Here is a 72,089-nt window from a genome sequence, read left to right on the forward strand (position 1 = left end):
CAAACTTTTATTTCTATTCTCAAGCTCCTAAACTGACACCTTACAACCTTACATTCAGCAGATGACTTTGCCTCCTAAGTCACAGAGAAATAAAGGCAATTCCACCATATAAATTCCCTTGACTTCTCTCGCTGCTACATACAAATGTTTATTCCCCTCCCTCTTGCAATTTGTCCTTTTTATTACACTTGAAGATAATCTTGCCTCTTGGTCAGGTCTAATATCTGATCTTAATTCTACTCCCATCCCCTCAGTCTTAGATCAGAGCCTCACTAAACCAATTTTCTCCCTCTCTCTTTCTCATCTTCAGCTTCTCCCTTTTTGCATAATTTATCCTCAAAGCCTATTAATACAATACTCATCTTCCTCATCTAAAAAGAATTGTTTTAAAAGTTTTCTTGCCATATAAGTACCATGCGCTAACTGATTGCACCTACACAATGGAGTATTACTCAGCCATTAAAAAGAATACATTTGAATCAGTTCTAATGAGGTGGATGAAACTGGAGCCTATTATACACAGTGAAGTAAGCCAGAAAGAAAAACACCAATACAGTATACTAACGCATATATATGGAATTTAGACAGATGGTAACGATAACCCTGTATACGAGACAGCAAAAGAGACACTGGTGTATAGAACAGTCTTTTGGACTCTGGGAGAGGGAGAGGGTGGGATGATTTGGGAGAATGGCTTTGAAACATGTATAATATCACATATGAAACGAGTTGCCAGTCCAGGTTTGATGCTTGATACTGGATGCTTGGGGCTGGTGCACTGGGATGACCCAGAGGGAAGGTATGGAGAGGGAGGAGGGAGGAGGGTTCAGGATGGGGAACATGTGTATACCTGTGGCGGATTCATTTTGATATATGGCAAAACCAATACAATATTGTAAAGTTAAAAAATAAAATAAAAAAAATAAAAGTTTTCTTGCATAAAGTTGGAAATGTTGGCTAGAGTTCAGTTTTATAGAACTCAAGATGGTACCCAAATTGGGGTATAAGTGGGAAAGTGATGAAGAGGAAGGGAGAAAATTATTTTCATGATCTCATAGCTTCCTATTACTATTCTCTATCTTGCTTTCTCTCCTTAAATACCTTGGCTATGGTCTAAACTTTGCTACTATCATTGCCCTATCTTCCACCACTCAATTCATCCCACCAAATTCTAGACTCTGCCATTCTGACAGTTCCTTCTCTCGCAAATATTACTGCAGATTGTCCTTCAGGTGGCCATTTTTGAATTCTAGCTGGAAAAGCATGATTACAGTGGGCTAGACTTGGTAGTTCCCTTGCCCCTGGTCAGTTAGGCTCTAGGGAACCACTGACTGAAACCATTCACCTTGGTCAGGCATGATATAACAGCTCACATGAGCTGTCTCAAAATAGGAGGTCTCAATAAGGAACATGTTCCTGCCACCAAAAACCACAAGAATTCAGGAGGGGCCTAAAGGAAGGAGGAGATACCAGTCCATAATATGTCCTCCCACCTCCCAGAAAGCCTTGCACTGGAAACCATCTTGGCTGAGAGATGAACATTCACCACCAGGAAGGACCTGAGTCACACCGAGTTCAGTTCAGTTCAATTGCTGAACTGAATAGTTTGTGTCCGACTCTTTGAGACCCCATGGACTACAGCATATCAGGTTCCCCTGTCCGTCAGCAACACCCAGAGCCTGCTCAAACTCATATCCATCAAGTCAGTGATACCATTCAACCTTCTCATCCTCTGTCATACCCTTCTCCTTCTGCTTTCAATCTTTCTTAGCGTCAGGGTCTTTTCTAATGAGTCAGTTCTTTGCATCAGGTCAGACCAAATATGGGCAGGCACGAATAAGATGACTCGCCAGAAGCAACCTGGAAGGCTAACCCCATTACCATAAAATGTGAGACTGTGAGTCAAATGGCAGAACCAATCTTCTATTTACCCATACCCTGCTATTCTTAGCCTGGGCACACCTTTCCAATAAAGTTTTTTGCTTTGTCAGCATGGGTGTCTCATTGGACAATTCATTTCATAGAGTTAGACAAGAACTTATTCTCAGGCCCTGGAAGGCGTTCCCCTTCCTCCAACAAGACTTTTATTTCTTATAATTAACCCTTAAAATTTTTGTGCCTTTTTTTCTTATAACACTGTTCAAGACTTTTAGTAATATTACAAGTAGGTGGACAAACTGGAATCCTTTCTTATTCTTTGCCTTGATAATGATGATTTGAGAAGATTTAAAATAGAAAGTTTTAGTTATTTCCATGGAATAGACACTGCTTCTATAACTATGATATTGGAAGAAAAGTCCCATTAACTCATCAATGAATGTAGATAAATACAGCTTCTATCTTTTGTACCCTGGTGATCTTCAAACTAAAGTCAAGCTAAAATGTTCAGAGTTCCTAACATGATCTGCAGTAAAAAATAATTCTATGGACATATATTTTAAGGCCAACAGCTGACACTCTTCTCTATAAAGGCCTTCCCTGGTGGCTCAGATGGTAAAGAATCCGCCTGCAATGCAGGTGACCTGGGTTCAATCCATGGGTCAGGAAGATACCTTGGAGAAGGGCATAGCTACCACATAAATATCCTTGCCTGGAGAATTCCATGGACAGAGGAGCTTGGTGCCCAGAGGAGCTACAGTCCATGAGGTTATAAAGAGTCGGATAAGACTGAGCAACTGACACATTCTCTGTGAAGGCTTAAGAGATATTATAACTACTCTACATAATCTCTCACTGGGTTTCTGTCAGTATAATAAGGAAAGTATCCCTTGGAAATAACTATAGTAGAAATAAATTTCACTTCAGTTCAGTTCAGTTCAATCACTCAGTCGTGTCTGACTCTTTGCAACCCCATGAATCGCAGCATGCCAGGCCTCCCTGTCCATCACCAACTCCCAGAGTTCACCCAGACTCATGTCCATCGAGTCAGTGATGTCATCCAGCCATCTCATCCTCTGTCGTCCCCTTCTCCTCCTGTCCCCAATCCCTCCCAGCATCACAGTCTTTTCCAATGAGTCAACTCCTCACAAGAGGGGGCCAAAGTACTGGAGTTTCAGCTTTAGCATCATTCCTTCCAAAGAAATCCCAGGGCTGATCTCCTTCAGAATGGACTGGTTGGATCTCCTTGCAGTCCAACGGACTCTCAAGAGTCTTCTCCAGCACCACAGCTCAAAAGCATCAATTCTTCGATGCTCAGCCTTCTTCACAGTCCAACTCTCACATCCATACATGACAGCTGCATGCCAATTTCCCAGGTGGCAATAGTGATATAAAACGTCAGTGCAAGAGACTCGAGATGCAGGTTTGATCCCTGGGTTGGGACAATCCCCTGGAGAAGGAAATGACAACCCACTCCAGTATTTTTGCCTGGAAAAATCTCATGGGCAGAGGTTACATTCCATAGGGTCACAAAGACTTGGACACCACTGAGCATGCATGTACAATAATACCAGAAGATAATAAATATTATCTTAGTTTTTCCATATACCTCTTTGTCTACTGCTATTTTTACAAATGAAAAAACATCCCTGCACAAAAATAAGTGATGATTTAATACTGATAATAAAATACTTGTCTTTCTTATTTTTTAAAAAATATACTAAAATATGATAGTATTTTAGTATCACAAGTACTAAAAATAGGAAAACATTCAAGGAAGGATGCTCACCTACTGGGGAAAAGTTGGATTTGGTGTGGTCAAGCAAAGTACTTCCATGAGAAATGTAATGATTTATTATTTTATAATCTGCATAATCAATATATGGTGTTTGCTTACTATGGTTATATAACTCTTTAATAACAATAACATGTAGAATAAAATTCCATGTTTAATATTTTTCCCTTCACAGTTGTGACCTCTTTCTTGCTTCCAGTGTCACTACAGAAAATTCTGAGATTAATATAAGTCATTTTGTTTTGTAAAGATCTCATCTATCCATAAGCTTTTGGAATTTCCTCAATATTGTTGATGTTCTTAATGTTTACTATAATGTGTTTACATCTGAGTTTTTCTTTATTTATCCTCCTTTCCATCCTAGGAATACTTTCCATACAATTTATTTAACCTTGCTTTAGTTCTGGGAAATTATGCATAATTATTTCCTCAAACAATTTTCTCTCCATCCAATTTTTCCTCTCTTTTGTTTCTTTATACTTAGATTTTGACATCTACAACTTTCACACATCCTAACTTTTATCATTTTTCTATCTTCCCTACCTTTTCATGAGAGTTTCTTGACCTGATCTAGTTTACTCATTCTCACTTGTAATAATTCTGCTTTTTTATCTAATCTATTATCTAATTCTAATTATTATCTTTTTACACTCAGTTCTTGCACTTTGTGTTTTTTATAATGTTTTTTTTTTCATTTTACCATTTTCTCTCATATATTAGAAAATATTATTATTTTTAAAATTCTATATGCCTATTTCATTTAGTCTGTTTCATCTAGTTTTCACCCCAGAGCCAGTGTCTCGCTCCTTTTGGCAATGAGGACTTCTCATTGGGTGTACCTAGACTGGTGTATGTGGGGAGGGTAGAGCAATCTGTGCTGCTCCTGGCTCTGGTAAGGTGGGAAGACTGTAGCTCAGGGTAGTGGCTAGTGGCTGAGAAGCCACAGTCTAAGCTTAATTCTCTCTTCTCTGTAACATTTGCTGTCTCCCCATGGGCTTCCCAGGTGGCTCTAGTGGTAAAGAACCTCCCTGCCAATGCAAGAGAAAGGCATAGGAGACACAGATTTGATCCTTGGCTTGGGAAGATCATCTGGAGGAGGACATGACAACCTACTCCAGTATTCTTGCCTGGAGGATCCCATGGACAGAGGAGCCTGGTGGGCTATACAGTTCATGGGGTTGCAGAGAGTAGGCCATGACTGAAGCAACTTATCATGTATGCATGTACAACAGGTGGCACTGCCCCTCCAGAAACCTCTGCTCCATCACTGCACTCTCCCTAGAGCTCTTCTTCATGGGGTTGGATATCTAGAGCTCAGAGGAGGAGTTGGAAGAGAACAGGGCAACATAGAAGTCAGCACTCAGCTTGAGGCATCTTGAACCTCTCTGATGTCACCATGCTGACCCCAGTAGTCCTGGGCAAGTGCAGCTGATCTTCTATCAGTAATGAGGGGGCGGGTGGGCATCCAGGCAGGCAGCATGGCACTGCAAGAAAGGAACTCAATTCAAAAGCTCTTCCCCTCAACCATGTGCCATGCTTGTGCATGCAAGCCTCTCCAGCCTGCCAGTTACTGCCCTCTACAACAGCACAGAGCCAGTTCTCTCTGCCCAGCTTTTTCTATGTCCTGACTTCAGTTCTTCAAACCCACTCCTTTTGTCTTTTAGCTTCTGCATCATTTCCGGATTGAACTAGAGGAGAAAGTCAGGTAAACAGACCACAAAGTCTGATCAGGATTCCAACACTGACAAACAAGACGACTTGGACTTGGCTTTATTTGTGTGTGGTTTGTTTTGCTGAAACTGAGACGCAAGCAATACAAATAATTCATGTGAATGGGAAAGGGAATACAGTTCCCCAGGGCCTCTCTCATTTCTCATGATAGGTATCTACACAGGGGAGTCTACAAAGGGGGGGAGAGTGCCAATTCAGCCAGGGCAGCCCAGGGCCAGGACTCACTACCTTTTGCGTTTAGGCTGAAGGAGGTGCCACACCTCCAGACAACGGTCTACCTACATATAAGATAATCCCTTGATAACCTTGTGTTATGTCTTCCTGCTTCATAAAGCCTACTGCAGCCATATCTGTAGCATATTATTTCTTTCAACTGGAGGAGGAGCCATAATTCTTTTTTCCCTGCATTTGCATCCTTTACCTGTCACTCAACTACAGAAGCCTATCTATGTCTGTATCTTCAATAGCTTGTACAATGTTAGTGCTCAATATACGCTTGTGAGTTATTATTGTTTTGTTGTTTATGAGCAAATGGAGAAAAGCAATGGGTTAAAATATGTGATAAATAGTTGAAATCACAATTCACAAATGAGATGTTGATCTGTGGAACAGTTCACATCTGGGATGTCAGTCTTGGCATGAGTTTTGCTCTAGAGTTACAAAGGGAGGATGAGCCACAAAACCAAGAAGGGAATCCAAAGGTCCCAAACAACTTAGGAGCAAGGGGAACACCAGTAGGAGCAAATCAAGGCCAGTCGTCAGGATTCTGTGCAAAAGTGAAAGAGAATTTGTTCAAATCAATTCATAGAATCTTGGGACCTCAGTTGATTGACTGATAATAGAAAACAAGCATAACATATAGCATAACCAAAGCTGCCCTAGCAATACTTGAGGCGACACCTGATTGTTCTTTTTATCAGTGCTGGAATGGGTGACCAATGAGTGAGCAGACCTCTCCCTTGAAAGAAATGAGTGCTCATGTGCTCAGTCGCTCAGTCGTGTCCCCTCTTTTGTGACCCCATGGACTATAACCTGCCAGGCTCTTCTGTCCATGGGGTTTTCCAGGCAAGAATGCTGGAGTGGGTTCCATTTCCTTCTCCAGAGGATCTTCCTGACCCAGGGATTGAACCTGGGTCTCCAGTGTTGCAGGCAGATTCTTTACCATTTAAGCTACAGGGAAGGACTTTTGAATATGGGCATATTTATATCAGTTGTAATGGAAGATTTCTCCATTAATATTGTTAAAGAGTGAGACTAAAGTACTCAAGGAAAAATGAAAACTTAATTAGTTGCTTTTGACTTGTGCTGGGCTTGATGGTTACACAACCTTTTGAGGTCATCTTTAGAAACAGGATATTCATGTGTCTATGGTGCTAAGCCCATCCGCTTGCTCTGGGGGCTCTAATTAACTTCCATGCTGGTTTGATTAACACTGGCATTTGTTTTTTCCTAGTGGAAAGCAGCCAGTCTATGAAAAAGCTTAAGTGAGTCACCTTTTTGTTAGCAGGTTTGACAATCGTGGGGTTTTATCTATATGGTGTCAAACTATTTTTGGTCTGGACTTTGAAATACATGATTTCTTAGTTGTAAGGGGTTATATAAAATTCATATTTTGTTTTATTTCTTCTCAAAAAGTAAAGAGGAACTATTTTATATTTCTATGAACAAAGGCTTAATGGGTCATTTCATTTATATCTAGTTCATTATAATATTAAATAGTCAGCATGTTTTATACTTTTTTGTCCACATGGATAGCTTGTGCAACATCGTGATTTCTCAGTTAACTTGCATCTAAGATCCTTTGGGTCCTTTATTACTCCATCCCAGCCACACATTCTAGTGGCCCTGCCCTGGACACTATTGTCATCTAACCAACTCTGTAACCAAAGCTACCAGATTAAACACTCCACTATATAACTGCAGTGACTTTCTTCTCCTCCAGCTTCAGGGTCATGTTCAGCGATTCCAGTGGTTCTTAGGGTGAGCTAGAGAGACCACTTAAAGGTCATTTCAGTAACAGGAAAGTGAATAAATGTAATACTGAACCAAAGTGGTAGCGATGATAAGATGAAAGATGAGAATAAGAAACATTATAAAGGCAGACGAGACAGAATTTGGTTAAAGAACAAATGTAGAAATTGAAAGCAAGGAAGTATATTAGTCTCTTATTTCTGTATAACAAATTGTCCCCAAACTAGTGACTTAAGCAACACACGCTTATTATCTCTAGTTTCTGTACGTCTGAAGTTTTGGCATGGCTTTGCTGACTGTTCTGCTCAAGGTTTCACAAAGCTGAAAACTGAAGTAGTAGATGGGCTGAGTTCTCATCTGGAGTTTTGACTAGGGAAGGATCCACTTCCAAGTTTCTTCAGGCTTTTTGCAGGATTCACTTCCTTGCAGCTGTATCATTCATGGCAGCTTCTTTCTTCAAAGCCAGCAAAGGAAGGAGTGTTTGCCATTTCCCGTATCTTATTTCAGAGAAGGACAAGGCTCTCTTTTGGAAGGCTCACATGATTAAGTCAGGCCTGCCGAGGATAACTGTTCCTTTGGATTAACTCAAAGTCAGTTGATAGGGACCTTAGATACATTTAAGCAACCCTTTCACCTTTGCCATATTTTAGTGGCTAGAAGTGAATCACATGGGGACTTGCCTGACAGTCCAGTGTTGAGTGTAGGCAGTGTAGGTAATGCGGGTTCAATCCCTGCTCAGGGAACTAGGATCCCACATGCCACAACTACTGGTCCCACATGCCACAGCTGAGATCCCATGTACCACAACTGATCCAATGCAGCCAAAAATAAATAAATAGATAGACACTAAAGGAAAAATAAGTGAATCACAGGTTCTGCTTGTTCTCAAAAGGATGGGATAGAATTACCAAAGGTATGTATTTCAGGGAGTAGGAATCACCGGAGCCATTTTAGAATCCTGCCTATCACAAAAAGAGATAAGCACAGGTCTAAAAACATAATCCTGGGGACTGGAGAAATTGTCATACTAGTACAATAAAACCATAAAAATGAATGTGTAATAGAGTGGACTTTCTTTATGTTCCAGTGGCTAAGACTCTGGGCTCCCAACATAGGGGACCTGAGTTCAATCCCTGGTCAGGGAACTAGATCCTACATGCCACAGCTAAGACCCTGGTATAGCCAAATAAATAAATAAAGAGATTGGGAGAGCAGCTAAGTTCAGTTTTGTTCATTCTTCTATTAAGATGTCAAAAATATAAGAGGAATTGCCCAGGGTAACTGAAAATATAAGATGAAACAAAAGATAAAAGTCCAAATTAGAAATGTTGATTTATCAACAGATGTTTACCTTTTCAAGTCATGAGATTAAGTTGCTTCATTAAAGGACAAGATAAAGAAAAGAAATACTCAGGTGAGTAGAAGTCAATAAAAAAAAAAAGAGGAAATCTGAATAAAAATGAGGAGAAATATAGGAGGAAATGTAAGAAGGAAAATAGTACACAGCATGCAAGCAAATAGTACACAGTAGGTTTTAGACTTGCTTGTGCACATGGATTGACCACCTCACGCGAAGAGTTGACTCATTGGAAAAGACTCTGATGCTGGGAGGGATTGGGGGCAGGAGGAGAAGGGGACGACAGAGGATGAGATGGCTGGATGGCATCACTGACTCGATGGACGTGAGTCTGAGTGAACTCCGGGAGTTGGTGATGGACAGGGAGGCCTGGTGTGCTGTGATTCATGGGGTCGCAAAGAGTCGGACATGACTGAGAGACTGATCTGAACTGTGCACATGGATGCCTGGTAGAACTTTTAAAGATACAGAATCCCAGACCCCATTTTAGAGATTCTGCAGTGAGTGCTGATAAGCACTCCAGATGATTCCTAGTCAACATTTTCAGAAATATTGCTCCAGGAATTAGTAAAATAAGATCAGCATTACCGGAAGGGATAGAGGCTTCTTAGAGAGCACATCACAAAGTTGTAGTCTAAATGCTCCCTATAAGAGGCATCAAAGGGGTTTTGAGAAATTGAGACTCTTGGACTCTACTTCAAATCTACTGACTCTAAATCTGCATTTCAACAAACTTCACAGAAGATTTTAATGACCTGTAATTTTGAGACCAAAATTTTGAGAGTGGTCTGTGAGCTAGTACAGATCCCTCTGTCACTGGTCTGGAAAGAGATAAGTAAAGAAAATGAAAACAAATGTTTAGAAACATTTATAGCAATTCAGCATTGTTATGACACCCAAATGCATGACAAGTGACCTCATCCCATTGAGCATCACATGGACCGCACTGGGTGTTGTAATACTTACATGTTGAGCCACATGTGGCAGTGATACAATACATGACGTGTTAAAGTAAATTCATCAACTATGATGTGAAAGCACACCAAACTATGAAAAAAGTAATAGTTTAAATTTTTATATCTAGTTCTTTTTATAAAAATTTTAATTTTTAATCAAATCTGTTTTAAAATTTGTAGTTCAACATTAGTAAATGAATTAGGAAAATGAAATTTGTATTTATTTTTACCATAATTTACAGATTAAAAAAGCTTCACCAGACTTTTTTGTCAAGGAAAGACACAGCTTTTATATATGTAGTCTTAATAACAAACCAACTGATGTCAGTGGAAGTAACTCCCTAAAATGAAGATCAATAGAGTTCATAATGGTTTACCACAAACTTTATACAATTCATTGTATACTGAATTTCATTTTTAGCGAGTATTGATGGCAAAGTGTTAAAGTATATTATTTTAGAGATATACTGGCTAATCAAGGATTAAAATTATTAAAAAATAAAGAACATAAGTAAATTTAAATTAAAAGAATTATTTGAGTGTTGAATTCAAAAGTTGACAGAGATAGATGTTTAATAATTCTCATTTAAACTTTATAATTTAATAACTTTTTATAGAGAAGTAGTTTGATTTACCATGAATAAAAATCTGTACTAATTCCCAAAATATATGTAAAAGACTACATCAGAGATGTTTATTTGAAAATGTGAAGTGTATCTGTGACAAAGAAGTACTCAAGTACTGCTTTCCAGTGATAACATAGCTCAAAACTGAGAACTGGCAAATGTAAGAGCAGGTAATTGACCAAATAAAGATAGAGACACATTCTTAACTTCAATTTGTTGAACGCACAGATATTGCTAAAATGGCACTTTTTTTGAGTAAAACTGCAACTCAAATATGATGCTAATATGAAGGAGGTTGCTGTTTTTTCTTCAACCTCATTGCCAACAAATACAATTAGCTCTGAAATGTATAAAAACAGTCCGCACATGTGGTTCGGAAAAAAAAAAATATGTGGTTTGGGGTTAAAGTTTTATTTTATAAATATAATGTAAAGCTGATTTTTTTTTTAAATAGCTATTGTGTGGTGAGGCACAATATTTACTAAGAGGAAAAGTTTTGTTGAAAATGTGTAAGCTAGAGTATAAACTCTTAGTGTATATTCAGCTGGGCCCCAAACTTCTAAAGATATGATTTTACAGCCATGCTTGCTCATTTATCTGATATCTTTGATATTTTATCTTTGGCATTTTTGATTATCCTAATACTCCCATGGAATGAAGGAATGGAATGTATTTTTTGATGATGGATGAATCAAAGGAAAAAAAATCTAAATTTAGAGGGTTGAAAGAACAGAATTTATACAGGCTGTAATATGTTCCATTGTTTAGCAATAAATATCACTGAAAATAGTGCTAGTCTTGATATTTCTCATCTTTACAAAGTTATAATTAAACACCTCATGTGCTTGAATATTGTGAATTTCATCTTCCATAAAAGGATGCATAGAAATTTCTATACATGGTAAATTCATGGCCCTGGAATTTATTTCTTTCAACTAAGCATAATTTGAATTTAACTATAACTTTATAGGATAAATGATTAAAATCAGTTATTGATGAAGAATTTAACAAAAATTTTTAAAATACAGTGTAATTTACTTCATTTTAAAGTTAAAAACAAAATCATAAACTTCCTGAAATTACTTTAAATCTCTTCCTGCCAGGATACCTTTGTGAGACTAGTTCTTTATAAGTGTTATGAAATTATAACACAGCAACAATTTAGTTATGAACTATTGTCTACAAGTACATAGTTATCAATATGCTCTAGATTAACAGGAAAGAAGCAGGCTTATTTTTCACATTAAAGACAAAAGTTTTATATTTATCGTGCTTCTTCAGAGTGCATTTTCGGGGGTTAATATGGGGAGTTGCTTTTTCACTTACAATGTTTTCTTCTTGTGTTGAGTTCTTGTAGAATGCCACACAGCTAATATAGCTATACTCCATGATAATCATTTAATGAGCACATTTCAATGCACTATGCTGGATTTTTAAAATTCCTTTATTTCATCCTATTTTATTTGCTTTGCATGTACTTACTGAAATATATTTTTTTCTGTTGAATCTTACAGTAAACATTTGCTTTGTATTTAGTATTGTTTTGGTTTTTTAATTGTAATTCCAAAACCATGCATATTTGTTGTATTTTACTAATATTAGTTGACAGCAGGTTTGGAAATAAACAAATGGTCCTTCACCTCACAGGTAGTTTGAGAAGCGTTGCTCTGTATTATTAATAAAAACATACAGAAGAGGCTAAGATATAGAGATAGTAGAAGAGGTAAGAAAGAGTCAGATGAAAGTGAAGAAAATTAATGAATAAGAGGAGGAGAGACACTGAAAGGGAAGAAGGATAGAGCACCAAGTGGAAACTTGGAGTGTATCATCTTCCATCTAGTCAGTTCCAAGGAATTTCCAGCTTACAGATGTTGTCATACTTAAGGAAGGCTCTGGGGTCATGACAATGGAGGTCACTGGTGCTGAAGGTGAAACTATTAATGACAGCTACATGGACAAAAATGTCTCTGAGAGAAACAATATCTGCAAGTTCTAAAAATAAAATGATAAAGAAAATGAAAAACACGAAGATGTGGTCTTAGAAGCAAACAGATCATGTCAAGAATGGGGAGAGGAAAGTAACCATCAGTTGTCATCAACTTCAAGGGAAAAGAGTTTTTTTTAACTCCCTTTTATCTATATATTATTTTCAAACTTAAGCTTTTTATTTTGTATTGGGGTATAGCCAATAAGGGGCTTCCCTAGTGGCTCAACAGTAAAAAATCTGCCTGCAATGCAAGAGACCCAGGTTCGATCCCCGGGTCCGGAAGATCTCCTGGAGGCGGGCATGGCAATCCACTCTAGTACTCTTGCCTAGAGAATCCCCAGGGACAGAGGAGCCCAGCAGGCTGCAGTTCATAGGGTCGCACAGAGTCAGACAGAACTGAAGTGACTAAGCAGCATCAACACCATTAACAATGTTGTGATAGTTTCAGGTGAACGACAAAGGGACTCAGCCATACATTCACATGTATCCATTAGGGAAGAGAGATTTTTAAATGGCAATGGTGGAATAATGGTCTGGAAGAGGCATCAAGGAATAAGGAGGAGGCTGTCCCTCTTACACCTTGAGTAGGAGAGGGAAAAAAATAATTTACTTCTACCGCACGTGCAAAGTCGCTTCGGTCATGTCCGACTCTTTGCAACCCTATGGACTATATAGCCCACCAGGCTCCTCTGTCCATGAATTCTCCAGTCAAGAATACTGGAATGGGTTGCCATTTCCTCCTCCAGGGGATCTTCCCAACCCAGGGATGGAATATCTGTCTTCTGTGGCTCCTGCATTTCAGGCAGAATATTTACCACTAAGCCACCAGAGAAGCCCCTTACTTCTACTGTAAGGTCCTCTCATAGAAAAGGCACCTCAAGGAGAAAGCTGCACTTGAGTTTTAGGGAACTGAAGCAGCACTAGGAAAAAAAGGAAAAAATACTCAGGTTGAAGAAGTTTGTGCTACAAGTAGTTTCCACCTCACGCAGGGGAAAGAGTAAGTACAGTCCCAAAGTACATCTGTCTGGGAAGACTTGGGCAAGCTGTATCAGTGTTAATTTCATGTACACACAGGATGGCTCCCTAAGGTAATAGGTGAACTGTAGTTCCTGAACACTGAAGTTCAGGAGAGGTAAGAAATCACAGGAAGTATTGCTAAAGGGAGAAGTAAGTAGTGTGAAATTTATTATTAGAAAATTTTGTGCCACTAAGAGGCCTAGAGTAAGCAAAATGATAACTTGCCTGCCCAACCCCGCCACAACACCTCCACCAAAGGTGTCTAGGTCCTAATACCAGAACCTATGAATATATTACTTTACATGGCAAAAAATGACTTTGCTGTTGTGTTTAAATTAAGAATTTGGGAACTTCCCTGATGGGCTAGTGGCTAAGACTCTGTGCTACCAATTCAGGGCCTGGGTTCAACCCCTGGTCAGAGAACTAGATCGCATGCCACAACTAAAGATCTTGCATGTTGCAATGAAGATGGAAGATCCCGTGTACCACAACTAAGACTTGACAAAGCCAAATAAATAAACAAAAATAATTAAAAAAAAAAAGAGAGAGAGAATTTTGGGGTAGAGATAAGAAAAGACCCTGGATCACCCATGTCAGATGAATGAAATCACAAGGTCGGCCTTTTGGCTAAGATCAAGTGCTATACGGGGGCGTCCCTGCTGGCTCAGTGGTAAAGAATATGCCTGCCATGTTCAGTCCCTGGGTCAGAAGATCCCCTGGAGGAGGAAATGACAACACACTCCAGTATTCTTGCCTGGAGAATCCCATGGACAGAGAAGTCTAGTGGGCTATAGTCCAAGGGGTCACAAAGAGTTAACATGTCTGAACAGCTCAACATATAAAAGGGAGGCAGGAGGAGTCAGAGTCAGAGGAGAGGAGAGTTGCTGATGGAGACAGGCCAGAGTGATGCAGTTTCTGGCTTTGAAGATGGAGGAGGGAGCCATGAGCCAAGGAATACGAGCAACCTCTGAAAGTGAAAGTGAAAGTCGCTCAGTTGTGTCTGACTCTTTGTGACCCCATGGACTATATACAGTCCATGGAATTCTCCAGGCCAGAGTACTAGAGTGGGTAGCCTTTCCCTTCTTCAGGGGATCTTCCCAACCCAGGGATCGAACCCAGGTCTCCCGCACTGCAGGCGGATTCTTTATCAGCTGAGCCACAAGGGGAGCCCAAGAATACTGGAGTGGGTGGCCTATCCCTTCTCCAGCAGATCTTCCTGACCCAGGAATCGAATCAGGGTCTCCTGCATTGCAGGCAGATTCTTTACCAACTGAGCTATGAGGGAAGCACCTCCAGTAAATGGAAAAGGCAAGAAGAAAGAAAAAGTTCTTCTGTAGGGTCTCTTGAATAAAGATAATCCTGCTCACACCCATTTTAGTGAAAGCTGTTTTTGACTGCTCCTCTCCCAAAATCAAAGTAACAAATGTGTATTATTTCTAGCCACTTTGTGGTCATTTGTTTCAAAAACAAAAGGAAATGAATATACTGCCACCATGTTTTAATTAAAAACTGTAATTATAATGATAAAATACATTATATTTTATACACACACATACACACAAATACATGCTGAATGCACATATATAATCACAGAAGAAGATTTGCAAAACCTGCATAACATACAAGATGTAAGCAGGTACAAAATTTCACTATTTTACTTACTGATTTGCTCTGAATTTTCATATCTTGTATAAAGCTGATAGATTAAAAAATTGACTTCTATTATGTAATCTAACTATAATGAAAATAATACTGAAAGGATGGGTACAAAACAAATGTAATCAATCTTCTAGTCATAAAAGAATGATTAAAGTTAAAGTATAAATACACAACATTATCATTTCAAAGAAAAACCTTCCAAGGGAATTCATTTTGATATAATAATATTTTTAAAAAATCATAAGGAGATGATTTTTAGAGGTGAAAATGGAGAAAAGTCATTGCTGAGGACTCTGAAGTCTCAGAAATTTATTGATTTCAAAAAATGAGCAGGAGTATCCCTACTAAGACAGAAACTCAAGAGGCTTTCCACAAACATCTGTTTTTACTAGCCTTGTTAAATAGCAACGAAACTTCCAGTTGTCCTAAGGCCAGGACTAAGGACATGCCCAACAACAATTCAAGCAGTCATTACACATGTACTGTGTTCTCATCCCTACCCTAATGGAGTTTTACAGCCACCCAGTACTTCTTTATTTACATGCTTATTAAAGTCACACAGGTAAAACATTTCTGAATGTGTTTTCAGAACACGTTTTATTTTAGTGCTTTCAAATGTTTTGAGGATAATTGTTAGAGGGATGGAGAAAAAAAAATAGACGAGTTCAGACTGAGAATAAAAATCTGTTTTGGCATTTTAATGTCTGAAGACTCGAGAACTGCCAAATGTTTGCTAATCAAGAAGCACTAGACATTCACAATCAGTCCCCCAAATATAAAACAATTCTATTCACTGTAAAAATATGTTTACTGCATTTACTTACCGGCTGTTTAGCACAAATGTTTTTTGTCCCAAAGTGGAAAAGCTGGCAATTCTTTAATTTCCAAAGTGCTCATTGAGTGCAGCTGTAGATATACAAGGCTTTTGTTGATGGCCTATCCAGGTACCATTTGCTTCTCTTTTGTCAGACACCGCCTTTATTTGAAGTCAACAGAAGCCCTTTCCCCTTTTCCTCTGGCGTCGTTTGTAGTCACTGTGTTCACAGAGGATGCACATGCATTGGGGCATGGACTGATTTTGCTCTGAACCCATTCAGAGGCCGTGTTGACATTTTGGGGATAACTATATTGTTTGCTTTCTATGTACCATAGTCTTCAAAAATAACCCAGAGTATTGCATTTGGGATTCGTAGGCATTAAATTATCCACTACCCAGAGTAAAACTCCAACAATAAATAGTTTTTAATAGCTCAAGGAACACACTTTGTACTTGAAGGATTTTCACTGTCATTTTTCAAAGGCAGTTTCTTTGGTTGAACCATAATCTCACCTCCCTTCTTGGGCCCCAAATTTCCCTTTCAAGTATGAATCTTAAGGGATCACTGGACCAGCACTGGCTGATGTAATCTCAGGTTCTCCTTACATGTTTAGTCATCAGAGGAAAAGATTGCCTTTGATGTGTGGGAATAACGACTCCAGGAATCACTAAAATAATTCTGTTGCCCATAAAACTAAATCAAAATTATAGCTGTCTTATCTCCCCTTTTGGAACAAGGAGGTTGAATGTTAAAGAGAGATTTAAAAATAATAAAGGAGTAAATATTTTAGGAGTCCCAGCGTTTAATAATACAAAATGTGTGTACAACTATTTTAAAAGGAGGAAAATAATGAGAAAAGGACCCTGAAGAGTTCAGTCTATAAACGTACTCTTGGGTGGTATGAGCCAGAATTTATGAATTACAGGGACATCACCACGTCACATGGGCTCAGCCTGTCAGTAAAACAGACAGTAGCTAGAGAGACGTTCAGTTCAGTTCAGTTCAGTTCAGTCGCTCAGTCGTGTCCAACTCTTTGTGACCCCATGAATCGCAGCACGCCAGGCCTCCCTGTCCATCACCAACTCCCGGAGTTCACTCAGACTCATGTCCATTGAGTTGTCGATGCCATCCAGTCATCTTATCCTCTGTCATCCCCTTCTCTTTCTGCCCCCAATCCCTCCCAGCATCAGAGTCTTTTCCAATGAGTCAACTCTTCGCATGAGGTGGCCAAAGTACTGGAGTTTCAGCTTTAACATCATTCCTTCCAAAGAAATCCCAGACTCCTTCAAAATGAGAGGACCTTTCTTGGAAACTCAATGCTTTCAGCTTCCATCAAGTTAACCCTGCTTTCACTAACATTTTGCTACCACCTCTTCCTAAAAGTCTTAAAAGAAATCACTTAAATAACCACCACCTAAGTCTTAGAAATTGTTACCTAGAGTGAATATCACATTCATCCCAAAGAGTTTATATATCTGATTAGCAATGTTCCTCTGAGTAAAATAAATTCAAAAAGATGTTTGATGGAATAGGTATTTTGGATACTTACTTTGAAGGCCACTTTAAACTTCACAATCACCCTCTGAGGGAAATAAAACTCCTATTAAAGGCTTAATTAAGTTAAAAAGAACTCTAACAGGAAAACATAAAAACCACACAGTGGCTGCTGACTCCAGGCAATGAGACCTATCAGTTCAGTTCAGTCGCTCGGTCATTTCTGACTCTTTATGACCCCATAGACTGCAGCACACCAGGCTTCCCTATCCATCACCAACTCCCAGAGCTTGCTCAAATTCATGTCCATTGACTCAGTGATGCCATCCAACCATCTCACTCTCTGTTGCCCCCTTCTCCTCCCACCTTCAATCTTTCCCAGCATCAGGGTCTTTTCAAATGAATCAGTTCTTCACATGAGGTGGCCAAAGTATTGGAGTTTCAGCTTCAGTATCAGTCCTTCCAATGAATATCAGGAGTGATTTCCCTTAGGATTGACTGGTTGGATCTCCCTGCAGTCCAAGGGACTCTCAAGAGTCTTCTCCAACACTATAGTTCAAAAGCATCAACTCTTCGGTGCTCAGTTTTCTTTATAGTCCAACTCTCACATTCATACACAATTACTGGGAAAACCATAGCTTTGACTAGATGGACCTTCGTTGGCAAAGTAATGTCTTTGCTTTTTAACATGCTGTCTAGCTTAGTCATAGCTTTTCTTCCAAAGAGCAAGCATTTTTTAATTTCATGGCTGCAATCACCATCTGCAGTGATTTTGGAGTGCAAGAAAATAAAGTCTGCCACTGTTTCCATTGTTTCCCCAACTATTTGCATGAAGTGATAGGACCAGATGTCATGATCTTAGTTTTTTGAATGTTTAGTTTTAAGCCAACTTTTTCACTCTCCTCTTTCACTTTCATCAAAACGCTTTTTAGTTCTTTGCTTTCTGCCATAAGGGTGGTGTCATCTGTGTATCTGAGGTTATTGATATTTCTCCCGACAATCTTGATTCCAGCTTGTGCTTCATCCAACCCAGTAATTTGCATTTGCATGATGTACTCTACATATAAGTTAAATAAACAGGATGACAATATACAGCCTTGACAAGTCTGCTGTTCCATGTCCAGGTCTAACTGTTGCTTCTTGACCTGCATACAGATTTCTCAGGAGGCAGATCAGGTGGTCTGGTATTCCCATCTCTTTAAGAATTTTCCACAATTTGTTGTGATCCACACAGTCAAAGGCTTTGGTATAGTCAATAAAGAAGAAGTAGATGTTTTTCTTGAACTCTCTTGCTTTTACAGATTCTGGCAATTTGATCACTGGTTCCTCTGCTTTTTCTAAATCCAGTTTGAACATCTGGAAGTTCACAGTTCATGTACTGTTGAAGCCTGGCTTGGAGAATTTTGAACGTTACTAGCGTATGAGATGAGTGCAATTGTGCAGTACTTTGAGCATTCTTTGGCATTGCCTTTCTTTGGGATTGGAATGAAAACAGGACCTTTTCCAGTCCTGTGGCCACTGCTGAGTTTTCCATATTTGCTGACATATTGAATGCAGCATTTTCATAGCATCATCTTTTAGGATTTGAAATAGCTCAACTGGAATTCAATCACCTCTACTGGCTTTGTTTGTAGTGATGTTTCCTCAGGCTCACTTGACTTCGCATTCCAGGATATCTGGCTCTAGGTGAGTGATCACACCATCATGGTTATCTGGGTCATGAAGATCTTTTTTGCATAGTTCTTCTGTGTATTCTTGCCACCTCTTCTTAATATCTTCTGCTTCTGTTAGGTCCATTCCATTTCTGTCCTTTATTGTGCCCATCTTTGCATGAAATATTCCCTTAGTATCTAATTTTCTTGAAGAGATCTCTAGTATTCCCCATTCTGTTGTTTTCTTCTATATCTTTGCATTGATCATTGAGGAAGGCTTTCTTATCTCTTCTTGCTATTCTGTGGAACTCTGCATTCCAATGGGAATATCATTCCTTTTCTCCTTTGCCTTTCACTTCTCTTTTTTTCCTCAGCTATCTGTAAGCTTTCCTCAGATGACCATTTTGCCTTTTTTGCATTTCTTTTTCTTGGGGATGGTCTTGATCACTGCCTCCTGTACAGTGTCAGGAACTTCCATCCATAGTTCTTCAGGCATTCTATCTATCAGATCTAATCCCTTGAATCTATTTGTCACTTTCACTGTATAACTGTAAGGGATATGATTTAGACTTATAAAAAACATTTAAGAAGCAGAGGTGAGGCTGGAACTTTCAGAGATATATGAATTTAATTTTCTGCTTCCACATTGCATTTTTAGTCATTATGTTGGTGCAAGACTGAAGACTCTATAACATCCTGAAGAATTAATCCTTCAACAATCTCTGTGGATTTTGTTCCCCATCATTTTTTTTCTTCTTGGCCCAGAAGCTTAATCATCATAGAATGTGCTGATGGGAGGTTACATATGGGAGGAAGTATTTTAGGTTAGTGCCAACAGGTCAGGAAGGAAGAAGTTCTAAAACTAAATAAACTTCCAGTTATAAAATGAAAAAGTTCTGAGATCTGGCATACAGCATGGTAGTTATAGTTATGAATACTGTATTATGTACTTGAAAGTTGTTAAGAGTAGATCTTAAATGTTCTCACCACACACACACAAATGATAACTGTGAAGTGATGGAACTGTTAGCTTACACCATAGTGGTAATCATTTTGCAATACATGAGTGTATCAAATCATCACATTGTACACACTAAACTTACACAATGTTATGTGCCAATTATGTCTCCATAAAAGAGGGAAAATTAATTAAATGTATGTTACCATGGTCCAAAAAAATATGTACTATTCAGGAAACACTTATCATCAACAATTCCTTAACTTTCTGATCTCATTTTCCCCCAGCTTTCCTTAAAGATAATGAGCAGAACACATTTTGAAAAATTGATGGCATAGAAAAGAATCAAATTTGCTGCTGCTGCTGCTAAGTTGCTTCAGTCATGTCCGACTCTGTGCAACCCCATAGATGGCAGCTCACCAGGCTCCCCTGTCCCTGGTATTCTCCAGGCAAGAACACTGGAGTGGGTTGCCATTTCCTTCTCCAATGCATGAAAGTGAAAGGTGAAAGTGAAGTTGCTCAGTCGTGTCTGACTCTTAGCGACCCCATGTACTGCAGCCAACCAGGCTCCTTTGTCCATGGGATTTTCCAAGCAAGAGTACTGGAGTGGGGTGCCATTGCCTTCAATCAAATTTGAGTAGAACCCAAATTCAACCTTCATAGTGAGGTGTGGTGTGGTGTGGTGTCGTGTGTGTGTGTGTGCATGTGTGACGGAAAAAGAGCAGGAGGTGGGAGAAAAGAGGGACAGGATGTGAGTTCATGTCGTTGTGATGAGAGCTAGACACCTCAGTTAGCTCTAACTGATGAGCAAATGGGAAACCGTTGTACTCTGTTTCAGAACTGATTGACAGTTTTAATTATTCTACAGCTGGAAGTGTTAATCACACCAGAGAATGAGAGGATAATTCCCAGCTGGTAAAAATTCACACAATAGCTTGGCAGGCACGAATGTGCAGATAGTTTAAATTATTTGTTAAAGAAAGAAATCAATATTTAAAATCCTTTCACAAATTAAACCAGCAACAGTTGGTTTTTACTTAAAAATCTTAGCTACGGTCTGGACTTCTTATATATGACTGTTAGAGTTAAAACATTTATGAATCTGAAGAAATTACAAATTTAAATATAACTAATTTGAATAGTGTGTGGTGATTAAATGAAATTAAGATAATTAACTTAGTTTTGTTTATAAAATGAAAATTTTATTACTGTTCAAACTGGTACATTCTTCTTAACACAAGCGTCTCTCTTAGAAAGCCCATGTTGTCTTTAACTGATTAAATGTCTCAAAAGACATGTTTAATTCGGAGAAACACTTAAGTTAGTTTATTACATACTTAAGTTTATTACATATTTATCTGATCATAAGGATCACCTAGACTGTTATTATAAACTGTCTTGAAGCTTCTAATTTCATAGCCCTGGAATGAACCCTAGGAAACTGAATTATCAAAAATAACTCTGGCTGATGCTTAAAATCAGATGAGTTTGGAAATATTGGAATGCATATCTGGATTTTCAAACTTTATTTAGTTCTATTTGCACATATAGAAAAGATCTGTTTTTTCCCCAAATTTAGTCTGTCTTTTCTATAAGAGATAAAAATAATTCCTGAAATTAATTAAAATACAAAATTTCTAACTATAAGTTTTGATGATAAAAAATAAACTGGAAAATTTTCCCATCAAATTATTATAAACTTTCTAGTTTTGACATGTGGTAAAACTTTCAACAATCAAATATTTTTCAATTATTAACTTATCTGGAACTCCCTAGAATGTGAATGTGGTTTCCTTTTAACAGAGAGACATTTTCAACAGAAAACACATTCTAAGAGGAATGCTATTAACTTAGATATTAACATTTTGTCTTCAAAGCAAGTTCTTCTCTAGATTTTCCTTAATCTGTATGAAAGTGTCAAGCTTCAAAAATAATTGCAAACGTGATTTGATTCCATGTGAAATACACAGCAACCAAAGTACACAGGTGCCCCCAATTAATCAGGGAAACTTTTTAAGGAAAGAGGTGAACTGTCCAACATTTGTGCACCAGGTTTTATGCTAAGTGGAAAGAAACTTTGAGGTAGATATTACTATTATATTATTATAATTCCCCTTTTACATACAAAGAGATGGAAATATAATGAAAATAATTTATCCAAGATTACACATTTATCAAGTTATTAACTAGCAAATCTGAGAATTGAACCTATGAAGTATGGCTTAAAAAAAAAAAAAGCCCACCCAAAATCTTGTATCTCTATAATACACTGCTACTTCATTTTTAATATTTCTCCTAAATATGTTAATAAAATGCAGTCATTGTTAAATTAGTATCCTTGAAATCCAATAGATCTTTCTCCCTTCAATTTCAAGATAAAAATCTAAAAAAAAAAAAAAAAAACCTGACAGCTTTCAGTTTGACAGACTGTGGAGCCCTCATGTGTCAGAAATTGTCTAGGATACTCAGCAGGTTGCTACTGCTATAGCTGCTGGATTTAAACCTAGGAAGGTAAAGAAAGAATGGTAAGGCAATAAATAGAACTGACTTTCAGAAGGAGGTTTAAAAGATATTCTCAGAAAGTCTTCATGTTGTGAAATAAATAGATTTGGTTGGATTATGTTTCAGAGATCTTGTAAGTAAATCGAGGAAGCAGGCACTAGATTGATGGTCACCTCCATACCTGAACAGGATCACCTTCCCATGCCACACCCACTTCCTCTCCCCATCCCTTTGCTTCAGCTTCTAATCACAGAAGTGCATTCTTGTCCTGTCATCTATCTTTTAAAGAGAACAATTATTTTAAAAATTAACAACATCATTATACCAATGTTGTTCTATTTCAACAAAGAAGTAAGCTCAGCCTGACTTTTAGAAGAAGATATACTTTTAGGGAAAAAAAAAAAATTCCTAATAAATGTACGTCCTGAATTTGTTTTTTAAGAAAATTGAAACAAATTCTGCTCAGGGCTTCCCTTGTGGCTCAGATGGTAAAGAATCTACCTGCAATGTGGAAGATCTGGGTTTGATCCCTGGGTTGGGAATATCCCCTGGAGGAGGGAAATCTAGTATTCTGGCCTGGAGAATTCTATGGATTGTATAGTCCATGAGGTCACAAAAAGTCTGACACAACTGAGCGACTTCCACTTTCTCTCTCAGGTTGTAAAGCTCTTAGGCCCTTGGGTTGCTGACTTACAAGCTTGATGTCTACATGCTATATCTTTTTATGTTCCAGTTTATAATACAGTTATGCAGACCTCTTAAGCTATTAAGACATCATCATTGACGCTGCAATTTGTGTATGTTTTATACCTCATTAAATTCTCATCTTTCTAGCTTATAGCAATAGGTTTCTGGCCTAGGGTACAACATAATCTCAAAGCATAACGAAAAATGTAAAATCATCATGGAGAAAGTTGATGGTTGAAATCTTTACTCCAATCAATGATTTATTGGTAATGATGGCTTTATAGTCAAATAGAAATGTGTCCACAATACAATTCAGATAATTTCTAAAAGCAGAAGTTTAACATTCCATCAATAAATCTTCCTGTTTCAAAAAAGAGCTGTATAAATGGCATATAGAATAATAGTATGTGCTGATTCTCTATGATATATTTTAGGTTATCCCATGGAGGGAGGAGCCTGGTAGGCTACAGTCCATGGGGTCACAAAGAGTTGGACATGACTGAGCAACTTCACTTTCACTAAATGGATAAATTTTTGTAATCAATGTTATTTTCCCATTTCTGCAGTTTATAATTCACCAAGGCAACTCTTCCCTCTCAATCTTATGCTATCATGTCTCCTGTGATTCCAAACACTAAAGATTGTTTGGAGTTTTACGTGACCAGGTGATTAATCCCAGCCCCTCACTTAGTGCCTCAGACACAGTGGGAGACCAAGAAAGATCTATTGGCTGAAAATAGACAATTCATTTAACTGAATTAACTGTTACCTAAAATAAAAAATCATTGGCCAAAGTCCATAGGAGGAAATAACAATTAAGAAATTAAGAGATTCATTAATTAACCTTGCATATTTCTATTTACAAAGCTATTCTTCTGTTTGTTTAAGTATATATATATATATTTATTTTTAAAGAAAATAATCTTACAAAACATCTATAGAGAGGAGCCTGAATTCTCTACATGAAGTGAAAAAAGTTGTTTTCATAATTAAAATGTTAAAATAACAAATTTATTTTCAAATATAAAATATTTGTATTGGTAATAGATATAAAAAAAGAAATCCATTATAACCTTTTATAAGAAAATACTTTTTTCTAATTTGGCTATAAAGTGATAAATGTTTGTCTCAAGACCTTGACCTTCTAGTTCCTTCCATCAACTACAAAAATCACTATTACTATATTGAGATTATGAAAATTTTTTAAGATATTAGCTACATCTTATGTATAAACTGTTATATGTACCAGACTTGTGTTTGCCAAGAATGGAGGGGGAGGTTGGGGTTAGCATATGTCAACTATTATATATAGAATGAACAAAGAGCAAGTTCTGACTATATAGCATACAGAACTATATTCAATATCCTATACTAAACCATAACAGAAAAGAATAAAGGAATGCACATCTACATATATGTATGTGTGTGATTCAGAGATATTTATATATGTATATATATCTCTTTGCTGTACAGCAGAAATTAACACATTATAAAACAACATTATTTCAATAAAAGATATCAATAAAAAGTTATAGGTATCAGTCCTAAAAATATAACAGGGCTGCAGAGATTGGTTTCTCCTTCAAGATACTGATCAATCCTAAGTAGTAATCAGAGGACAGAAATGAAGGAAATTTTTCTTAGGAGCCATGTTCTGAGAGACTCAACCTCAAATCCATTTTGCTGCAGTGCATACACAGGTTAAAATAATATATTGGGTAAACAAATGATAGGAAATGTCAACAAAATAGTAACACTTGAATAAAAAAAAAATTTAAAAACAAACATCAGTCACTCAGTCCTGTCCTACCCTTTGCAACCCCATGGACTGCAGCCCCCAGGATCCTTTGCCCATAGAATTCTCTAGGCAGGAATACTGGAGTGGATAGCCATTCCCTTTTCCAGGGGATCTTCCCTACTTATGGATCTAACCTGGGTCTCTTACATTACAGGCAGATTCTTTACCATCTGAGCCACCAGGTAAGCCCTAACAAAGAATAAGCCAATGGCAAAAAATAAACATTTGGCAAAGAATAAATGCCAACTTCAGATAAACCAGATTTAGAGAAATATTTAGGAGAAAAAGAGAATAGGAGACAATAAGGCTTTCTTCGCAGAATGGTTCTTCATGAAAAATCTGTTTCTCACTTTTTTTTTTTTTTTCTTTTCTACTACTTCTAACCCAGATTTTTCAGACAGGGATCAGAGTTAAAGGAGAGCATCAGTTGGCTGCATATAAAACACCCATGACTCCTTCACAGCCAGGATCAACCCCTGAATGTTTAGTGCAATGTCAAGGGAATAGTAGCCAATCAATACACATTTGCAAAATTAAAAGTGAAATATGTATCATGTTGAGGAAGAAAGCTACTGCCAACAAAACTCAGCTTTAGCAAGGTGATCAGAGATGAAAACTACTGGCCCAGAAGTATCTTTTACTCATATAACCTATTGAATTTATTTTAGTATGGTCTCACCAGTGGTGAGTTTTTGTTTTGTTTTTGTAAAAGAAAAGTTGGTTCATACATCTGATTTATTTCTGATTTGATCAACAAAGGTAATTTATGAAGGTCACAAAGGCCCATGTGGATTTTTTAAAAAGACTTGTTTATGAACTATTTAAAGAATTGTTTTCTTATAGACTAGTATGATCTTTCTATTACCATAAACAATTTTACTATACACATTACAACATTACATTTTGTGTCTGAAAGGAATCTGAACTCCAAAGTTAACATATGTTTTGTCTTTTTCATTAGCTTGTCTACAAAGAGTCAATGTGACATGAAATATAGACAGCTACTGGCAGGAGCCTGACAATACTTGGAACATGGATCTTACAGTCATAATGGAAAGATAATACCATTCTTTTCAAACTCTTGAACATTCAAGATGCTAATATTTGTATAGCTATGACATATCGTATCTCATAAAGCACTAATTAATGTACTCTTCAGTTCAGTTCAGTTCGGTGCAGTCACTCAGTCGTGTCTGACTCTTTGCAATCCCATGAATCACAGCACACCAGGCCTCCCTGTCCATCACCAACTCCTGGAGTTTACCCAAACTCATCTGCATCAAGTCGGTGATCCCATCCAGCCATCTCATCCTCTGTCGTCCCCTTCTCCTCCTGCCCCCAATCCCTCCTAGTATCAGGATCTTTTCCAATGAGTCAACTCTTCACGTGAAGTGGCCAAATTATTGGAGTTTCAGCATCACTCATAGCAAACACCCTCTTCCAATAACACAAGAGAAGACTCTACACATGAACATCACGAGATGGTTAACACCAAAATCAGATTGATTATATTCTTTGCAGCCAAAGATGGAGAAGCTCTATACAGTCAGCAAAAACAAGACCAGGAGCTGACTGTGGCTCAGACCATGAACTCCTTATTGCCAAATTCAGACTGAAATTGAAGAAAGTAGGAAAAAACCACTAGACCATTCAGGTATGACCTAAATCAAATCCCTTATGATTATACAGTGGAAGTGAGAAATAGATTTAAGAGACTAGATCTGATAGACAGAGTGCCTGATGAACTATGGACGGAGGTTCATGACATTGTACAGGAGACAGGGATCAAGACCATCCTCATGGAAGAGAAATGCAAAAAAACAAAGTGGCTGTCTGGGGAGGCCTTACAAATAGCTGTGAAAAGAAGAGAAGCAAAAAGCAAATGAGAAAAGGAAAGATATAAGCATCTGAATGCAGAGTTCCAAAGAATAGCAAGAAGAGATAAGAAAGCCTTCCTCAGTGATCAATGTACTCTTAAAATATTGTATTATATAGAAATAATTACATATGCAGTAATCATTGTAAATTGAATCAATTACAAACTTTAGAGGGAAAAATAGGAGTCTTATGATTGAAATGTCAATATGTATGATCCTACTGCTTCTAGCTTTCATCTTGGACCACGTGCAAATGAAGCATGAGTTATAAGCAGGAGGGATGAGAGCACTCTGTTCTGGATAAAGGGTAATCAGTCATCTGGAATTGGTGTTAATAATAAAAGAACTGAGGTATTTCACAATTGGCATCTGGAGAAAGTGACAAGAGAGAAAGAGCTACCCAGGAATATGTTTATTTTCAGTGTTTTGAGAAGTGGGTGGGAAACATGTCCTCACATTTCTCAAGAGCTGGGTATCTTCGTGTTTGTTTGAACATGAATAGGAATGGCCAGTTAGCATTCAGACCAGAGTGTCCCAGTTGGGTAGGGAGGAACTATAGAGATGCCACCCTGCACCCAGTTTCTACAAGGGCAGTGTAAGTACAGGACTGATCTCATAACAAGGAAGGCACTGAATTTTCTAAAAATTAAACCAAAATTAAGAGGGAAATCAGAGGAAAATGATGAGCTTCCCTGATAACTCAGTCACACAAGGGTTTAAACTCCCCTACATGAGAATTAGAATTTTAATCTCATATTCTAGAGAGAACTCATCCCATACTAAGCGTGGAAATGAGGAGAAGGGTACCTGAGACAGAAAGAGGAGTTCAGGGCAAAAAACTACTGTTATCTTCACCCTCAACTCCTTTATTTCCTTCTTTGATTTCTGGTCCAGTTTCTAGCAGTTTCTTCAACCCAGGCTTCAATAGTATGTGAACCATGAACTTCCAGATGTTCAAGCTGAATTTAGAAAAGGCAGAGGAACCATTGATCAAATTGCCAACATCTGCTGTTCTAGAAAAACATCTTCTGCTTTTTTTTTTAATTTTTATTTTATTTTTAAACTTTACATAATTGTATTAGTTTTGCCAAATATCAAAATGAATCTGCCACAGGTATACATGTATTCCCCATCCTGAACCCTCCTCCCTCCTCCCTCCCCATACCATCCCTCTGGGTCGTCCCAGTGCACTAGCCCCTAGCATCCAGTATCGTGCATCCCAACCTGGACTGGCATCTCGTTTCATACATAATATTTTACATGTTTCAATGCCATTCTCCCAAATCTTCCCACCCTCTCCCTCTCCCACAGAGTCCATAAGACTGTTCTATACATCAGTGTCTCTTTTGCTGTCTTGTACACAGGGTTATTGTTACCATCTTTCTAAATTCCATATATATGCGTTAGTATACTGTATTGGTGTTTTTCCTTCTGGCTTACTTCACTCTGTATAATAGGTTCCAGTTTCATCCACCTCATTAGAACTGATTCAAATGTTTTCTTTTTAATGGCTGAGTAATACTCCATTGTCTATATGTACCACAGCTTTCTTATCCATTCATCTGCTGCATCTTCTGCTTTATTGACTATGCCAAAGCCTTTGACTGTGGGTATCACAACAAATTGTGGAAAATTCTTCAAGAGATGGGAATACCAGACCACCTGATCTACCTCCTGAGAAATCTATGCAGGTCAAGAAGCAACAGTTAGAACTGAACATGGAACAACAAACTGGTTCCAAATCGGGAAAGGAATATGTCAAGGCTGTATATTGTCACCCTGTTTATTTAATTTATCTGCAGAGTACATTATGCAAAATGCCAGGCTGGATGAAGCACAAGCTGGAATCAAGATTGCCAGGAGAAATATAAATAACCTCAGATATGCAGATGACACCACACTTATGGTAGAAAGGGAAGAACTAAAGAACCTCTTGATGAAAGTGAAAGAGGAGAGTGAAAAAGCTGGCTTAAAACTCAACATTCAGAAAATGAAGATCATGGCATCTGGTCCATCACTTCATGGCAAATAGATGGGGAAACAATGGAAACAGTGAGAGACTTTATTTTAGGGGGCTCCAAAGTCACTACAGATGGTGATCGCAGCCATGAAATTAAAAGATACTTGCTCCTTGTAAGGAAAGTTATGACCAACCTAGACCACCTATTAAAAAGCAGAGACATTACTTTGTCAACAAAGGTCCGTCTAGGTAAAGCTATGGTTTTTCCAGTAATCATGTATGAATGTGAGAGTTGGACTTTAAAGAAAGCTGAGCACCAAATAATTGATTATTTTGAACTTTGGTGTTGGAGAAGACTCTTGAGAGTCCCTTGGACTGCGAGGAGATCCAGCCAGTCAATCCTAAAGGAAATCAGTTCTGAATATTCATTTGAAGGACTGTTGTTGAAGCTGAAACTCCAATGCTTTGGGCCACCTGATGCAAAGAACTGACTCATTTGAAAAGTCCCTGATGCTGGAAAAGATTGAAGGTGGAAGGAGAAGGGGGAGACAGAGTATGAGATGATTGAATGGCATCACCGACTCAATGGACATGAGTTTGAGTAAGTTCTGGGAGTTGGTGATAGACAGGGAAGCCCATGTGCTGCAGTCCATGGGGTTGCAAAGAGTCGGACATGACTGAACGACTGAACTGAACTGAACTGAACTTCTAGCACTCGTTTAGGTCGTGTCTTAATTCTAAATCTAACAGCACTTTTTTTTCTTTTAATTGGGAATTAGTTGCTTTACAATCTTGTGTTGGTAGAATGAACTAAATCATCTGTATGTATACACTTATCCCTCCCTCTTGAACCTCCCTCTTACCCGTTTCACGTCGCCCCTCTAGGTTACCACAGAGCACTGAGCTGAGCTCCCTGTGCAAGTTCCCACTAGCTATCTATGTTACACATGGTAGTGTATATATGCAATCCCAACCCCCCAATTCATCCCAGTCCCCACTTAAACCCTGCCCCTCGTGTCCACATGTCCATTCTCTGTATCTGCGTCACTATTCCTGCTCTGCAAATAGCTTCATCAGTACCATTTTTCTAGGTTCCACATACATGCATTAATATATGATATTTGTTTTTCTCTTGCTGGCTTACTTCACTTTGAAAATGCCAAATGGCAACTTGGTATAAAGAGTATGCCTAGCCTCTTTAAGAAAAGCTATGACAAACCAAGACACTATATTAGAAAGCAGAGACATTACTTTGCCTACAAAAGTCCATATAGTCAAACTGTGGTTTTTCCAGAAGTCATGGAAGAGCTGGACAATAAAAAAGGCTGAGTGCCGAAGAATTGATGGCTTCTAACTGTAGTTAGAAGTCTTCTAACTGGAGAAGACTCTTGAGAGTCCCTTGGGCTGCAAGGAGGTCAAATCAGTCAATCCTAAAGGAAATCAACATCAAATATTCATTGGAAGGGCTGACGTTGAAGCTCCAATACTTTGGCTACCTGGTGCGAAGAGCCAACTCATTAGAAAAGACCATGATCCTGGGAAAGATTGAAGGCAGGAGAAGAGAACAACAGAGGAGGAGATGCTTGGATGTCATCATGGACTCAATGGATATGAGTTTGAGCAAACTCTTGGAAATAGTGAAGGACAGGGAATCCTGGCGTGCTGCAGTCCAAAGTCGGACACGACTGACTGAACAACAGCAAGCCTCTTTAAAAGGAAAAAAAAAAAAATTCTTCCACACTGCCTAATTTTAGTGGAGGGTGGAAGACTTGACAGGTGACTAAAGAAATGCTAATATTGGGATGCTATTACTTCTGAGGGATTTACCAGAGTTCTAGTACCCTTAGGAAATAAAAGGAAACAATGGACCTTCCATTCAGTAAATATTTCTTGAGGCTGTCACATTGTGCTGGATACTGAAAGAGCGGTGAACTAGAGTCAAGCTTCCGGAACTTCCAGCAGGGAAGGTAAACAAATAAAGAGGTGGTTTCAACCATTTGGATACGGTAAAGACACAGTTCTGCAGGCGCACACAGCTAGGCACTTTGTCTGCAGAAAAAGCCAAGGGGGTGAAGGAGGCACCAGTGTGGGAAAAGAGGCAGCGAAGAGCATTTCAGGCAGAAAAGACATTTTATGTGGAGATCTATAACCAAGAGAGTGAATGGTACCCTGGAAGAACTGAAAACTCAGCCTTCCTAAAACTCAGAGCACCAAACAGGTTGGGAGACTATTGGAGGAAAGGCTCCAGGATCAGGTGGGACCAAGTCAGATTCTGCTTTAGAATCTGTGATGGGGTCTAGATATCTGCATTTTCTAAAGTCTATTCTAACATTTTAAGGAATGGAGAGTCTGTTCTTAACAAACTCCTTTCATGACAAAAAATTCCTTAACACACACACACACAACACACACACACATTTATTTATCTTTGGCTATGCTGCATGTGAGATCTTAGTTTCCCAACCAGGGATGGAACCTGTACCCCTTGCTTTGGAAGTGCAGAGTCTTATCCACTGGACTGCCAAGGAAGTGAGAGAGTCATTTCCTAGGCAGGTTGATAAGGAGTCTAGGGGTCCCCAAGGAGAGAGGGGTCTGGAATTCTCAAGGAAGAAGAAAGGACAAACATTTTTTCCTTCTCTACATTCCTTAGGATTATATAACAATAATGCATCCTGCCTGAGGACAGTCTCTGGATTAAGGACAGTCTCTGGATTAAAACTTCTGGCTAATATTGTTATCCTAAAATGTAAATTATGAGAGTAGGTCTGGTGAGGTCTTTACAACCTCCAGACATTCTTTGGATTCATTGCAGAGTATATAACTTCATTGCTAACACTAGCAAGCAGGTACTCTTTCTGCCCCCTTCCGATGCCTATGTCAGAAGCTTTCTCTATCTCCTTTATACTTTAATAAAACTTTATTACACAAAAGCTCTGAGCGATCAAGCCTCGTCTCTGGCCCCGGATTGAATTCTTCTCCTCCGGGGGCCAAGAATCCCGGTGTCTTCGTGTGATTCAACAACAACCTTTCAGAAGTCCCCTGAAATTCTTTCTTTAAAGGTTTAAACCTATTACTCACTGACATTTTACAGTTAGCTGCCTTTTACTGTCTACACACAGCTCTCCTGGTCTTCATGAGCAGACTCAATGACCTGGTGGGAATGATATTCTGGGTGGTATTTCAATCACTGTGGTCCCTAAAGTTCTTATGACAAGACACTTTGGATCATAAATCACCAGGTTCCACCTACCTTATTTAACAAGCATCCCCAGTCCATTGTGATTCTGTTACTAGAGGACCAAGGTGTGAAGCACTGACTCACATTTGAAATAGGTTAGTGATATTTATGCCTTTTAAAGCATGTTTATTTTTTAAAATCTCAATTGTTTTTTCCATAAGAGAAGTGAAAAGCAAAGGAGAAAAGGAAAGATATACCCATTTGAATGCAGAGTTCCAAAGAATAGCAAGGAGAGATAAGAAAGCCTTCCTCAGGGATCAGTGCAAAGACATAGAGGAAAACAATAGAATGGGAAAGACTAGAGATCTCTTCAAGAAAATTAGAGATACCAAGGGAACATTTCATGCAAAGATGGGCTCGATAAAGGACAGAAATGGTATGGGCCTAACAGAAGCAGAAGATATTAAGAGATGGCAAGAATACACAGAAGAACTGTACAAAAAAAGATCTTCATGACCCAGGTAAGCACAATGATGTGATCACTCACCTAGAGCCAGACATCCTGGAATGTGAAGTCAAGTGGGCCTTAGGAAGCATCTCTATGAACAAAGCTAGAGGAGGTGATGGAATTCCAGTTGAGCTATTTCAAATCCTGAAGATGATGCTGTGAAAGTGTTGCACTCAATATGTCAGCAAATTTGGAAAACTCAGCAGTGGCCTCAGGACTAAAAAAAGTCAGTTTTCATTCCAATCTCAAAGAAAGGCAATGCCAAAGAATGCTCAAACTACTGCACAATTGCACTCATATCACACATTAGTAAAGATGTTGGAGCTGGTTTTAGAAAAGGCAGAGGAACCAGAGATCAAATTGCCAACATCCATTGGATCATCAAAAAAGCAAGAGAGTTCCAAAAAACATCTATTTCTGCTTTATTGATTATGCCAAAGCCTTTGACTGTGTGGATCACAACAAATTGTGGAAAATTCTTCAAGAAATGGGAATACAGACCACCTGACCTGCCTCTTGAGAAACCTATATTCAGGTCAGGAAACAACAGTTAGAACTGGACATGGAACAACAAACTGGTTCTAAATAGGAAAAGGAGTGCGTCGAGGCTGTATATTGTCACCCTGCTTATTTAACTTCTATGCAGAGTACATCATGAGAAACGCTGGGCTGGATGAAGCACAAGCTGGAATCAAGATTGCAGGGAGAAATATCAATCACCTCAGATATGCAGATGACACCACCCCATGGCAGAAAGTGAAGAGGAACTCAAAAGCGTCTTGATGAAAGTGAAAGAGGAGAGTGAAAAAGTTGGCTTATAGCTCAATATTCAGAAAACTAAGATCATGGTATCTGGTCCCATCATTTCATGGGAAATATATGGGGAAACAGTGGAAACAGTGGCAGACTTTATTTTTGGGGGCTCCAAAATCAATGCAGATGGTGCCTGCAGCCATGAATTAAAAGATGCTTACTCCTTGGAAAGAAAGTTATGACCAACCTAGATAGCATATTCAAAAGCAGAGACATTCCTTTGTCAACAAAGTCCATCTAGTCAAGGCTATGGTTTTTCCAGTGGTCATGTATGGATGCGAGAGTTGGACTATAAAGAAAGCTGAGCACCAAAAAATTGATGCTTTTGAACTGTGATGTTGGGGAAAACTCTTGAGAGTCCCTTGGACTGCAAAGAGATCCAACCAGTCCATCCTAAAGGAGATCAGTTCTTGGTGTTCACTGGAAGGACTGTTGTTGAAGCTGAAACTCCAATACTTGGGCCACCTGATGTGAAGAGCTCACTCATTTGAGAAGTTCCCGATGCTGAGAAAGATTGAGGGTAGGAGGAGAAGGGGACGACAGAGGATGAGATTGTTGGATGGCATCACCAACTCAGTGGACATGAGTTTGGGTAAACTCCGGGAGTTAGTGATGGACAGGGAGGCCTGGAGTACTGCAATTCATAGGGTCGCAAAGCGTTGGACACGACTGAGTGACTGAACTGACTGAATTGTTTCTTCCATATAGCCTATTTGAAAATTTTAAATCCTGATGGAAAAATAATTAAGGCAAACATAGAGAGTCCCTTAAGTTGAAAGACCGCCCCCCCCTCCTTAAGTCACTTTCTTTTGGAGAAAAAAGTGTTTTTGGAATAGAGAAATAAAATTTCAAAATCCTGTATTTGCCTTTACTTTTTTTCATCAGCATTTAAAATTTTCAAATAGGCTATTGGAAAAAATAATTATGATTTCTAAAAAATAAATACTCCTTGCTTTAAAATTTAAGGGATTGTTTTAGATTGCTTTAAAGAGATTGCTTTAAGAATATTAATAAAATATGTAGTAAACATTTTTAGTAATAATTTTTTTTAATATCTGTCTTTATTCTTTTCATAATTTTTTTTTCCTCCATGACAGTTGAAACACTTAATCCACTCAGGGGATTAATTTCATATAAAATTTTATATCTCAAAACTGAATTCATTTTTTAACTGGCACTGAACACAACATCTGCAAGCTATTAAAAGAAAATTCCTTTGGAAAGCATTATAGTTTGACTATGAGTGATTTTTCACTTGGAATGAAGTCATTCGTATGTTTCATGATGTCTTAGAAGCAGCTATAACTTAATAGGAACAAATTTAGGTCATACATTATACATCAGGTTTCACAAACTATTTTTCTATTACTTGATATATTCTTGAAAGGTTTTGGATGCTAATTTTTATATTACATGTATCTCTTAATTATTGTTATTAAAAGTTCCCTTATTTTAAAAAGACACTCTAAAATAGTAAAAGAATTCTTTGAAAAATCTTATCCCTCATATCACCAGCTAGAAAAAAAATTCTGCATGATAACATCCAATGATTTTTCACAACATAATGTGCTTTACATAGCTCTACAGGTCCTCCCCTAAAAGGAGGGTATGTGAGTACATGTGCTGTCATTCAGTCGTGTCCAACTCTTTTCCACCCCATGGACTGTAGCTTGCCAAACTCATGAACATGCAACAAAATCTTTTTTTCCCATGTTTCAAAGCTAGTTGCAGAGGTGTGTAGATTTTGAAATGTCAGAAAACAGGATTTGTGGCATGTTCTCCTTCTAAGGCCCTATATAGCTATGTAACTGTGGAGCAGATAATGGCAACCCATTCCAGTATTCTTGCCTGGAAAACTCCATGGACAGAGGACCTGTTAGGCTATAGTCCATGGGGTCGCACAGAGTGGGACAGGACTGAGGGACTGAACATGCATGCAAAGATATGTAAAGCATATTATATTGTGGAAAATCATTGGATGTTATGAGGCAGAATTTTTTCCTAGCTGGTGACATGGGGGATAATATTTTGCAAAGAATTCCATTACTATTTTAGAGTGTCTTTTTAAAATAAGGAAACTTTCTTTAACAATAATTGAAAGACAGGTAGCACTGGTAGTGAAGAAACCACCTGCCAATGCAGGAGACATAAGAGACACAGGTTCAATCCCTGGGTTGGGAAGATTCCTCTTGAGGGCATGGCAACCCACTCCAATACTCTTGCATGGAGAATCTGATAGAGGAGATTGGCGGGCTATGGTCCAGAGGGTCACAAAGAGTCAGACATGACTGAAGTGACTTAGCCTATATGTACATACGTTTAATTATGCCCCCAGATTATGTTAAAATCACCTATGTGGTTGATGTTTAATTGCTAAGTTGTATCTGACCTTTTTGTGACCCCATGAACTGTAGCCCACCAGGCTCCTCTGTTCATGAAATTTCCCAGGCAACATTACTGGAGTGTGTTTGCCATTGCTGTCTTCAGGGACACTTCCTGACCCCAGGGATCAAACTCATGTCTCATATGTCTCCTGCGTTGTCAGGTGGATTCTTTACCACTAAGCCACAAGGGAAGCCCAAAAGTCACTTATACAAAATTTTAATATTCATTAAGCCTGACAACAATTAATAATATTTTAAATAGGAAACACTACATTTTAGAAATGTAGTAAATTTTTTTGAATCTTTTTTCCTTAACAACAACAAAAAAAATAGTACTAAAACAAATTCTTTAAGCAAAGTTTCTTTTTCTTTAACAATCTCATTTTAAAATCCTTATTTCCCTACAATCCTGCCTGAATTTTGTGTCCCTCTGCATGTGTGTACTAACTGAAGACAAGCATGAAACACATAAAGAGATTTAAGAAGAAATTAATCATCTCTCTTGTTTACAACAGCAGAAACATACCATTTCAACAAATCATTTCAGACCAGATCAGTCACTCAGTCATGTCCGACTCTTTGCGACCCCATGATCGCAGCACGCCAGGCCTCCCTGTCCATCAACAACTCCCAGAGTTCACTCAGACTCACATCCATCGAGCTGGTGATGCCATCCAGCCATCTCATCCTCTGTCGTCCCCTTCTCCTCCTGCCCCCAAGCCCTCCCAGCATCAGAGTCTTTTCCAATGAGTCAACTCTTCCCATGAGGTGGCCAAAGTACTGGAGTTTCAGCTTTAGCATCATTCCTTCCAAAGAAATCCCAGGGCTGATCTCCTTCAGAATGGACTGGTTGGATCTCCTTGCAGTCCAAGGGACTCTCAAGAGTCTTCTCCAACACCACAGTTCAAAAGCATAATTCTTTGGCGCTCAGCCTTCTTCACAGTCCAACTGTCACATCCATACATGACCACAGGAAAAACCATAGCCTTGACTAGACGAACCTTTGTTGGCAAAGTAATGTCTCTGCTTTTGAATATGCTATCTAGGTTGGTCATAACTTTCCTTCCAAGGAGTAAGCGTCTTTTAATTTCATGGCTGCAGTCACCATCTGCAGTGATTTTGGAGCCCAGAAAAATAAAGTCTGGCAATGTTTTCACTGTTTCCCCATCTATTTCCCATGAAGTGATGGGACCGGATGCCATGATCTTCGTTTTCTGAATGTTGAGCTTTAAGCCAACTTTTTCACTCTCCACTTTCACTTTCATCAAGAGGCTTTTGAGTTCCTCTTCACTTTCTGCCATAAGGGTGGTGTCATCTGCATATCTGAGGTGATTGATATTTCTCCCGGCAATCTTGATTCCAGCTTGTGTTTCTTCCAGCCCAGCGTTTCTCATGATGTACTCTGCATATAAGTTAAATAAACAAGGTGACAATATACAGCCTTGACGAACTCCTTTTCCTATTAGGAACCAGTCTGTTGTTCCATGCCCAGTTCTAACTGTTGCTTCCTGACCTGCATACAAATTTCTCAAGGGGCAGATCAGGTGGTCTGGTATTCCCATCTCTTTCAAAGTTTTCCACAGTTTATTGTGATCCACACAGTTAAAGGCTTTGGCATAGTCAATAAAGCAGAAATAGATGTTTTTCTGGAACTCTCTTGCTTTGTCTGATCCAGCGGATGTTGGCAATTTGATCTCTGGTTCCTCTGCCTTTTCTAAAACCAGCTTGAACATCAGGAATTCACGGTTCACATATTGCTGAAGCCTGGCTTGGAGAAATTTGAGCATTACTTTACTAGCATGTGAGATGAGTGCAATTGTGCGGTAGTTTGAGCATTCTTTGGCATTGCATTTCTTTGGGATTGGAATGAAAACTGACCTTTTCCAGTCCTGTGGCCACTGCTGAGTTTTCCAAATTTGCTGGCATACTGAGTGCAGCACTTTCACAGCATCATCTTTCAGGATTTGAACTAGCTCCACTGGAATTCCATCACCTCCACTAGCTTTGTTCATAGTGATGCTTTCTGAGGCCCACTTGACTTCACATTCCAGAATGTCTGGCTCTAGGTCAGTGATCACACCATCGTGATTATCTGGGTCGTGAAGATCTTTTTTGTACAGTTCTTCTGTGTATTCTTGCCATCTCTTCTTAATATCTTCTGCTTCTTTTAGGTCCATACCATTTCTGTCCTTTATCGAGCTCATCTTTGCATGAAATGTTCCTTTGGTATCTCTGATGTTCTTGAAGAGATCCCTAGTCTTTCCCATTCTGTTGTTTTCCTCTATTTCTTTGCATTGATCGCTGAAGAAGGCTTTCTTATCTCTTCTTGCTACTCTTTGGAACTCTGCATTCAGATGTTTATATCTTTCCTTTTCTCCTTTGCTTTTCGCTTCTCTTCTTTTCACAGCTATTTGTAAGACCTCCCCAGACAGCCATTTTGCTTTTTTGCATTTCTTTTCTATGGGAATGATCTTGATCCCTGTCTCCTGTACAATGTCACGAACCTCATTCCATAGTTCATCAGGCACTCTGTCTATCAGATCTAGGCCCTTAAATCTATTTCTCACTTCCACTGTATAATCATAACAGATTTGATTTAGGTCATACCTGAATGGTCTAGTGGTTTTCCCTAGTTTCTTCAATTTCAGTCTGAATTTGGCAATAAGGAGTTCATGGTCTGAGCCACAGTCAGCTCCTGGTCTTGTTTTTGCTGACTGTATAGAGCTTCTCCATCTTCGGCTGAAAACAATATAATCAATCTGATTTCAGTGTTGACCATCTGGTGATGTCCATGTATAGAGTCTTCTCTTCTGTTGTTGGAAGAGGGTGTTTGTTATCACCAGTGCATTTTCTTGGCAAAATTCTATTAGTCTTTGCCCTGCTTCATTCCATATTCCAAGGCCAAATTTGCCTGTTCTAACAGGCAAATTACTCCAGGTGTTTCTTGACTTCCTACTTTTGCATTCCAGTTCCCTATAATGAAAAGGACATCTTTTTTGGGTGTTTGTTCTAAAAGGTCTTGTAGGTCTTCATAGAACTGTTCAACTTCAGCTTCTTCAGCGTTACTGGTTGGGACATAGACTTGGATTACTGTGATATTGAATGGTTTAATAGTTTCATTAAAAACTTCTTAACTTTAGGAAGCATTAACAAATGTCCAAAACAAAAAACTTGCTCACTTGCATAGAACTAAACATTTTTAAATCTTTTTTGAAATGTTCTGCAATCTTTGACATTTACTCATTTCACCACCTAGTCAGGAGATAATTGTTGTTGTTCAGTTGCTGCATTGTGTCTGACTCTTTGCAACCCCATGGACCACAGGACACCTCAAACACATGTTGAGTTGATTATACCATCCAACAATCTTGTCCTCTGTTGTGCCCTTCTCCTCATGCCTTCAATGTTTCCCAGCATCAGGATCTTTTCCAATGAATTGGCTTTACATATCAACTGGCCAAAGCTGGAGCTTCAGCCTCAACATCAGTCCTTCCAATGAATATTCAGGACTGATTTCCTTTAGGATTGATTGGTTGGATCTCCTTGCAGTCCAAGGGATGCTCAAGAGTCTTCTCTAACACCACAGTTCAAAAGCATCAATTCTTCAGCGTTCAGCCTTCTTTATGGCCCAGCCCTCACACACATACATGACTAGTAAAAAAACCATAGCTTTGATTACATTTACCTTTTTTGCCAAAGTAATGTCTCTGCTTTTTAATATGCTGTCTAGATTGGTCATAGCTTATCTTCCAAGGAAAAAGCGTCTTTTAATTTCATGACTGCAATCACCATCTGCAATGATTTTGGAGCCCAAGAAAATAAAATCTTTCACTGTTTCCATTGTTTCCCCATCTATTTGCCATGAAGTGATGGGACCAGATGCCATGATCTTAGTTTTTTGAATGTTGAGCTTTAAGTTAGCTTTTTCACTCTCCTTTTTCACTTTCATCAAGAGGTTCTTTAGTCCTCTTCATTTTCTGCCATAAGGGTGGTGTCATCTGCATATCTGAAGTTACTATAATTTCTCCTGGCAATCTTGATTCCAGCTTGTGCTTCATCCAGCCCAGCATTTCTCATGATGTACTATGCATAGAAGTTAAATAAGCAGGGACACAATATACAGACTTGATGTACTCCTTTCCCAAATTGGAACTAGTCCATTGTTCCATATCCGGTTCTAACTGTTTCTTCTTGACCTGCATACTGGTTCTGCAGAAGGCAGGTAAGGTGGTCTGGTATTCCCATTTCTTGCAGAATTTGCCACAGTTTGTTGTGATCCACACAGTTAAAGGCTTTAGCAAAGTCAATGAAGTAGAAGTAGATGATTTTCTGGAATTTTCTTGACTTTTCTATGATCCAACGGATGTTGGCAATTTGATCTCTGGTTCTTCTGCCTTTTCTAAATCCAGCTTGAACATCTGGAAGTTCTTGGTTCATATATTTTTGCAGCCTAGCTTGGAGAATTTTGAGCATTACTTGGCTAGCATGTGAAATGAGTGGAATTTTGCAGTAGTTTGAACATTCTTTGGCATTGCCTTTCTTTGGGACTGGAATGAAAACTGACCTTTTCAGTCCTGTGGCCACTGCTGTTTTCCAAATTTGCTGGCAAACTGAGTGCAGCACTGTAACAGCATCATATATGAGGAGTTGAAATAGCTCAGCTAGAATTCTATCACGTCCACTAGCTTTGTTCCTAGCAATGTTTCCTAAGGACTACATGACATCACACTCCAGGATAACTGGCTCTAGGTGAGTGATCACACCATCATGGTTATCTGGGTCATTAAGGTCTTTTTTGTATAATTCCTCTGTGTATTCTTGCTACCTCTTCTTAATATCTTCTGTTTCTGTTAGGTCCATACCATTTCTGTCCTTTATTGTATCCATCTTGGCATGAAATGTTCCCTTGGTATCTCTAATTTTCTTGAAGAGATATATCTAGTCTTTCCCTTCTATTGTTTTCCTCTATTTCTTTTCATTGTTCACTTAGGAAGGCATTCTTGTCTCTTCTTGCTATTCTCTGGAACTCTACATTCAGATGGGTATATCTTTCCTTTTCTCCTTTGCCTTTCACTTCTCTCTTTTTCTCAGCTATTTGTAAGGCCTCCTTAGCAACCATTTTGCCTTTTTTCATTTCTTTTTCTTAGGGATGGTTTTGATCACTGTCTCCTGTACAATGTCACAAACCTCCGTCCATAGTTCTTCAGGCACTCTATCAGATCTAATCCCTTGAATCTATATGTCACATCCACTATGTAATTGTAAGGGATTTGATTTAGGTCAGATGATTTAGGTCATACCTGAATGGACTAGTGGTTTTCCCTACTTTCTTTAAAAGTCTGAATTTTGCAATAAGTTTTTGATCTGGACTTAATACACAATATAATTTAGGACTAGGATTTGTGAGTTCAGACTAAGAAAATAAGGGTGAAATGTGACTTATAATTTGATCTAAAGGTAATATAGGTAAATACTGACATCTCACCGTGAGAAACATATTAATTTTTAAAAACAATTAGTCCTTTTCAATAATATATTGGAGTGTTCATAGCAAATAGAGAAAATTTTATATATATCATAAAATAACAAAATATACATATATTACCCATTATGAAAAGAGCTTGGCCTGCCGTAGTCCATGGGATCTCAAAGAGTCAGCCTCGACTTCGAGACTGAACAGCAGCAAAAACCCTTTACCATGGATCAACGTTGACTGTTAAAAAAAAAAGAAAAAGTGTTTTACTTCTTACCTGAGTCTTATAGAGAAAAGAATTACTGGGAATACTCTTTCTTCTTTATTGTTCCAAGGAGAGAGGAACAAAACAGTTTTTATAGGTGCAAAGTGCTTTATTCTATCTAACTAAGGATTTCAAGTTTTCATAACAACACCACCATCTGCTGGAATTTAAGAATATTATTGCTGAAAGCTTTGGAAGCCCTGGGTTGCATTTTTACAACTATTGGCCTAAAATGATTTTTACTGTATATTTTTAAACGGCACTGACTATTTCCAAAATGGAAGCAATCCCCCCATACCCAAGACACACACACTGTGTGTGAGAAAAAGAAAAGAATAGCTTTGGGATTTCCCTGGTGGCCCAATGTTAAGACTCTATTCTCCCAATTTCAGGGGTCCATGTTCAATCCCTGGTTAGGGAATTAGATCCTCCACGCCACAACTGAAGATCCTGGCACAGCCAAATAAAAAAAGAAGAAGAAGAACTTTAATTTATCCTCTCAGTTAACTTTTTGGATTCCCCTTTACATTCATAAATATACAAAATAACCCATTCAATCAAAAACTATTTACCACTGACCACACGCTAAAATATATGCCACACAACAAAGAAACACAGTTGAATAAGATATTGTTCTCCAGATTTTAGAGAAGGAAATGGCAACCCACTCCAGTATTCTTGCCTAGAGAATCCTGTAGACGGAGTAGCCTGGTGGGCTGCTGTCCATAGGGCTGCACAGAGTTGGACATGGCTGAAGGGACTTAGCATGCATGCATTGGAGAAGGAAATGGCAACCCACTCCAGTATTCTTGCATGGAGAATCCCAGGGACATAGGAGCCTGGTGGGCTGCCGTCTACGGGGTCTCCCAGAGTCGGACACGACTGAAGTGACTTAGCAGCAGCAGCTCCAGATTTTAGTCTACTGGTAGACAGGGACCTATAAGCAAACATTGGTGTTACAACATGGGAAAAACTACCATCAGGGCACTGAGTCTTGAACAAGAAGCCTTACCTTCTGACAGACTAGGGTAACACCTGGATATATATATTGGGAGAAGGGTGCATATCTCAAGTCTTGTAATTTGAGTTGGAATCAGACAGACAAGGCTAGGATAAGCCACCCATGTATTTTACATCTTACTTATTCTTCCATTTATTCAATGGGTGATTTTTAACATCATCAGAGCCAGGAATAAGAAAAAGACTTTAAAATATATAATTTCAAAACATATGGTATGTATGATAAAAAATGTGTACAGTAATAACATTCATTTATGTATTCAGTTATAACCCAAGAAATGTCCAGGCACTGGGGATAAATGATATCATCCATGCCTTCAAAGAACACATGTATACCTGTGGCGGATTCATTTCAATATTTGGCAAAACCAATACAATATTGTAAAGTCTAAAAATAAAATAAAATAAAAAAAGAAACTAGCTAAAAAAAAAAAAAAGAACAGGAGAAAGATTTCGAAATAGTCACATAAAATACAATGTGATGACTTCATCAGACTCTATACAGAAAGGGAAAAAAGATGAAACGTCTCTAATGTCCAGGGATGTTATGCTCTATGAAGGAATAGTTAGCCTTGAAGAATTTGAAAAATCTGCGTTTGCTAATTAGATAAGACATGATGGTACAGTTAGAAACTTGAGATCTACAGTCCAGTGACAAGGACTGAATCAGTCTCCGCTCAAGTTGAAAGTTCATTAATCTGAGAGCCTTAGTTTCTTATATGGGACTAATATCAATAATAATACCTGCCTCAAAGGGTAATTATAAGGTTAAATGAACAAATGAATGTCAAGTGCTTAGCCCAGTGCCTTGCTCAGCTGATTCTTGGAAAATATTGGTTATTTCCCCTTCCTTCCTCCTCTTCTAACTTTATTCAGCTCTTCAAAGCACTGGCCAATCAGAAAGAATACATAAACAAAAGCACAAGAATAGGACTTAATCCAGGATGCTAGCCTGCTGAGGAAACTGCCAGTGATCAGCTATCCATCCAGACAGTCCATGCCTGTCCTTCAGTCAGCAGATAACAAATGCCTATTTTGCTATTTTGTATCAACTCCAACCTCAGGTGTTCAATGGACTGTGGTTAAAACTGTGCAGAATACAAAGAACCAAATAAGTGAGTGACCAATTTGCCTGGTTAGGAGGTTGCTAAGGAAGGCTTTGCCAACAAAGGTCCATTTAGTCAAGGCTATGGTTTTTCCAGTGGTCATGTATGGATGTGAGAGTTGGACTGTGAAGAAATCTGAGCGCCGAAGAAGTAATGCTTTTGAACTGTGATGTTGGAGAAGACTCTTGAGAGTCCCTTGGACTGCAAGGAGATCCAACCAGTCCATTCTAAAGGAGATCAGCCCTGAGTGTTCTTTGGAAGGAATGATGCTAAAGCTGAAACTCCAGTACTTTGGCCACCTCATGCGAAGAGTTGACTCACTGGAAAAGACTCTGATGCTGGGAGGGATTGGAGGCAGGAGGAGAAGGGGACAGCAGAGGATGAGATGGCTGGATGGCATCACCGACAAGTCTGAGTGAACTCTGGGAGTTGGTGATGGACAGGGAGGCCTGCGATTCATGGGGTTGCAATGAGTCAGACACGACTGAGCGACTGAGCTGAACTGAACTGAAGGAAGCCTTTGGGCTTCCTTGGTGGTTCAGTGGTGAAGAACCCACCTGCCAAGCAGGAGATCTGGGTTCAATCCCTGGGTTGGGAAGATCCTTTGGAGAAGGAAATGGTAATCCACTCCAGTATTCTTGCCTGGGAAATGTGATGGACAGAGGCCCTGGGAGGCCACAGTCCAGAGGGTCACAAAGACTCGGACACAACAGCAACTGAACAACAACTTCTAGTCAGCAGTCGCATTCCTATAAAACAGGGGGGTGGGGAATTAAACACAGGTTCCAATTTGTATTGTACATTTACAATAATAACTCCTTATAAATTTACATAATCCAGGGCCAAGAAGCTAAGAATGATTACCTTCTAAGAAAAGATTACTTAAGACTTACCTTAGAAGAAAGGTTCAAACCAGTTGAGACAAAAAGTAAAAAGGCATTTAATGTGGAAACACGGGGTGTTTTTGTTTTCAACAAGTGTGTTTCTGTCCCTCATGCCTTGAAGGAGCTTACATATCTCCTTCCATGTCACCAGCAATTCTTAGTCCCTTTTTCTTTTTGACCCTCTGCTGAGTTGGAATTTTCTGTCCATTTGCAACTAAGTGTGGAGTTGCCATTGTCAGGGTTCAGAGCCAGGAAGTGGGAAAGTGGAGGCTTCATTATGGTGTTGGCTAACTTGACCTCTGGGGAAGAGGAAGGCATGAATCACCCCTGGCTTTGAAATCAAACTTTATCATTCCAATGAAAGCAGTTAAAGGAAGTTTACCATTTTCTACCTCCTTTTCTTCACTGTGGAACAGCAAATAGAAGCATCTGAGGCAAAATTCAGATCAATAATAAATTAACCAGCGTTTTACTACAAAGAAAAGTAAGACAATGAATAGGAAATAAATGGCTGAAAGGGTTTCTTCAAGCAGCAGAAATCCAAGAAGGCAGAATGCATAAAAGAAGAACATAAAGAAGAGAGATACAAAGAAAATATGTGAGGCACCATGGAGATGCCTGTGAAACAGAGTCTTAAAAAAAATACAAAGACAACCAAAGCAAGAGTAGTGTTGTGAAGGACTTTGGAAAGCCGGGGGAAGGGGGGGAACCAAATCAAAAAGGAAAGGAAAAGTATAAAAATTTAAAGAAATAAAGGGAACATTGAAAGATACTGAGCTCTCACATGAGGCCACCACTGCACCAGAAAGCCCTATCTTTTTGCCAAAACTTTGAAAATATAAAATAGCTCAAAATGTGTTGTCATTAGGCATCAGATTGAAGTTCCAGAAGCCTTCAGATACACGTGCTTTTAAATATCAAGATAAATTATGCATCTATGACACAGATTGGGATGGCTTGGCCTCCAAGTAATCAATAATTTAAAAATAATGAGCATGAACCTGATCTAAACAGGAGTTTCAAAGTTGTATTCTGAAAGGAATCCTACCATCAACAAGAAGGATATGCCCAGCCAACTATTTCCCTTCTCTCATAGGAAAAAGGAGTAGCTTTAGCACTTGTGAATACAATGCTGGGGTATTTCAGCTGAACATTTTGTGCTACATTGTCAGATGAATTATTCATGGATTTTCAAAACTTTGTCTTTTTTTTTTTTTTTGATTGTGAATTTTCCATCAAGACTCTGGAATCATCAACTACATGACATCTCATAGATGATTTCCATTTCTTGGAACCATGCCAGTGTGAATGTTGAGCAAGCCCGTTGAAGAAAGGAGCAAGAGATTTTAAAGCCTAGCAATATGTAGGATATGGCTAGACGTTTTTCCTAATATGTGGATGTGTCAACATCAAGAAAATATGGTGACACTACTAGTTATTTAGCAGCTTCTATTTCTACTCAAAATATTTTCCTCTAGACTTAAACAGAGTTAAGCTATTGCCAAATGATGTGCAAGACAATTGCCATGATTATATGAGATGTTGTATAGACTTTAAATCTGACACTTAAAATTGCTTCTAATTGAAGAGCTGCAAGCTGTAGTCTAAATAAGATATGCACAGTCAAACACTTTTCTTGGAAGGCTAACAAATGGAAGATACTTTTTTTTCCCCCAAATTAACCTCTGCTATCTTCTGGGATAACAGCATTCAAACTTAATTTTAGGCTACATATTTTAGCCAATAAGTGGGTATCTTATTTTTAAGGAATGTCTTCAACTCTCTAAATCATGTTACAGTCAGAAGCATTATTTCAAAACCACAGGCATAGACTAATAGGGACATTGTAAATTGGCCTTACAAAATATTTGTTAAATATGCAAATTAAACCAGTCTCTCTACCATCACTTTCCCTAGCATAAATCTCTCAGCTTAACTGCCTAAGTGCAGGTATGGTGATTTTCTCTATGTCTCAATTTCCAGCAGTTAAATTTCTATTTAACTAGGGCATTTTAGCTGCTCAATAGCATACTGATGCAATTGCATTACAGAAATTATGTACTAAGGATGCAGTGATTAAAATTGATATTTGACTTAATTACAGGGTACAGTACATGGATATTTGAATGTAACTTAATGGAAAACAAGATGCTTTATTTGTAGCTTTTATCCTTGCAGGAAACTTGCTTGTTAGTAGCTGTTGAGCCAAGTCTCAAGCTATTGACTCTCTTCAGGAGGAATACAGAAGAATGTGCATAAATATGAAGTTAATGATGTAGTTATCCAGCTAAATACATGAAATATTTAATATATTCCCTTCTAAATAGTGTCTTTTGCAGTGTAGCATCTTAATTCTATTATACATAACTAAAGTAAACACATTCTGTTAGCTGACAAATTTTCATGGCACTACACATCAAAGAGCAAATATATTATGTGAAATATGTCAGCATTTGACTAGCAAAGAAAGAAGTAGAAAAGCCATGACTACAAGAAGGGAAAGCATATTCCCCTAATTACATGGAATTCAATTGACAAGCAACATCTAGAAGTCATTCTTTCTTCAGTGAAAAATGATCTGGTTCTAGAAATGCAATCATTTATCTTTTAATTTCTTTTCTTTCTTTTTTTTACCAAAGCCACATTCAAATCAGTGCTTTACACTTAAAAAATAATACATTGTTCAAATTCTGGTTAACTGTTTCAAATAGATACTTCTAAAACATTTGTTGTTTTTAATAACTGCCACCGTTGACTGTAATTGGGTTTACAGTATCAAGTTCTGCTTTTTCATTATATGTATATATATATATATATATATGTATATGTGTGTGTGTACACATTCCAATTATGCTAATGTTTGGAGTGCAGTGCAATAATAAATTTTAAATAAATTTATATATGGATTTATTTACATATGCCATAAGCATCTGATTCCAACTGATAATATAACTCTTGCAAATATGAAAGAACTGAACCAGCTTCAACGCAGGGAGAAGCATGAAAACAGAAACAAGAAGAGGCAACTTCATTCAGCAGGAGTTGTGATTCAAATGAAATTTTACTCTGCAAAAATATTCAGTGTCTCTCTTCCATAAGTCACTTACCCAGCAGCCTCAACTATAAGAATATATCTGAGAAAGAGTTTGAAGAATCTAAATAGATGTTACAAAGTCATCACGTGGCAACCACATATTTATTCTTGTTTTATACACAAATAAGCTTAGTCACCCAGTCCATCAGACTCAGTACATTAGAAGAGGCAAATATAAAAGAGTGAAAAAAGGGGTATGAGAGGTATGAACATGGGTTCAGCATCAAGAAAATGTAGCAATAGGCTTGACACTGAGGGAAAAAAGAGAAACTGGAAGAAAAAAAAACACACAAAAAGTTCTGCCACTTCCAAACTCTGGGGCTCTGGACATGCACTCACATCTCTGGGCCTCAGTATCTTCATTTTATCCCATAGATACCTCACGTTACTTCATAAGGTTGCTGAAGATTAAGTGTACTAATATATGTAAAGCACTTGGAGCCATGCCCAGAACATATTGAAAACTCAGTAAGTGTTAGTTATAAAAAGCCTAAGAGTCTAAGATTACTTGAAATAGAAGCAAGCAGCCGTCTGGCCCAGTAGTCCAAAGGGATGGAATGCTGACTTTTTTTTTTTTTTTTCAATTGAAGCATAAGTTGAAGCTCCAGTACTTTGGCCACTTGATGCAAAGAACTGACTCATTGGAAAAGACCCTGATGCTGGGAAGATTGAAGGCAGGAGGAGAAGTGGACAACAGAGGATGAGATGGTTGGATGGCATCACCAACTCAATGAACATGAGCTTGAGCAAGCTCCAGGAGTTGGTGATGGACAGGGAAGACTGGCGTGCAGCAGTCCATGGGGTTGCAAAGAGTCAGACACAACTGGGAGACTGAACTGAACTGAATTGAATAACTGATTTAAATGTTGTCTAGTTTCAGCTGTACAGCAAAGTGAATCAGTTATACATATATATATCCACTCTTTTTTAGATTCTTTTTCCTTAAAGGCTATTACAGAGTACTGAGTAGAATTTCCTGTACTACACAGGTTAGACTGCTGATCTTTTCCATTGCTTCACGTGACTACCCCATGCCACTGTAACTTTTGGAAATTGCAAAACTCTTGCAAAAGAAGGAATGAAAGTATATGATATTGTGATTTATGATAAGAAATACATATTTGGTTTTTGTTTGGCATAGAGCTCCTAAAACCCCTGGATTCCCTAAGTGTTGAGAGCTATAAAGTGTCTTTTGTTGTGTTAATGAGTCAACTTTGAAACTCCATTTAGGAAGCTGCTTGCCAGGAAAGCCAATCACTGATTAGAAGACGGTTAGAACTTCAAGTTCTGCCACTCTGACCACTGGGGAAAGCAGAGGGATTGGGGGTTCAGTTAATTGTCAATGGCCAATGATTTAAACAATCATGTCTGCATAATGAAGCCTCCATAAAAGCCCCCAAAACAAGATTCAGAGAGCTTCTGATGAATGTTGGAGATGTAGAGAGAGTGGAGAGGACTTGGAAGCTCCATATCCTTTCTTCATACCTTGACCTATGTATCTTTTCCATCTGGCTGTTCCTGAGTTATATCCTTATATAATAAACCAGTAATCTAGTATACAGAATGTTTCTCTGAGTTCTATGAGCTGCTCGGGCAAATTGATCAAACCTGAGGAGTGGTCACAGGAACCTTTGGTTAATAGCCAGTAAGTCAGAAGTTCAAGAAATAACCTGGACCTCTGTCATGTATGTGCGTCATGGGGGAAGGAGAGTCTTGTAGGACTGAGCACTCAACCTGCAGAATCTGACACTATCTCAGGTTAGATGGTGTCAGAACTGAGTTAAATTGAGGGATACCCAGCTGTTGTCTGAGAATTGCTTGGTGGTATGGTGAATAAAAGAACAACAAACCCACATGGGAAATTGATCCCAGGATCTTTAGACTGCCTGCTCTGATTGATCATTGTGTTCATATTGATCAAGTAAAGCTCAAAACCAAGAGACAATACAAGACATTTTTTCAAATAAAGTGATTTTAAAGCTTTTTTTAAATTGAGGTATAATTTATGTACAATATCACATTCATAAGGAGTATAACATCATGATTCAAAATTTTGAATGCAAACTAGTACAGCCACTATGGAGAACAGTGTGGAGATTCCTTAAAACACTGGAAATAGAACTGCCTTATGATCCAGCAATCCCACTGCTGGGCATACACACTGAGGAAACCAGAAGGGACAGGGACACGTGTACCCCAATGTTCATCGCAGCACTGTTTATAATAGCCAGGACATGGAAGCAAGCTAGATTTCATCAGCAGATGAATGGATAAGAAAGCTGTGGTACATATACACAATGGAGTATTACTCAGCCATTAAAAAGAATACATTTGAATCAGTTCTAATGAGATGGATGAAACTGGAACCTATTATACAGAGTGAAATAAGCCAGAAAGAAAAACACCAATACAGTATACTAACGCATATATATGGAATTTAGAAAGATGGTAACAATAACCCTGTGTACGAGACAGCAAAAGAGACACTGATGTATAGATCAGTCTTATGGACTCTGGGAGAGGGAGAGGGTGGGGAGATTTGGGAGAATGGCATTGAAACATGTATAATATCATGTATGAAACGAGTCGCCAGTCCAGGTTCGATGCACGATACTGGATGCTTGGGGCTGGTGCACTGGGAGGGTATGGGGAGGGAGGAGGGAAGAGGGTTCAGGATGGGGAACACAGGTATACCTGTGGTGGATTCATTTCGATATTTGGCAAAACTAATACAATATTGTAAAGTTTAAAAATAAAATAAAATTTAAAAAAAATAAAGAAATTATACAATACAATATTGGTTACATACCCTGTGTTGTACAATATATCTGTGTGTGTGTATGTGCGTGCATGCATGCATATGTGCATGCTCAGACATGTTTTACTTTCTGTGACCCCATAGACTGTAGTCCATCCTCAAGAAGAAGAAATGCAAAAAGGCAAAATGGTTGTCTGAGGAGGCCTTACACATAGCTGAGAAAAGAAGAGAAGTGAAACGCAAAAGAGAAAAGGAAAGATATACCCATCTGAATGCAGAGTTCCAGAGAATAGCAAGGAGAGCTAAGAAAGCCTTCCTAAGTGATCAATGCAAAGAAATACAGCAAAACAATAGGATGGGAAAGACTTGAAGTCTCTTCAAGAAAATTAGAGATACCAAGAAAATATTTCATGCAAAAATGGGCACAATAAAGGACAGAAATGGTATGGAATTAACAGAAGCAGAAGATATTAAGAAGAGATGGCAAGAATACAGAAGAACTATACAAAAAAGATATTAATGACCCAGATAACCATGATGGTGTGATCACTCACCTAGAGCCAGACATCCTGGAGAGGAAAGTCAAGTGGGCCTTAGGAAGCATCACTAGGAACAAAGCTAGTGGAGGTGATGGAATTCCAGTTGAGCTATTTCAAATCCTGAAAGATGATGGTGTGAAAGTGCTGCACTCACTATGCCAGCAGATATGGAAAGCTCAGCAGTGGCCACAGGATTGGAAAAGGTCAGTATTCATTCCAATTCCAAAGAAAGGCAATGCCAAAGAATGTTCAAACTACCACACAATTATATTCATCTCACACGCTAGCAAAGTAATGCTCAAAATTCTCCAAGCACAGCTTCAACTGTATGTGAACCAAGAACTTGCAGATTTTTAAGCTGCATTTAGAAAAGGCAGAGGAAGCAGGGACCAAATGGCCAACATCCGTTGGATCATAGAAAAAGCAAGAGAATTCCAGAAAAAACATGTGCTTCACTAACTGCACTGAAGCCTCTGACTTTGTGGATCACAAGAAACTGATAAATTCTTCAACAGATAGGAATACCAGACCACCTTACCTGCCTTCTGAGAAATCTGTGTGTAGGTCAAGAATTAACAGTTACAACCGGACATGGAACAACATGCTATTTCCAAATTGGGAAAGAAATATGTCAAGGCTGTATATTGTCACCTTGCTTATTTAACTTATATGCAGAGTACATCATGAGAAATGCCAGCAAACTGAATGATGAATAAGCTATAATCAAGATTTCTGGGAGAAATATCAATCACCTCAGATATGCAGATGACACCACCCTTATGGCAGAAAGTAAAGAGGAACTAAAGAGTCTCTTGATGAAAGTGAAAGAGGAGAGTGAAAAAGCTGGCTTAAAGCTCAACACTCAGTAAACTAAGACCATGGCATCTGGTTCTATCATTTCATGGGGAATAGATGGGGAAACAATGGAAATCTTGAGAGACTTTATTTTGGGGGGCTCCAAAATCACTGCAGATGGTGATTGTAGCAATGAAATTAAAAGACGCTTGCTTCTTGGAAGAAAAGCTATGACCAACCTAGACAGCATGTTAAAAAGCAGAGGAGTTACTTTGCCTACAAAGATCCGTAGAGTCAAAGCTGTGGTTTTTCCTGTGGTCATGTATGGATGTGAGAGTTGGGCCACAAAGAAGGCTGAGCACTAAAAATTGATGCTTTTGAACTATGGTATTGGAGAAGACTCTTGAGCGCCCCTTGGACTGCAAGGGGATCAACCCAGTCAATGCTAAAATAAATCAGTCCTGAATATTCACTGGAAGGGCTGAAGATGAAGTGAAGGTCCAGTACTCTGGCCACCTGATGCAAAGAGCTGACTCATTGGAAAATACCCTGATGCTGGGAAAGATTGAAGGCAGAAGAAGGGGACGACAGAAGACGGGATGATTGGATGGCATCACCAACTCAGTGGACATGAGTTTGAGCTAACTTTGGGAGATAGTGATACACAGGGAAGCCTGGCGTGCTGTAGTCATGGGGTCACAAAGAGTCGGACATGACTGAGTGACTGAACAACAACTGCATCTTTAAACATATTTTTAAGCTATTTGAAATATATACTTCTAGTATATGCAAAGTGTTTTGTTTTGTTTTTAAGTACAAATGAGTAGCACACATTTTAGAACCTTGCCCTTTTTCCCAGTGTATCTTATTATAGTACATTACAACCTAACTTCCAACTGCCTGATGGCTTTCACTGACTTCTGGGGACTCCTATGCTCACATGCCAATCAGGCCAGATAATTTTAGATTTAATTCCAAGGATGTTCCTAGAAACACCCCTTAATTTATGATTGATGGGACTTGTTGCATGAATACTCACAGTTTTCTTGCCCACTGGGTGTAGTAACACAAGAGTCCTTTGTTGTTCATTGGATATCAGAGTTCTCCAATGTGATTAAGCTCTAGTGGCTCCTGTGGTGGTAACTGAGTTGGTAATAAATACTACTTATTGCCCTTCTTCCCCACTCTTATTTTCCTTGTCCCTATTTGTGGTTTTCTGGGGTCAACCTCAAAATAAACTATTCACACTGCCTTGTTACAAAATCTCATTATAGCAAAATTCAAACTGTTCTGTTCCAGAAGTGGTTCAAGGAAGCAGATTCTTAGAATGGGAATTTGGCATTAAATATTTACCAGCCACATGGCATAAAGGAACATATTGTTGATAATAAAAGATAGTGTTAAACCCTGGCATATTAAAACGTCACAATTACTAAATTGCTCCTGTGTAGTGAATTAAGATTGGGTATAGGAGAAAGAAGGTACATTGGTTTGTGCAATATCTTTAGCATTTTAAGTCAGATGGGGCAAAGTGATAAGGGACAATGGAGGTGATTAGTTGTTGTTAAGTGCCATCAGAGTCTTGAAGAAAGAAATTGACAAATTTAGATCAGTCAGTTAATTCAGGGTATCACATCTCCTATAGCTGTAACCAGACTGTTCTTAAAATTAGTGATTGTAACAGTAACAAAGTTACAAACTAAGGTGAATTCCAGTATGCCATCTGCCTATGTAAAGTTAGAAAGCAAGTAAGTAGGACTGGGATCCTGTGACCTGAGATTGGGTTGTTGCTGAATGATTTTTGAGGTGGATCCTGTAACTCAGTAAAAGAACAAACAAACAAACAAACCAAAATGTTCTAGCAGCCAGAGAAATTCCTCTTCCTAGAGAAAAACAGCTTTCCCTCCCCTCAAAATCATGCAAAGCCTATACCTGAGGTGGATGTGCTGCAAAATGATGCTGTGAATAGCCAGTGAGGAACTGAGGGCTGCCACCAATCATGTGAGTGAAATTAGAAGTGCCTCAATTGGTCCCAGTTGAGCCCCTGGATTTCTGAATCTCTGGCCAATATCTTATGTGAAACATCATGAGACATAATGAATTGGAACTACCCATCTAAGTTGCTCCCAGATTCCTGACCCACAGTAACTGTGAGATAATAAATGTTTATTGTTTTAAGCCACCAGTTTATTGGGTAATTTGTTACATAACAATAGATACCTAATATAGATGAACAATATGCTGCAATAGGAATATCATGATCAGTTGCTCAGTTTCCAGACCTGAGCCAGTTCTCTGACCCAGAGCCCATCATTTGAAGAGAAGGTCAGTTCTCTATGTAAGACACAGCAAGGCTCCTCAATGCTGGATTTTTATGGACATGTACCAAAGCAATTGAACATTGAGGAAAGGGAAATATCTAGATTTTTAAACAGCTGTTGAAAACAAGTTCTGAACTGACACCAGTGGATCCAAAATGCTATCATGGCAACCTTGTTAGAATGAGGAAGTAGAAAGGACTAGTGATAAAGACCCAATTCTGTTTCATAATGCATCCAATATGGGTCTATGACATTAGGCTATGTCCATGTCCTCATTACCTGAGTACCTAATTGAGACAGATATACTTAGCAGTTAGAAAAAAAAAAAAAACTCTCTTGCATTGGTTTTGTCACCTGTGGAATAAGAATCATAATTATAGGAAAGGTCAACTGTGTCTCACCCCAAACCAAAGAAGTGTATCGAAAGCAATCGTAAATTCATGCTGAGTAGAAGGACAGAGATAAGTACCAACCTCAGTGACTTCAAGGCTGCAGTGATAGTGATCCTAATCATATTTCCATTTAATGAGCCTGCAGAGTCCATGAAAAAAATCTGATCCAATTCTTTTAAGGCAGATGGTAGTGGACTATTGCAAACTTAATCTAGTGGTAGCCCCACTTGCAGCTGCTGAGTTCAGTTCTTCACTGCACAAATCACATACTCTTGTCACTGGGCTTGTATCTATCCATCCCCTACACACATGCTTTTGGTCCCCAAGAAAAAATCCTGTTTTAGAAGCAGTTCACACTCATATCCAATGGACAGCAGTACATATTTTCAACCTAGTCACTGAACTGTGTTAGTTTTCCTGATTACAATATAGTCTGAAATGATCTTGATCATCTGAACATTCCATAGACTTCATACCTGTCCGGTATATTTCTGACATCAAATTAATCAGATCTGGTGACCAGGAAGTTGTAAGTTATCTGAATGTGTGTCAGAATATGGGAGAATATCCACTAAAATTCTAGGGCCTTCTCTTTTGAATAAAGTTTTAGGAATCAAGTGATCTGGGTCATGCTGAGATATATCCTGAAAAACAAAGACTAAGTTACACTTTGCATTTCCTATCACTAATAAAGAAATATAGTATTTGGTAGGTCCCTTTAGATTTTAAAGATAACACGTAGCACTTTGGTTATATTGTTAGAAATATTTGGTTATACTGCTCCAACTGTTGACTGAGTGACTAAGAATATTGCTAGTTTTGAGTGAGGTTGAGAGCCAAGGAAGGGTTTTGTAGCAGGTTTAATTGCCTTGCTGCTTGGATCATATGACCTGGCATGTCCCATACGTGCAGTACACAAGGACGCTACGTGGAGTCTGTCTAAACCTCAGTGCAAGAGTTATAACGTCCCTCTTCCACACGTTTGGCCACCATCCTAGCTTGAACATCTAGAAGTTCTCGGTTTTTGAAGCCTGGCTTGGAGAATTTTGAGCATTACACACTAGCGTGTGAAATGATCACAATTGTGCAGTAGTTTGAACAGTCTTTGGCATTGCCCTCTTTGGGATTGGAATGAAACCTGACCTTTTCCAGTCCTGTGGCCACTGCTGAGCTTTCCAAATTTGCTGGCATATTGAGCGCAGCACTTTCACAGCATCATCTTTTAGGATTTGAAATTAGCTCAGCTGGAATTCCATCGCCTCCACTAGCTTTGTTCCTAGTGATGCCTCCTAAGGCCCACTTGACTTCACACTCCAGGATGTCTGCATTAAAGATGCAGATGTGTATGTAATTAGATATTGATATGTTTACTTTTGTTCAGGTGCATTTTGCTTTTCTCAAATATAAGTGTTTAAAATCTCTGTGCTACTGACTGAAGAAAGTTTATAAATCAATGATGTTATAAAATTATGGTCATAGCAATAGTATATATTGTATGGTACAAGAAAACATAGTTATTGTTTTGTAATAACTTTAAAAGGGATATAATCTATAAAATATTGAATCATTATGTGCTATTCCTAAAACTAATTTAATATTATAAATAAACTATACTTCAATTAAAAAACATACAAAACTGTCATAAAGAGGCAACAACACTCAGTAGGAATATATGTTTTATTAACATGCATATCAAAATGGGAAAATACACATTCTTTTCAATGCACACAAAATAATCACTAAAGTAAACAATTCTTTGAGTCATAAAGCAAACTTTATTGAATTTTTCAACAAATTTCAAAGGATTGAGATTATATACAGCATATTCTGTGACTATAGTAGAATTAAATTAACAAAAAAAGAGAACTAAAATGTTACTAAAATGTTTGGAAAATAAGCAGGACACATTTAATTTTGAATTAAGAAATAAATTGCATTGAGAAATTCAAAATAAGCAATGAAAATACAGCTAATTAAAATGTGTGGAAAGCAGCCAAAGCAGTAGTTAAAGGGAAATACACAGCTGTAAAATGCACCTATTCACGTTGAAAAAGACCTTCAAGCTGTACAATGAGGGGATTAGGGAACTCAGTCCCCTCAGTTCAGTTCAGTTCACTTCAGTTCAGTTGCTCAGTTGTGTTCGACTCTTTACAGCCCCATGAATAGCAGCACGCCAGGCCTCCCTGTCCAATACCATCTCCGGGAGTCCACTCAAACTCATGTCCATTGAGTTGGTGATGCCATCCAGCCATCTCATCCTCTGTCGTCCCCTCTTCCTCCTGCCCCCAATTCCTCCCAGCATCAGAGTCTTTTCCAATGAGTCAACACTTGGCTTGAGGTGGCCAAAGTACTGGAGTTCCAGCTTTAGCATCAGTCCTTCCAAAGAACACCCAGGGCTGATCTCCTTTAGTATGGACTGGTTGAATCTCCTTGCAGTCCAAGGGACTCGCAAGAGTCTTCTCCAACACCACAGTTCAAAAGCAGCAATTCTTCAGTGCTCAGCTTTCTTCACAGTCCAACTCTCACATCCACACATGACCACTGGAAAAACCATAGCCTTGACTAGATGGACCTTTGTTGGCAAAGTAATGTCTCTGCTTTTCAATATGCTATCTAGGTTGGTCATAACTTTTCTTCCAAGGAGTAAGCATCTTTTAATTTCATGGCTGCAGTCACCATCTGCAGTGATTTTGGAACCCAAAAAAATAAAGTCTGACACTGTTTCCCCATCTATTTTCCATGAAGTGATGGGACCAGATGCCATGACCTTCGTTTTCTGAATGTTGAGCTTTAAGCCAACATTTTCATTCTCCTCTTTCCCTTTCATCAAGAGGCTTTTTAGTTTTTCTTCACTTTCTGCCATAAGGGTGGTGTCATCTGCATATCTGAGGTTATTGATATTTCTCCCGGCAATCTTGATTCCAGCTTATGCTTCTTCCAGCCCAGCGTTTCTCATGATGTACTCAAACCCCTAGCAGTTGAAAATCTGCATATAACTTTACAGTCAGCCCTCCATATCTGTGGTTCCACATCTGTGAATTTAACCAACCTCAGATCATGTAGTACTATAGTACATATTTACTGAAAAAAAATCATATATAGGCAGACCCATTCAATTAAAATGCATACTGTTCAAGAGTCAACTATATATCTAATTTTTGAGAAAGATGTATTCAACTAAAATAATTTCTATTACACTTTCAAGCAAAAGTTGCCATTATAAACTGAAAAGTTTCAGGTAGTCAATGGAGTGCTATACTCATGTCAAATGCACTATTTCTAGGACAACTGTGGAAAAAGATCCCCTTCAACTCTTAGTTGCCCTCCAATTTATAATCCCAAATTTGAAAGAAAGAAAGTGAAAGTGAAAGTTGCTCAGTCATGCCCGACTCTTTGTGACCCCATGGACTAATATAGTCCATGGAATTCTCCAGGCCAGAATACTGGAGTGGGTAGCCTTTCCCTTCTCCAGGAGATCTTCCCAACCCAGGGATCAAACCCAGGCCTCCCTCATTGCAGGCAGATTCTTTACGAGCTGAGCCACAGTAAAGCCCAAGAATACTGGAGTGGGTAGCCTATCCCTTCTCCAGCGAATCCCCCCAGCCCAGGAATCAAACTGGGGTTTCCTGCATTGCAGGCAGATTCTTTACCAACTGAGCTATGCAGGAAGCTGCACTGAGCTATCGGGAAAGCCACAATTTTATTTCCCCATAATTCTACAAAGAGTATCTGTCTTACCCTGCCTCCTTCCATCACTGGTTATTTGATAGATTCTCAAGATTTTGAAGTTTACCTGAATACTATGTATATGGCACCACAATGACAAATATAATAATGCAACACACACATAGTTAACTCAGAAAATTATTTGTTAATTGAAAACAATCTATATTTCTTAGTCCATTCCAGAGTAAAATCTAATTTGGTTCAAATGCTTCTTGTTGGTCCTTCTTAAATGCTTGACATTTCAGCTGTTGCTTAACCTAAAATTTAATTTATTTGCCCTTTCTTCCCCTAAGTAAGAAGAAATATTTCCAAATTAGATATAATTTGAATGTGATCCTTTGATTTTATCCTTTACTGCAATGTACAAACCAAGATACTTTCTTCTTCCTCCTTCATCCATTAACACGTGTTTCTTGTTCTTCCTGTTTTTCCATCAAAAAGTATAAAGACAATTTATCTAGTGGCACTTGCCTGCTTACACAGGAATATCAGAACATGAACAAAGAAATATAACTTTCAAGAACAAATTAGATAAGTAGATCACCATGTTCCACTCATCTGGAACACAAAAGAGAACAATTTCTTAACTTCAAACTTGAGTTGCCATTCATAGTTGTGAGGGAAATCTAATATCTGAAATATATCCCAGAACATTTTGTAAAAATGAAAGCAAAAGTCCATTTTGTAAAACATAACCACAGCTTAAAATACTAGTCATTTGTAAATTGAAAAATTCTCCCATCATGGGCTCTTGAGTTTCTATTCAGTGTACTCTGAATCACCTGAATGGTTTATACACAGACCACCATTAACCCACTTCTGCATTTCCGGCAAATGCATAATAACCAGTATCAGAGAAAAAACAGTTCCCCAGCCAGTGGAGAAAAAGGCATCAGCTAAATATAAAAAATAAACATTATCTCTTGAATATACTCACATTATACACAATACAACATCCAAAAAAAAAAAAATTAGAAATTTTCTATGTTGTTGTAAAACATTATTGATTTGGATTTTTTTTCTTTCTAAAAAGTTTAATCAGTTGTTCTATTATAAAAGAAATAAATTCCCATTATAAGCAAGCTAGATAATACAGAAAAGCTGACAAACCAACCATACATACTTCCATCATCTAGAAACAGCTGCTATTATGTTAATTTTAAATGCTATTCCTTTCTGTTCATTATAATATGGTGTGGGACATGAGATTTTTACTGCAATGGTTATGATTGCATTGTTTATACCATCTTTATCACTTAGATTTTTCATGTTAGTATACAATATTTCATAAACTTCATTTATATGGCTTTATATTTCATCACTATTAGCTATGCAAGCATTAAGTCCAACTCTTTGCAATCCCCTGGACTGTAGCCCAGCAGGCTCCTCTGGCCATGGTATTTTCCAGGCAAGAATACTGAAATGTGTAGCCATTCCCTTCTCCAGAGGACCTTGCTGACCCAGGGATTGAACTCGTGTCTCCTGAGTCTCCTGCTTTAGCAGGCAGATTCTTTAACACTGTGCAGGTTCTTTACCACTTAAGCATTTCTCTATGTTTAAATTCTGAATTTGTTTCTACTGCCCTCTTATGACTTAAAGCTTTTCTTATATTTCTAGTTTTTTTCCTTTTGATTATGCACTCTGCTCCCAAAATTTTAATCATTGCTAATTTGGTATTGAAATATAGTTAGGCATCAATGTTTTGTTTTTGCATTTCACTAACAGGTGATAACTTCACTAGAAAATTACTTTTAAATGTTTTAAAGTTTATATTTACTATTTTCTAATTTGGTAATGAAATGCAGTTAAATATCAGTGTTATTCCTCACATGGCTTGAGAAACTACCTCATATGAAGGTAAAGCATTGATAAAAAGCCTAATCATTTAACAAACTTCTTCCACAAGACACAGGTTCAATGCCCTTTCTAGAATTTACCCAAAGTTCAGTGACTGCCCTCAGTTAGACATAACAAAGAATTGAGATCCTTAAACTCCTTTTCCTTTTCAGCTCTTCAAAAAACTCAGTAAAAAATGTATACAGTTTAAAGGAAAATACTCATGGTCTAGGTTCCCAACTGCAAAAGCCAACAGAAATTACATCAGGAACTCCAGGTATTCTGTTCTAGCAATGTTGAAATTGAAACACCATTATTTATATGCTTATTTATAACAATTTTTTATTCATTTGAGTTATACCCAACCATTATTAAAAAAAAAAAAAAAAAAAACATTTCTCAACACAATTCAAAGCCATGTAAAGTTTCTATTGTCCCTAACTGGCATCCTGTAGAGAAGATAACTATCTTATTCCGTGGCAAAACAGTACCTTAAGCAGTTGCTACAATAACTCATGTCTCAAAAGTAGTCTTTGAAATATTTCACATAATCTGTTTGTCTCCATGTAGTGCGCACACACACCTGTCTTCATTTGCTTAGCTGACAAAATAAAATCCTACTCAAATGATAGCATACTTCCAAATGAGACAGAAATGGGTTAACTCTTCCTTTTATAATTGAAACTTGACATCCTTAAGTGCCTAAATGGAATTATAGAAGGAAAGAAATTTCCTCTGCTTATATACAGAAGAATATTTTACTGCAGTAATTAGTCATTTTGAATTGAAGTGCATTTGCGTGTGCAGTGTGGATGACCAGCATGCATTTTAATCCTATTTCCTGTATAAACAGTGATTCAGAGTCTATGACAAGGAGGCAAAGTTTCTGTAGTGTTACCCAAGTACAGCATTTTGTTCACAAAATACCCTCTGTCACTTGCCCTTCTTGCAGGCATCACAGCTCATACTTGTTTCATGAAAGCTTAGGGAATATGCTGATATAATTTTCAGTCCACTGGCTGGAGTTTACCATTTTTAATTGCATCAGAGTACTTGGACTTAACATTTTTAAGATTTATTAATACCTTCTGCTTTTTTGGGCTTATTTGTCATCGTTATTTGTGCATTTTTCTATCTGCTCCATATTTTAAGAGCCAGTTTGGCTTTGCATTAAAATAAGCATCAGTTTCAATGACTGAACTTCAGGCATGGAGGAGGAACAAAGATGAGGAGAAAAGAACTGTGAATACAAATATTGCTTCATTCCTAAACTTTCTTTGAATGCTTTCTAAGTGCGTGACTACCTCAGGGAAAGTGGTCCACTGTTTTTTCTCCATGTTTTCTCTTTGGTCATTTGCTTTATTTCTGTTACCAGTATTTTACTTTTTATTATTGTTACCAATTTTGACCAATAAAAACAAATACTAAAGCATCATACACAGTGAATATGCACATTTCACCAGTTTAGGAAGTGAAAATTTCTGCTCCAGCCCATTTTTCACTTCCTTAATAAATAACCACATTCCTGAATTTTCATCTTATTACTCCCTTATTTCTTCCAGAGCATTTTACCACTTTTGCCACATACATTTATTCCCTTCAATGCGATACTCTTTAATTTTTAGTAATACATAAAATTATGTTTTCACTTTTTATTTTCTGCCTTATTTTGACTGATTATTGTATTTCTGAGATTAATGCATGTTGCATTCAGCTATAATTCATTCATTTCACTGTTATACAGTATTCATTTATAGCCTCTATTACTAATAGAAACATAGATTACTTTTTATATTTTGCTACTATACATAGTATGCATAAACCATGCATTTATACGTGTCTCCTGGTACATATGTGCAAGTCTTTCTCTAATGTAGTGGTTCTCATATTTTAGCTTTTATCAGTCACCTACAGATCAGATCAGTCGCTCAGTCGTGTCTGACCCTTTGCGACCCCATGAATCACAGCACGCCAGGCCTCCCTATCCAATACCAACAGGGCTTGTTAAAACATGATTGCCACACTTCAGTCTCAGTGTTTCTCACTCAGTAGGTCTGGAATGGGATGTGTATTATGGCTCTCCAGTGAAAAAGAACCAACAGTATACAAACATGGATAAATGTATATATATATATACATAGAGAGAGAGAGAGAAAGAGAGAGGGAATCAGGAAAGCTGGTATATAATTGACTTCAAGACAGAAGGCCTGAGAAGTGGAAGAAGGGGTGAAGAATTCTAGGGAAGTCCTGAAGTTGGAAGACCCAAGAACCAGAAGCTGCCATGTCTAAGAACAGAAGATGAATATCCCAGTTCAATAAGACTGTAAGAGAACTTGCCCTTCCTCTGCCTTTTTGTGCTATTTAGGCCTTCAGTGGATACTTTTTATACTGCTTCAAATGTTCATCTTTTCCACCCCATCCTCAGAAATAACAGTTTATCAACTATCTGGGCATCTATTAACCTGGTTGAAACATAAAATTAATCATCACAGAGCCTAAGATTTTGCATTTATGACAAGTTCCCAGGTGATGCGGATGCTGCAGGTTCAGGTACCAACTTTAAGAACAACTGCTGTAGAATATCATAGCTAGGAACAGAATTGCTGGGTCATGGGGAAACAGCAATTTCAAATATATTATATAATGCCATATTGTATTACAGCATGTTTCTACCAATATAGACTTCCACTTGCAGTGTGTATAAATGCTTTGAATTCCCTATATCTTCACCAATACCTGTTAGTTGTTAAGTTTTTAATTTTTGCTAAACAGGTGAGTATGATATTATCTCTTTGTCTTAACTTTAATTTCCCTGATTAAACAAGTTAGATTATATTTTCATATGCTTATTAGCCATACATTCTTACTCTTAGTTCTTTTTCTCCATTTCTCCAGTGTTTTTTTATTTTTTCCTTTTCCTTTTTCTTGCCAGTTTATAGAATTTCTATGGTCTCTTTATGAAGACTCTTACACAGCTATTTTGATACCTTCCAATTTTCTCTTATAAAGTTCCAGAGAAAATTATTTCTACTTTATTCTGTTTGGCTAATGACTGAATATATGGTTGCTTAGTACAGACTTAATGATAATAATATAATTATTTATTAAAACCTTGTCCCTACCAAGTCTTCTGTTATCTAATGATGGCTCATTCACACTATGGCTACTCTCAAGGCAAAGCTGCAGCTCTGACTCACATCCCTATGTTAGCTTCTCCCTCATTCCCGGTCCACTTCCCCTTCCACCGCTTACACATCTGCCTCCCCACTCAACAGCCAGACTAAACTTTGCAAAGCACAAATCACTTTATCTCCTCCCCTGTGTAAATTTCTCTGAAGTTTTCCCTTTATTGCACTTAGAATAAAATCTAAACTAGTTACCATGGCAACAGATCTAAAGGATCCTCTTCCATGCTCAGCTTTGCCACTCTCCAGTTAAGTCATCTTGCATTGTTGCTATCTCTCAAACACTCTATAAAAAATGTCCTCTTTCAACAATGCCCTTTTCCCAGACATTTCTCCAAAAGGCCACCCAAACTATCCTATCTAAAGTAGATCCCTTGCCGCTTCTTCAAACTCATGCATTTTCTATCCTCAATCCTGCTTTGTCTTCAGAGAATTCATCAAAACTTGACATTATTTTTGACATTGTAATTCTTAATCATCTATTTTTGTCCCCTACTAAAATGTATTAACCATAGGGTAATAGGATTGTCTTGTTCATCTCAATAGCCCAATGCCTAGAAGAGCTCCTAATAATAATTATGCTCTCAAGTATTTGCTAAATAAATGAATACATTCTTCTCACATAATCTTCACAGTACATTTAGCTATATAATCCTTGAGGGCAGAGACTGGATATTATGCACATTTATACCCTCAGAATCTTAATATATGACCTATAGTACACTGTAGCCACAAGATAAAAGTGTATCAAATAAACTAATAATGTACATAAGTAGAATTTTACAGAGAAGAAAACTGAGAAACAGAGTTCTTGCTTAAAAAGCCAAGAATCTGCCCATCTCCCAAGTTATTCCACTGTGTCTCGCTCTTTCTCAACATCACAACACACTGGTGAGACACTAGAAATGAATAAATGGATTAGTTCACACCAATAACACAGACTACACCACCAGTGACACCAGAGAGCCCTGGAGATTAATTCGATTCCCCAGTTCGTTGAATTTCTCAAGGAAGGTCTTTTCCCCATCTTCTACCACTTGGAGCCCCCTTAAGAGGAGAAGAGTTTGGCATTTGCTCAAATAGCCATATCCACTTACAGTATTTGGAGAGAATGGTATGATTAACAATGCTTACGTTTTATTAAGACACACTTGTTGTTTGCAATGGTGATTTGCATGCAGATATTTAACTCCTTTCCCTTCCAACTTTCCACTGAAATGACAACCACAAAAATATCTATTAAAAGTCTGTATAAATGGAGTCACACACATGACAGAAATTTCAGGGACTTTCAGTTAAAAATACTTCACACAAGTCCAGATTAAGATCATTGTTAATTCATCCATGGTTAAGAACATGCCAGTGAACAGGTTATTTAATACAGGTATAAAAGGAATCAAGATCAAGGAGAAGCAATAATCAAAGAAGGAAAAAAAAATCCCTAAAGAGACAGAATTGAAGCCCCAGATCAAGAAACTTCTTCAAGTGATGGGCTAAAGCTTTCATTTTGTTTGTTTGTTTTTAATTTTATTACCAGATTTGAAAATAAAGTCTTCACACATCCAAGCAGAAAAAGTAGCCCTTAAAAGAAAAGAGTCTATTTCTCGTTGGAATTATCTTCCTTATGTAAAAAACAAAATGCTAAGAAAGAAAAGAGTAATATATTAAGAATGTGCCACCTACCTGAGGGAACATTTGTGAGAAAAGAAAAAAAGTAAAAACTGTAATAAAAGTGCTTGAGAATGGCAAAGAAGTGCTATAAGAAATGATGGTGAATAATAAAATTAGTGAAACTTTATATGAGGTTAAGATTTCTTTTGGAACTGTTTAAAAAAATTTTCCCAAAATATTGGAAAGAAATAAGACTCTAATAAAAATAACAAAGCTATTAAAGGAGATCATCTGAATAAACCTTGAGATAATGAAAGAAAAATGAATAAAACTGTCAAACTTATCGTCTGATCCAAAGGGAAGGACACTAGGCCAATTTGTTTTGCACTTCTGTCTGGAGTTAGCATATTAAAGACTATAGAGGAGGTTGGAAGGAGAGAGGAAAGGAAAAACCTCAGAAGTTTCTCCCCTACCTGTCCGTCCTGATTGGCAACTTCCACAGCAACTGCATCCCCTTCAGAGCTCCGATTCCTGCCAGACAAGTCCATCATGGTGCCAGTTTTGACCAGGTAACCTGGACAAAGGTAAAAACATGTTCTCTTTAGATAAAAGAAAAGGCAAGTTACACTATCTCTCCAAATATAATTATGTAGATAAAAATACTATGACTCAAATATTACATCTGAAAGTTATTTCTATAAATACAAGAAAATCGATAATGTAAGATACAAAAAAATCAATATTATTGTAGATTGTTAGAATTTTATAGAGAAACCCTCATTTCTCAGTCTAAATAAGTCTTTGCCACAACAATAAAAAAAAACTCCATCTCTTAAAAAAGAATAAATTAATATTAAAATATTTTCTTTGATATATAAGTCTTACAACAATTTTACACTGAACAAAGAATCTCTCTATTAATAACACTTGTTTTTTATGTTTACATTTGTTCCTAATTTTTATTATGAAAAATAATATGTAACAGTCCAATAAGCATTCTTAATTATGTCTATGCGTGCATGAGTGTGCAAATCAATGCAGGTGATTTTATGGTGTATTTTCAAGAGTGGAATTGTTATTTCAAAATAGCATATTTATATACAATATATTACATATTATAATATATATTATATAATTATATAATATTATATATAACATGTATAACATAAATAACATATTTTATATGTATTTTAAAGCTTAAGAGATATTGCCAGATCATTTTTCCAAATTGCTGACATTTTTCACCTAATCACAGCAATAAATGAGAATATTCTTCTCTTTGCCTCCTTATCTGAAATAGACTTCACTGTACTTTTTCATTTTTGCCAGTTTTATGAGTATAAACAGATATTAAGCTTTTACTTCCATTTGCATTTTCATGATTACCAAAAAAATCCCCAGTCTTTTTACATTGGTATTTTAGATATGCAATTTTGTGAATTGTCTTTATACTCAATTTTCTATTGAGCTATTCAACTGTTTGATGATACACAAGACTTCTTTATATGTTATAGATCAGGTCTTTCCAGAGCTTTTCACTTCATGACACTCAGAAAACTACTGTATGTTATCATGATATAAACTTACTAAGAAGCTGCCAGTGATTATAGGCTGGTCCACCTGGGGATTCTTGCTCCCTCCTTGCTAAAAGGTAGTCTGAAAGAAATGAAACCCATATCTAGTTCAGCTTGGACCAGATATGATAACTCCTATTGATAATGTTAACTTTGATATAGTGTCTATTTTCCAAATTTATTGTTTAATTATTGAGTTTGAGCTTTATACTATTTAAAGTGTATCTGTTTTTTGTTATGGCTTCTAGATTTCGTGTTTTAAAGAAATCCCCTGAATTTTATTGTAGTTTTTAGAATTTTTTGCCCAAGACTTTTGCAAATCATATGTGATGAAATTTTAACACTATTCTTCTTGCACGTGAACATTATAGAAGATACCAAAGTGAAAAACAAAACTACAAGATGCTTCCAAATTCTGACCAGTTATGCATTATGTACTGGCTGAAATAAAATGAACATGAAAAAATTTCTCTGAAATGTTTTCAATTAAACAACATCTTAATGATAGTTTTCAAGAAAAGGAACGTGATGTCATCTAAAAATCCTTTTCTTGGGATTTAATCATCTTCTAGGTGCAGCTGAGTCCTGCCTTAGCAAACTGATAGATTCTCTTGATCTCAATGTTGGTGTTGTTAAGGAGGTATATTGGATTAAACAGCAGGGACATTTCTTTCTATTCTAATATTCTACAATTCTACTGTATTTCTCAGAGTTACATGCATAAATAGTGAGAAAAAATCAAAGGAAATATATTTTTCAGCATATTGGTGGCATTTTCTTTGGTAAAGCCAGATGAAGATAACTCCAGTGTTAGAAAATTAAATTTATTTTTTTCTCTTTCTTTTTGAAGAAAACTCTTGATGAGAGGCTTTTAAGGAATACGTCAATTGCTTGAAGTGAGCAAGATTATGGTTTTGCCCATGGGATTTCACAATCTTTAGAAATTACTATCTCAGGGATATGTGTTTTAAAAGGGGGAAGTATTTCAGAAGAAACTAATTATGGAAAACAAGGCAGCTTTTAAGGTTATTTTGTCAGTTCTTTCCATGTTATGCAGTAGGGTCTTATGAGTCAAGACCAGGGTTTAAAACGAGACATCAAAGCCATACAAGTGAACTAAAAGTTACGTATGTTCTTAAGGATTAGTGGAACTTAGGGGGATTAGTTTTTTAAAATAAACTGAGATACCTTGTAACGCTGACCAGAATCCCCCCTCACTTGATTTTGATAATACCCCATTAATCTTCCATCTACTTAAAAGTCTCACTGATTTTGTTTAAAGCCCAAATTTATTATTTTCATTACCTGACTTAGGGAAAAATGATAAATGGGACCTTATTCCTATAAAAACATATTCCCATAGATATTAGCATTTGAACAAAATCTTGTTATAATCATAGCTGATTATATGCCTATCTTCCCCTTTCCTGTTCAGGACATGCCTATCTTTCTCTCTGAAGGATCTTTCTTAGATATCTTGCCAAAGGAGATTCATTTAAACACAGTGGCATGGATGACCTTAAGGGTAAAACTCAAGATATCTGCTTTTAACATCCTAATTCTCGTCTTGATCCCTTCCCTCTTTGGACTCTTTACAGCTCACTCAAATCACAGTGTTGTTTATCTGAATCTTAAAACTAGTTATACATACTGTGCATTTGGAAATTAATCACAGATTCTCCTGTTTTCATATTTACTTTCATGACAGACTTGATTTCATATTTTGCTTTCAGATTTAGTTTTCTATTTAACTTTCCAAACTTTTATACACACACACACACACACACACACATATATGGGCTTCCCTAGTGATTCAGTGGTAAAGAACCGGCCTGCCAATGCAGGAGACGTGGGGTTGCTCCTTGGGTAAGGAAGACCTCCTGGAGAAGGAAATGGCAACCCACTCCAGTATTCTTGCCTGGGAAATCCCATGGACAGAGGAGCCTGAAGGGCTACAGTCCATGTAGTCGCAAAAGAGTTGGACATGACTTAGCAACTAAACAACTAAAGTAGTAAGAACAGAACTTTTGTTCCAAGTATCAAACCCTTGTCTAATCAGTTTAAATAATATTAGAACAACAGAAAAGCTAAAGGGTCACGGGTCCAATAGATGTTCAAAGTTGGAATTTAGAAGACAGAAAGGCTCCTCTCTTTTAACTGCAGTCTTCTTTTAAGTGGCTTTAATTCTTTCCTGCTGCAAATAGCTGGGAGGTGAAGGGAACCAATAGAAAGAAAAATAGCCACTGATGATTGCAGATTTATTTATTTAAACAATTCATCAGGGACAAAAGAGATCTTATTAAAATGAAGTTCCCCTGAAGTAGAGCTCATCCTCTGAATTTATCATTAACCTCTCTCCAAAACTTTATTCTGTTTCTTGTCCTGTACCAGTTCACCCTAAAGACTGAGGAGTATCAAAGAAAATTGGGGATTGTAACAAAGAAGGACTCATAGGACCTTCCAGGAATAGATCCCCTCACTCCATATCCTCCGCTTGCCTCTTGTTTGTAGAAACTTTCCCCTAGGCCTTCCCCAAGTCCCAAAGAACAAATCATAAAAGTGAGAAAATCCAGAAACAAAAGAAAACAGTCAAGCACAACAAAATAATAGTTTAGCATTTAAACAAAGTCAAGAAACTTTAGTTCCTTCAGGGCTATAGATAATATTCTGAACCATATTCTTGAGCTATTTTGCAGATATTGGAACCCTCACTGAGTGGAAGAAGTTAACTGCATGCTGACCACAAGCACACAGACTCCAGACCAGCTGCAACCAGAAGGCTGATGAAGGTGCCTCCCAGTTACCTCAGTACCAACCAATCAGAAGAATGTCCATGAGCTGATTCCCTACCCCACAACTTGCCTCCTTCATCCTGGCTTTAAAAACCTTCACCCGAAATCCATCAGAGAGTGCAGGTCTTTTAAGCACTAGCTGCCTAGAATGCTTGCTTGACACCCTGCAATAACAGCTGCACTTTCCTTCACCACAACTCAGTGTCAATAGATTGGTTTTATAGCACATTGGCAAATGGATCCAAGTTTAGTTTAATAGCATTACTTCTTGCTCCATTCAGAAAAATCCGTGCACAGAAGATTGACTGGTCTACCTCAGAGTACATCCTCATCTGTAGATGGAGTACTATGGACCAGACCATTTGATGGCTCAGCTGCAGCATCTAACCTGTGAGGGGTAGGGGAGAGGAGCTCACTTGACATGGCTGTAAAAAAAGATTTTCCAGGAAAATGTTATTGCTTTGGACAGACAAAGTAATAAGTGTTTAGCAATAATTGATAACTAACACTATGCTTTTCACACATGAAATGCTCAAAAACTACTTACTATTATTCCACTATCACACTACTAGGTTTATAGATACATTTTTTTAGGTATAATCCATATACCATGTGCGCATGTGCATGTATGTGTGCTAAGTTGCTTCAGTTGTGTAGAGCTTCCAGAAGGAATGCTGTCCTGTTGAATATATGACATTGTGATTTTAGTCCCGTGAGACGTCCAACCTACAGAAATGTATACATGTATACATTAGAAATGTATACATGTATACATTAGAAATGTATACATGTATACATTAGAAATGTATACATGTATACAGTTATGTATAAATATATATGTGTATATATACGCACATATACATGTATGTGTGTATAATACATTATACCTATGTATACATTTACATACATACATGTATGTATATATTTATACATACATGCATATATTTATATGTATACATACGGAGAAGGCAATGGCACCCCACTCCAGTACTCTTGCCTGGAAAATCCCATGGGTGGAGGAGCCTGGTGGGCTGCAGTCCATGGGGTCGCTAGGAGTCAGACGTGACTGAGCGACTTCACTTTCACTTTTCACTTTCATGCATTGGAGAAGGAAATGGCAACCCACTCCAGTGTTCTTGCCTGGAGAATCCCAGGGACGGGGGAGCCTGGGGGGCTGCCATCTCTGGGTTCGCACAGAGTCGGACACAACTGAAGTGACTTAGCAGCAGCAGCAGCAGCAGCATGTATACATAACTCTATACATTTATACATAGATTTCTATAATTGGAAACCTAAACTGATTTAATCTCTGAGATTCTACTTTCTTATCTTTAAACTGTACATAATAATGCCTATAAAAATAAAAATATTTTACAGGTCATATATTTGAATATCCCATGAAATGATTCCATAAAATATAACATTTTCCAAAAATTGTGCACAACTGAGCTTTCTACCATCCTTAAATAATGAATCCTTTGAGATAACTCGGTTTTCTGATAATTGGGAATTAAGCACCATTTGTTTTAATTCTAGATGTTTTATAAAGAATCATCTTGAATTGTATTATATACATTTCAATTTTCTTACAGTATATGCATGTGTGCTAAGTTGCTTCAATTGTGTCCGATTCTTATGGACTGTAACCTGCCAGGATCCTCTGTCTATGGGGATCTTCCAGGCAAAAATACTGGAGTGGGTTGACATGCCCTCCTCCATGGGATCTTTCTGACCCAGGCATCAAACCCATGTCTCTTACATCTCCTGTATTGGCAGACAGGTTCTTTACCATTGGTACCCCTTGGGAATCCCCTTCTTAGAGTATATCAAATATAAATTAAATTTTTTTAGTGACCTGTTGTTGTGTTCAATCACTAAGTCATATTTGACTCTTTGTGACCCCATGACTGCAGCACACCAGGATTCCCTGTCCTTCACTACTCAAATTAATGTCCATTGACTCGGTGATGCTACGTAACCATCTAACCCTCTGCCATCCTCGTCTCCTTTTGCCTTCAATTTTTCCCAGCATCAGGATCTTTTACAATAGATCTAAATGACCGACAAATCTTCACATCGGGTGGCCAAAGGATTGGAGCTTCAGCTTCAGCATCAGTCCTTCCAATAAATATTCAGGAATGATTTCCTTTACGATTGACTTGTTTGATCTCCTTGCTGTCCAAGGGACTCTCAAGAGTCTTCTTTAGTACCACAATTCAAAAGCATGAGTTATTTGACGCTCAGCCTTCTTTATGGTCCAACTCTCACATCTGTACATGACTACTGGAAAAACCATAGCCTTGATTATATGGACCTTTGTCAGCTAAAGTGATGTCCCTGCTTTTTACTATGCTGTCTATGTTTGCCACAGCTTTTCTTCTAAAGAGCAAGCATCTTTTAATTTCATGTCTACAGTCACCATCTGCAGTGATTTTGGAGCCCGAGAAAACAAAATCTGTCACTGCTTCTACTTTTTCCCTTCTATCTGCCATGAAGTGGGGGTTGTCATGAGCTTCCCAGGTGACAGTAGTGATAAAGAGCCTGCCAGCCAATGCAGGAGACATAAGAGATGAGGGTTTGATCCCTGGGTCTGGAAGATCCTCTGGAGGAGGGCTTGTCAACCCACCCCAGTATTCTTGCCTGGAGAATCCCCATGGACAGAGGAGCCTGGTAGACTAAGGTCCATAGGGTTGCAAAGAGTTGGACACAACTGAAGTGACTTAGCATGCAGGAGGGCTGTTATATTGCATACCCACTAATACACACTTGGCTTTAATACTGTTTACTGTCACAGTCTAGAAGTTCTATACACATATTTTCTCCTACACAGCATAAGCCCAAGATCTCTGTGCTTTTCAAAGTTATGATGTCTAATTTTTTAGATTTTCTGACCCCCACCTTTCTGTGAGATTGTAGTTGTCAAATGTTAGTAGCTATAGTGTGTCTACTTCTATTGTGTCTTCTATTCACACTACTTCTAGTGTGTCTACTAGCTACAATAGTAACTAGCAATTACTGAGTGCTTACTCTTTGCCAAGCAATACCTAGTATTTTATAATATTACTTCATGGAATGTTTACAACCAATCTATTACATGGGCACCATTTCACAG

This window comes from Bos grunniens, chromosome 1 (genome assembly GCF_055505025.1).
Source record: "Bos grunniens cultivar Pamir isolate PY7600 chromosome 1, Bosgru_T2T1.0, whole genome shotgun sequence".
Taxonomy (NCBI): Eukaryota; Metazoa; Chordata; class Mammalia; order Artiodactyla; family Bovidae; genus Bos; species Bos grunniens.